This window comes from Diceros bicornis, unplaced genomic scaffold (assembly GCF_020826845.1).
Source record: "Diceros bicornis minor isolate mBicDic1 unplaced genomic scaffold, mDicBic1.mat.cur scaffold_100_ctg1, whole genome shotgun sequence".
NCBI classification, from domain to species: Eukaryota; Metazoa; Chordata; class Mammalia; order Perissodactyla; family Rhinocerotidae; genus Diceros; species Diceros bicornis.
The window spans coordinates 730,523-785,951 of record NW_026690940.1 but is presented as its reverse complement, the minus strand read 5'-3'; the positions used below and the strand labels follow the sequence as shown (position 1 = coordinate 785,951).

General features: G+C 37.3%; 1 protein-coding gene across 1 annotated transcript; it reads left to right on the top strand.

The window, feature by feature from the left end:
- The first annotated feature begins 13,124 nt into the window (after positions 1 to 13,124).
- LOC131402403 (5'-3' exoribonuclease 2-like) lies at positions 13,125 to 36,037 on the top strand. The gene is given in 18 exon segments (XM_058537180.1): positions 13,125 to 13,147; positions 13,852 to 13,963; positions 15,917 to 16,028; positions 17,766 to 17,824; positions 17,901 to 17,990; positions 18,767 to 18,837; positions 18,947 to 18,999; positions 19,478 to 19,635; positions 20,866 to 20,940; positions 21,027 to 21,160; positions 21,258 to 21,315; positions 21,399 to 21,506; positions 25,608 to 25,652; positions 27,098 to 27,229; positions 31,776 to 31,894; positions 34,184 to 34,319; positions 35,834 to 35,930; positions 36,033 to 36,037. Coding segments are annotated over 18 exon segments (1,587 nt in total).
- The last annotated feature ends 19,392 nt before the right edge of the window (positions 36,038 to 55,429 follow it).

Below are 55,429 nucleotides of genomic sequence, written 5' to 3'. Positions count from 1 at the left end.
ATCCTTTTACTATTGATAGAAAATGTGGTGATGTCACCTCTCTTATTTCTGATACTAATTTTGTCTTTTCTCTTTTGTTCCATTAATAGTCTGGTTAGACTCATCTCAGAGAACTAGCTTTTGGTTTCATTGATTTTTCTCTGTTGTTTCTCTGTTTTCTTTTTCATCAACTTCTGCTCTTATTTGTTTCTTATGCTCACTTTGTGTTTAGCTTGCGTTTCTTGTCCTTATTTCTTAAGGTGGGAACTTAGGTCATTGCTTTGGTACATTGCATTTTCTCTAATAAAGGTGTTGAGTGCCATAAACAGCCTTCTAGATACTGTTTCAACTCTATGCCACAAATAATGACATGTTGTGTTTTCATTTTCATTCAGTAACAAATATTTCCTGATATCCTCTTTGACTTCTTCTTTGGCCCATTGCTTATTTAGAAGAGTATTATTTAATTTTCAAATATTTGGGGGATTTTCCAGACTTTTTTTCTGTTATTGATTTCTAATTTAGTTCCCCTGTCAGAGAACATGCTTTGCATAATTTGAATCTTTTAAAAGCTTATCTGATTTGTTGTATGTCCCAGGATATGGTCTTGGTAAATGTTTCATTTTGACTTTAAAAAGATATATGTGCTGCTGTTATTGGGTGGAGTGTTCTATAAATGTTATCACGTTTGTTGATAGGATATGAAAGACTTGAACAACATTTACTGATTTTCTGTCTCCTTGTTCTGTCAATTATTGGTAGGGGTGTGCAAATCTCCTATTATAATTTTTTGGATTTGTTTGTTTCTTCTTTTAGTTCCATTGTTTTTTGCTCCTTGCATTTTGAAGCTCTTTTATTAGGTACATAAATGCTTAGGATTGTTATGTCTTCTTGATGAATGTACTCCTTTATCGTTATAAAGTGGCCCTCTTTATCCCTGGTAATATTCTTTGCTCTGAAGTCTACTTTGTTCAATATTAATGTAGCCAGATCTTTTGACTAGTGCTAGCATGGTCTATTTCCATCCTTTTACTTTTAGCCTGTTTGTGTCTTTATATTTAAAGTGTTTGTTTTTGTAGGCAACATACACTTGGGTCTTGCTTTTTTATAGTTTGATGATCTCTGCCCTTTTTTTTTTTATTGTGGCAAAATATATGTAACATAAAAATTGCCATTTTAACCATTATAAGGTTTAGAATTCAGTGACATTAAGTACATTTACAATATTGTGAAACCATTGTGACTCTTCATTTCTGTAACTTTTTCATCATCCTAAACAGAAACTCTATACCCATTACACAATAATTCCCCGTTCTCCCTTCTCCCCTACCTTCTGTCTTATGAATTTGCCTATTCTAGGTACCTAAGATGAGTGGAGTCATATAGTATTTGGCATTTTGTGTCTGGCTTATTTCACTTAGCATGTTTTCTAGTTTCATCCATGTTTAGCATATATCAGAGTTTCATTCCTCTTTAAGGTTGAATAATATCCCATTGTATGTGTTTATCACATTTTGTTTGGACACTTGGGTTATTTTTACCTTTTGACTGTTGTGAATAATGCTGCTATGATCATTGGTGGACAAGTATCTGTATGCCACATCAGTGCTTTGGGTGTATACCTGTGAGTGATTCCTGCTTTCATTTCTTTGGGTATATACCTATGAGTGGAATTGCAACATCATATGGTAATTCCGTGTTTATCTTTTTGAGGAACTGCCACACTGTTTTCACAATCTCTGCCTTGTAATTGGGGCATTTAGAACATTTACGTTGAATGTGATTATTGATATGGTTAGATTTAAATCTATCATCTTACTGTTTGTTTTCTGTCTCATCTGTTTTTTGTTTCCCTTCTCCATTTTTTCTTCTTTTGGTGTAAGTATTTTTTATGATCTCGTTTTATCTCTTTTTTAGCCTTTTAACTATTAATTCATTCAACCATCAATTTCTTCACTTTGTGTCCTTGGCTCATACAGTCCTCCATTCGTTAGCTTTCTGATCTTGGGAAAATGACTTAAACTCTCCTAAACTCGAAAGAACTGGAGCTTCTTGCATTACACCACACTGCTCCCTACCATCTCTATCCTCTGGTCATTTCTGTATGAGAGCTGAAGTAAGGCAGAGTGTCACCTTGTTTGACCTCAACTGGAACGTGTGTGTTGATAGACTGAAATTTTTCACTGCTCTGCTCATGTTTGCGAATGACCATGAGAATGCTGCAAATACTGATTTGGGATTCCAAAAAACTTTTAGTGAGTAGGTGAATTCACAAATATGGAACTTGTAAATAATGAAGATCAGCTATATATGTACCACATAGGGTGGTTGTGTGGATTAAATCAATTAATACAAGTTAAGTTCTTCAAACAAAGCCTTACACAGACTCATTTGATGTTTCAGAAATTTATTTGGTAAGTTAGTTTTTAGTAGTTTGTATGTCCAGGTATAAGTGAGGATATTTTTATGTCTAATTTTTGGTGACATTGCATAGTGTAGAATTGTGCTCTTTTCATGTGGTGAAATCCAGGTTTCCTACCCTGCTTTTTTCCTGTCACTCGTCTACTTCATTTAGTCCTTTTTTTTTTTTTTTTTTTTTTTTTTGCAAACATGCAGGCATGGCTTTAAGGGCAGGAAGGATTAATGATGAACAAAAGCGATGTTGCTCTCTGACCCTACATTCTGCTTTCTTCACTATGATGTTTTTTTTTGGAGCTGGCTACTACATTTTTTAGGCAGCTTTATTGAGATATGATTCACATACCATACAATTCACCCATTTAAAGTTTATAATTCAGTGGTTTTTTAAAATATATTCACAGATGTGTGTAACCATCACCACAGTAAATTTTAGAATATTTTCATCACCTCAAAAAGAAGCCTGAACCCTTCAGCTACCATCCCTTTATCCCCTGACCCTGTTTACCCCATCCCTAAGCAACCACTAAGCTACTTTTTTGTCTCTATAGATTTCCCTATTCTGACTTTCCTAGGAATAGAATCATATAGTATATGGGTTTTTTTTTGGCTGGCTTCTTTCACTTAGCATTATATTTTCAAGGTACATTTATGTTGTAGCATATGTCAGTATCTCATTCTTTTTTATGACCAAATAATGTTTCATTGTGTGGATATACCACATTTTGTTTATCTGTTTGTGTGTCTTTGGACATTTGGGTTGTTTCCACCTTTTGACTATTATGAGTGATGCTGTTACATTCATGTACAAGTTTCTGTGTGGACATGTTTCCATTTGTTGGATATATACCTAGGAGTAGAATTGCTGGGTTACATGGTAGCTCTATGTTTAATTATTTGAGAAACTGCCAGACTATTTTCCAAAGTGGCTGCAACATTTTACATTCCTGTGGCAGTGTTTGAGGGTTCCAGTTTCTCCACATTCTCACTAACACTTGTTATCTAACTTTTTTAATTTTAGCCATTCCAGTGGGTATGAAGTGGTATCTTATTGTGGTTTTGATTTGCGTTTCCCTTATGACTAATGATACTGAGCATCTTTTCATGTGCTTATTGGCCATTTGTATATCTTCTTTGGAGAAATATCTGTTCAGATTCTTTGCCTATTTTATATTGGGTTGTCTTTTTATTACTGAATTGTAAGAAGTTTTTTGGGGGGAGGAGGTGGGGAAGATCAGCCCTGAGCTAACTTCTGTTGCCAATCCTTCTCTTCTTGCTGAGGAAGATTGGACCTGGGCTCACATCCGTGCCCGTCTTCCTCTACTTTATATGGACGCAGCCACAGCATGACTTGATAGGCAGTACGTTGGTCTGTGCCTGGGATCAGAACCCATGAACCCTGGGCCGCCAAAGTGGAGCGCGCGAACTTAACTGCTACACCACCGGGCTGGCCCCAAGAGCTTTTTAATATATGTTCCGAATACAAGTTCCTCATTACATATATGATTTGCAGATATTTTTTCCCATTCTAGATTGTCTTTCCACTTTCTTGATAGTGTCTTTTGAAGCATAAAAGTTCTTAATTTTGATGATGACGTTTAACTTATTTATTCATTTATTTAGTTGTTTCTGCTTTTGGTGTCAGATCTAAGAGTCCATTGCCAAATACAAGGTCATGAAGATTTATGCCTGTGTGTTCTTCTAAGTGTTTTATAGTTTTAGCTCTTCATTTGAAGTGTATGATCCATTTTGAGTAAACTTTTGCTTATGGGATAAGGTTAGGGTCTAACTTCATTCTTTTGCATATAGCTATTCAATTGTCACAGCACCATTGGCACCCTTGTGAAAAATCAGTTGACCACAGGTGTATAGGTTTATTTCTGGTCTTTCAGTTCTGTTCCATTGATCTGTATGTTTGTCCTTGTACCAGTACCACACTGTCTTGACAACTGTTGCTTTGTAGTAACTTTTGCAATTGGGAAGTATGAGTCTTACACTATTTATTCTTCTTTTTCAGAATTGTTTTGTTAGTTGTAGCTTGTTGCCTTAGAATTCCGTATGAATTTAGAATCAACTTCAGAGTATGAGTTTTGCATTTCTTTGGTTAATTTATTCCTGGTTTTGGATACTATTGTGAATGGAATTGTTTTCTTAATTTTACTTTTGGGCTTTTCAATGCAAATGTATAGAAATTCAATTGGGTTTTGTATATTGATCTTGTATCCTGCAACCTTGCTGAACTCATTTATTACTTCTAATAGTTTTTTGGTAGACTCCTTAGGGTTTTCTATATACAGGATCACTTCATGCGAATAGAGATAGTTTTACCTCCTCCTTTCCGATATAGATGCCTTTTATTTCTTTTTCTTGCCTAATTGCCCTGGTTAGAACCTCCACTACAATTTAGAATAGAAATGGCAAGAGTGGAAATCATTGTCTTGTTCCTAATCTTAAAGGGAAACCATCCAGTATGTCACCATTAAGTATGATGTTAACTGGAGATTTTTTGTAGATGCCCTTTATATTGAGGAACTTCCCTTCTGTTCCTAGTTTGAGTTTTTTTTTAAATCGTGAAAGCGTGTTGAATTTTGTCAAATGCTTTTTCCTACATCTGCTGAGATGGTCTTGTGATTTTTTGTTTTTCATTCTATTTGTATGATGTATTACATTAATTATTTTTGGATGTTAAACCAACTTTGCATCCCTAGGATAAATCCCACTTGGTCATGGTGTATAATTCTTTTTATATATTGCTAGATTCAGTTTGCTAGTATTTTGTTGAGGACTTTTACATCCATGTTCGTAAGAGATATTAGTCTGTAGTTTTGTTTTCTTTTTTTTTTTTTTGGTGAGGAAGATTAGCCCTGAGCTAACATCCGTTGCCAGTCTTCCTCTTCTTGCGGAGGAAGATTGGCCCTGGGGTAACATCCGTGCCCATCTTCCTCTATTTATTTTTTTTATATGGGACACCGCCATAGCATGGCTTGACAAGCGGTCCATCAGTCCATACCCGGGATCCAAACCTGTGAACCCTGGGCCGCCACAGTGGAGCGTGCAAACTTAATCTCTACGCCACCAGGCTGGCCCCTGTAGTTTTGCTTTCTTGTGACATCTTTGTCTGATTTTGGTATAGGGGTAATATTACCCCCATAAAATGTGGTGGAAAGTGTTTCTTCCTCTTCTTTTTTTTTTTTTTTTTTTTTGTAAGAATTGCTGTTAATTCTTCCTTGAGTGTTTGGTAGATTTCAGCGGTGAAACCATTTAGGCCTGGGCTTTTCTTTGTGCATAGTTTGTGGATTACTGATTCAATCTCTTCACTTATTATAGGTTTATTCAGATTATCTTGAGTCATTTTTGTAGTTTGTGTTTTTCTAGTAAATTGTGTATTTCCTCTAAGTTATCTAATTTGTGTACTATTATTCATAGTATTTGTTTATAATCCTTTTTGATTCTGTAAGGTTGGTAATCTTGTCCTGTCTTTTTTTTTTTTCCCTTCAGTTTTGTCTTTTTTTTTTATTGATGTTTTAATAGTTTTTAACATTGTGAAATTTTGGGTTGTACATGTTTGTTTGTCCATCACCATATATATGTCTCCCTTCACCCCTTGTGCCCACCCCCCACCCCCCACCCCCATTGCCCCTGGTAACCACATACAGTTTTCTCTGTCCATGTGTTGGTTTATATTCCACATATGAGTGAGATCATACAGTGTTTGTCTTTCTCTTTCTGGCTTCCTTCATTTAACATAATACCCTCCAGGCCCATCCATGTTGTTGCAAATGGGACGATTTTGTCTTTTTTTATGGCTGAGTAGTATTCCATTGTATATATATACCACATTTTCTTGATCCAGTCATCAGTCGAGGGACACTTAGGTTGCTTCCACTTCTTGGCTATGGTGAATAATGCTGCAATGAACATAGGGGTGCATAAGGCCCTTGGGATTGTTGAGTTCAGGTTCGTTGGATAGATTCCCAGTAGTGGGATAGCTGGATCATAGGGCATCTCTATTTTTAATTCTTTGAGGAATCTCCATACCGTTTTCCATAGAGGCTGCACCAGTTTGCATTCCCACCAGCTGTGTATGAGGGTATTGAAGTCTCCAACTATTGTTGAATTGTCTGTTTTCATTTCTGTTAAAAGTTTCATGTATTTCAATGCTCCATTAATAGATGCATGTATGTTTTTAATTGTTGTCTTGAAATGTTGACTATTTCATCATTATAAAATGTCACTGTCTCTAGTATTCTTGTTTTAAAGTCTGTGTGGTCTGATGTTAGTGCAGCCACTCCAGATTTCTTGTGGTTGCTGTTTGCATGATATTCTTCCCCATCCATTTACTTTCAGTGTTTTTGTCTCTGTGACTCTCGTGTGTCTCCTGTAGACAACATATAGTTGGATCGTGTTTTTTTAAATCCCATCTAACAATCTTTCCCTTTTGATTGTTCAATCTATTCACGTTTAATGTTACTGATAGAGTTGGATTTACATCTGCCATTTTAGTTTTTGTTTTCTATATGTATTTTCTAATGTAGCATTTTAATTTCATTAGTGATCTTTTTTTTAGTTTTTTTTTTTGAATTTTTTTAAGTCATTGCTCTGGGGTTTACTATACACGTCTCATCAGCTTTAGATTTGTACTAGCTGAATTTGGGTAATATGCAGAACCTTTACTGCTATGCAGCTTGATTCCCATTTCCCCTTTTTTTTTGGTATTGTTGTTATATGTATTATATCTGTTAATGTTACAAACTCAACATTGCATTGTTATAATTATCATTTTACCATCTGCAGTCATTTCCTTAGCTCATTGCAACTTTGCTTCCATCCACCTCCTTTTGGGCTGTTATAGGAAATACATTACACTTACATTAAATTGTGCGTTTTAAGCCATGATACATTGTGTGATATTATTTTATACAATTGGTTTTTAAATCAGTTAAGAATAGAAAGGATAAACAATATGTATAATTACCTTTCCTGGGGTCACTTGTTTTCAGCCTGAAGAACTTTCTTTAGTATTTCTTGTAAATCAGGTCTACTAGCAATGAATTCTCTCAATTTTTATCTAGCAAAGGCTTTATTTTTTCTTCATTTTTGAACAGTACCTTTCCTGAATATAGAATTCTTAGTTAACGTTTTTTCCTTCAGCACTTTCTATGTGCTATCCCACTGCCTTCTGGCCTCCCCTGTTTCTGCTGGAAGCCAGCTGTCAGTCTTATTGGGTTTCCTTGTAAGTGACTCATCATTTTTCCTCTTGATTCTTTTAAACATTTTTCTCCTTGTCTTTTACCTCCAGCATTTTTTACTCTGATGTGTCTGTTTGTGGGTCTCTTTGTGTTTATCTTACTTGGAGTTCTTAGAGCTTCCTGCATGTATAAGTTATTGTTTTTTAATAAATTTGGGAAGTTTGGGGTTATTATTTCCTTGAATATTTTTTCTGCTCCTTTCTCTCCTCTCTTTTCAGTACTCCAGTTCTGTGTATGTTCGTGCATTTAATTGGTCCCGTATTTCTATCAGGCTCTGTTTATTTTTCTTCATTCTTATTTCTCTCTGCTCTTCAGCTTGCATAAATTCTATTAATGTATCTAAGTTTGCTAATTCTTTCGCCAATTCAAATGTACTGTCAAGCCCCTGTAGTTGAATTTTTGATTTCAGTTACTGTAGTTTTCAACTCCAGAATTTCCACTTGTTTCTTTTTTGTAATTTTTATCTTTGTTGATATTCTCTATTTGATATAAATTGTCATCATAACTTCTTTTATGTACATCTCTTTAGTTCTATGAACATACTTATAATAGCTACTTTAAACTCTGTTCTGTTAAATCTAACATCTGGATGCTCTCACAGGCAGTTTCTGTTGCCTGCCTTTTACCCAGTGTGTAGGTCATACTTTTCTGTTTTTCTACATGCCTGGTAGTTTTTTGCTATAAATAGGACGTTTTAGATAACATATTGTAGCAACTCTGGGTATTGGCCCCCCACCCCCAGACTCTTTCAGGGCTTGGTACTGTTATTTGTTTATATACCAGCTGGATTATTTTAGTGAGATGTATTTCTTCCTCACTGTGTTAGACCTCTGATATTGCTCTCTGGGTGGTGCAGTTTGGGGCATGCCCAGAGCCACCCTAGGATGACAGGTACAGGTAGGACTCTCTCCCACTCTTGCCCTCATTACACCCAGCAGTTAACCTCCACAATTGTGGCCCATTGCTGTGTTGTTTTCAGCAGTGCCCTGGGGCATAAATTCCTCTACAGACTAATCCAGTCAAATTGTGGCTCCTGCCGGGGATTAGTTTCTGAGGTTAATGTTTGGTACTTGTACGAACCCCAAGAGGGCTCTTCCCAGCTGTCTCATTCCCTGGTTCTCTCCTACAAACTAGCTGGCCTATAGTCTGGGCTGTATCTTCATTAGATCCAGGATTCTCTTCCCACTTGCTTTTCACCACAACTTGCACTGTTCTTGAGAGTGTCTTTAGGTTGAAACTTTTCCATGCTCTGTTGTATTGTCAATGCTGAATTTTCTTAGGTTTTTGTGACTAGATTGCTGTCTTGCCCTAGGACCGTTTCCAAGGGCTGTAAATGGTGTTATTTTAAAAAAAAATTCACTAGTTTCCCCGAGAAGCAGGTGAGCAGAGCTACTCACGCTGTCATGCTGGAAGTCGATCTCTCCAGTGTTATCTTGTGTCTTAGAGAGCGAGGATCAATTTCACACGTTTTACATGTTTTGTGTCCTCTGTAGCACTGGCTGTAGTCTTTGATGCACATTATAAATGTTCAATAAATTCATGTTGAATCTAGTGAAATTATAATCAGTCAGTCTAACATACTGGTTAAGATCCCAGCTCTGATTCAAACTGCTGGGTCTCTTGGCAGTAGTGTGACTTTGGAGAAGCCACTTAATCCCTCTCAGCATTTGTGTTCTCATTTATAAGTGGGCTACTCTGTACCTCACAGGGTTCTTGTGAGGCGAGAGGGGAATAATCCATGAGTAGAATCCCTTAGAACAGTGCCTATCACATTTTAAGTGCTTTGTAAATGTTAGTGATAATTAATAGTCCTTGTTGACTAACACGGTATAAAAATGAGGACCTAAGATACATACTACTTGAAAAAATACTAATCACTAAAGATGTTAAAATTTTCTATTTGGCAACTGTATCGGTATTTATGGCCTGAATTTTTAACCAAAATGCTGCAATTTGACATTTTCCTTAGCCTTTTGACCATTTCTCCCCAAAATATCACCCATGTTTTGCAGTTCTTGAGTTCCAAGCTGCTTTAAGGGAAATCTAAAACCAAATGCTGTAGTTTGGCATCTGACTTCCAGTAGTGAGAACTCAGTGTTACAGTGGAACCTCAGGCGTGATTCATGGTTTTCTAATGCTGCTGTTAAATACTGTGCAGGCTCACACAAAAATGCATACGCTTCGCTGTCACTGACAGGAGTGGCTTCAGCTTTACGTTTGAGGAGCCGGAAGCCTTATTATAAGATTGGAAGAGGAAGGTGGTGGAAACTCATTTTGGGGGTTTATTTCAAAACCTGTGGAGTGTGTTTTTATACAGACTCACTATTTGCATGTTTGTACCATCTTTAATTCTTTAAATATCTTCTTTTTTTTTTTAAACAGTTTTATTTATTTTTTTTTTTGTGAGGAAGACCGGCTCTGAGCTAACATCTATTGTCAATCCTCCTTTTTTTTTTTTCTCCCCCAAAGCCCCAGTAGATGGTTGTATGTCATAGTTGTACATCCTTCTAGTTGCTGTATGTGGGACGCGGCCTCAGCATGGCCGGAGAAGCGGTGCGTCGGTGCTCGCCCGGGATCCGAACCCCGGCCGCCGGTAGTGGAGCGCGCGCACTTAACCGCTGAGCCATGGGGCCAGCCCTTAAATATCTTCTTTATCTTGATTCCTTGGCATCTTTGTGTACAAATAGGATAATTTCCCAACTGCCTATTAGGGATAAATAGATCCCTTTCTTTTTCGTGAAGTGGAGGAGAAGTGGGATTGCTGCTTGGCGGAACTGCTGGACGGCCAGCCCTCTGGGTAGATGTGCACCCTGTTGCTCTGGGGAACTGCTAGAGAGCCAGCGTACTGCGCTGCTTTTCCTACTCAAGCGCCCGTGTTTTCTGGGAATCCTGTCTCCAGTTGCCTGCTGCACGTGGGACCTGAGGGGGTGAGAGGAGAGTGCAGGGGTTGACCCACCTGGCTCTTCCTGCTGCTGGTGGTGATGGATCATCCAGAGACTATCCCTTGAGCCCCCTCTCTGGGCCTGGAGCCTTCTTGTGTTCTCCCACTTCTCGGCTGCCGAACTCCTCTCTGCCTGTTTTAGGCTGTGTGCTCCATCTTGTCAGATCTAGTTTTCCACATTTCAGGCATCCCTCATGGTTTCTCAGCCGCAGAGGGTTCTTCTGGTATTCCAGTACAGTTATGCAGTTGTGATTATTTGTTTGTTTTTAGTCTTTCATGTGGTCTTGGAGTAAAAAGGGAAGGCTGCAGTGTGTGCTCAGTTTATCATCTGGTAAATCCAAGAGATAGTGAAAAGTTCTTTGAAATGAATTGTTTTTAGGGTTCAGAGTGGCTCTCCTTTTAGCTGCCCTTTGATTGAGGATCTCTTTAATGCAGCAGGAGACACGTTGGCTTGTGTTTGGCAAGGCTCTTGAGGAGTGAGTTCCTTTGGTGAGCATCAAAATCTTCTCTTGAAGAAAGAAACTCTAAGTTTACGTAATTAATGTGTTGACTATATCTACAGTAACTCCTGAGAGGAAAGTATGTTCAGTTTTCTTATTGGGAATGCCTGGAGCTCTTTTCTCAAAGTTAGGACCTCCCCATGCACCCTTCCCCGTGCTATACTTTCTAGGTAGTGGAAGTAGAAATTCTCATGTAGCTATACGCAACATCCGTGAAGAGCTACAATGTGCCTAGTGGTGTGCTAGGCGCTAGGGCCGAGGTTAGCAAGCCAGTGTACAGTTTTTGTAAATAAAGTTTTACTGAAACACAGCCATACCCATTCATGTCTGTATTCTTTATGGTTGCTTTCACTCTACAAAGGCAGATATGAGTTGTTGCAACTAAGGTCATATGGCCAACAAGTCTAAAATACTAACTATCTGGCTTCCTGGGGAGCATAAATAAAGTGGGTGTGGATTCTCCTGAGTCTGGTGTCTATTTGGTGCAGGAGAGAGGAAAATGTGGACTTTGGAGTGTAGAGGTTAGTTGGATAGGCAGAGAGCCTCCTGCCTTCATAGAATTTGTTTTGTTATGTTTGGGGGTCATCAGGTTATCTTTTTCAATAGACCCCCCAAAAATTGACTTCCTGCTTTCCTTACCAGTTATCCCATTCACTGCTTCTGATTGAACCCCTCTTTCCTGATTCATAGCACGGAGGTATGGAACACTGTCTGATAGCTTCTTCCCTATTCTTCCCTTAAATCTCTTTGATATCCTTTTCTCCCAATTATAAATCCAAACTGAAGCTCAATCTCATTCCTTTCCCTCTCTCTCAAAGATAACCACTGTCCTGAAATTGGTGTTTATCATTCCTTTGCTTTTCTAATTTTGCTTTCATTGCGTATGTATTCATCCCTGAACAATACCTAATATTGTTTTGTCTGTGTGATGACTTTGGATAAGTGGTGTCCTGTATGTGTTCTTCTGCAGCTTGCTTTTTTGTCTTAGCAATATATTTGTGACCATCCAGCTCTATTTTTTGAATCTCACTTCTATTTGATATTCTACTATATGGACATATCACAGTTTATTAATCCATTCTTTGGGCTCTTTTTTTTCCCTAATTAAGTTGACCGTTTATTTATCTATTTTTAATAGCTTTATTGAGATATAATTTATATACCGTAAAGTTCACCCATTTAAAGTGAACAATTCAGTGGTTTTTAGTATATATACAGAGTTGTACAACAATCACTATTATCTAATTTTAGGACATTTACATCACTCCCAAGAGAAATGTTGTACCCACTTGTGGTTACTTCCTATCTCCCTTCCCTTTCCTCTACCCTCAGATTAAAGCTAATCTATTTCTGTCTCTATAGGTTTGTCTATTCTGGATCATATAAATGGAATCTTTTGTGGTCTTTCATGACTGGCTTTCACTTAGAATGTTTTTGAGGTTCATCCATGATATAGCATGTACATAGTGGGCTTTTAAATTGTTCACAGTTTTTTGCTGTTACAAATGATGCTTTGCATGTGTTGGGGAACTATTATTTTTTAAGTGACTTTTACTATTAGTAACAGTAAAAGCCTATCTCATATTCTTATTATCTGCTGAAGCTCTGGGAGAAAAAGACAAAGGTAATGTTTATCACAAAAGTATAATTGAGTGCCTCCAGAAGTGAGTAAGGCACAGTCCTTACCTCTTGAAGAATGCACAGTGTAGCTGGGTTAGAATGACAAATTAATTATAAAACCATGGAAGTGCTACAAGTGAATAAGCAAAATTCTGTGGAAATGCAGAAGGAAGAGCAGTTCATTTCTTAGGAGATGTGTACAAAGCGTTATAAAATGAACGACATTTGATCTGAGTCTGACCCTGGAAAATTACTGAGATTTCAGGAAGTGGGTGTTGAGAGAGAGGAAGCAGTGTGCAAAGACATTGAGAGATGAGAGCGTTTTCCAGGAACTTAGACGAGATGGGCTGGACCTGAACAATATCGTGGTGGGACAGGAGACTAGGGTGGGTCCAGGCTCATTGGTTTACACCCGCTATGGGAATCACTGGGAGAATCAGGCAAGATTAAGATGCAGCCACATTTGTATTTTAGAAAAAAAAACTCTGGCAGCATAGAGGGCAGGCTGGAGACAGGAGAGTCTAGAGGCGGGCAGTCCATACGAAGACTGTTCCAGTCTTGTAGGTGAGAGATGATGCCCTGATGCTGTTAGCGTTTTTCATGTTAAATTGACAGGACTTATTGGAATGGGTGGTAAGGGAAAAGAATTCTAAGGTGACTCCCCTGGTCTCTCGCTTGGACAACTGAATGATTTGGAAATTTGATAACTATCCCCCACATAGAGAAGATTAACTTGTGTTGGAAGCTGTCTCCTTTCTACAAATGAAATATCTACTTCAGTTTGCTTTAAGGAATAAGATAACTTATAATTTAAAGATTGCTTAAAGTGTTTTATTTCCAATTCAGAAATGAAACACAGGTATTTACTGAGCCTAGGTTATATCAATTTCAGACTTGAACAATCAAACTACTATTAATTATCATTTCCTCATAGCCAAAATAATGCAATGGTGTAAAGATTCCTGTTGATGCCAGTAAACCTAATCCAAATGACGTGGAGTTTGGTAATCTGTATTTGGATATGAATGGAATCATCCATCCCTGTACTCATCCTGAAGACAAGTACGTAACCTGTTTTTGTGACTGACATCACCAGTTACAGAGGAGTACTATATTATATTACATTCTTTGCTTATCATTATAGACCGGCACCAAAAAACGAAGATGAAATGATGGTTGCAATTTTTGAATACATTGACAGACTTTTCAATATAGTAAGACCAAGATGACTTCTCTACATGGCAATAGATGGAGTGGTAAGTGCTAAAATAATTAACTTAGAGTCTTCCGTTTTTGTTTTTGCTGTGTTCCCAGTGTCTAGAATGAAAGTCAGCTAAATAAAGAAAAATATTGAGTGTGGTAAATTTGAGAAAGCAAACCTCATCCTTCAGTCATGCATTCAAACACTTTTTATGCCTGTTTTGTACCAAGTACTGTGAAATGCTGGGGATGTTGGTGACTGCCCTTGCTTTTGAAGGGCTTACCAGTAAAGGGACAGAGACTTAGATAAATGAGTGAAGTTAGTTATTTATGGGCTTTATAGGCACTAGATAACACATGCAGCATGTTGAGGGAAGAAGGTATCAGTGCTACTAAGAGAGTTGGAAGATAGAGAGGAGGTGACTTTTGTCCCATTTCTTGAAGGATAAAGAATAATTGGAGATTGGTGGGCAGTGGAAGGGGATGGATGGGACAGATATGGGGAGGGAGGACCTTATGGACTTCTCAAATGTGGCAGGTAAACACACTCTCCATGCCTATGATCACACTAACATATTTGGGCAACTGTAGGAGTTTTAGATTGGAAAGGAAAGTAGAGTGATGACTTGAAGAAGGCCTTACCTGCCACACTCAGGAGTTTGGATTTTATCCTATAGGCTGTGATTAGTCATCACAGGACCTTAAGAGGGGAATAACTTACTGACCTATGATAATAATATCAAGTAGTTTAGGTTATAATTGGTTAGCAAACTATATACCAGGGTTCAAGGAAAATTAAGGTAAATAATAAGCCTAAATTTATTTATCCATATGCAAATAGATTCTCTTTATGTTTTAGATTTAGCAATTGTAGTAGCTAATGGAATGATTTTGAAAATCCAGAAAACTTTGGGTCCAAGAAGATTAACTTTTCTGTGAGGTTCTCTTTACTCAAAGAAAAATCTTAGCTACCTGATAACTTGTTAAGTTGTAGTTAAAGTGGAGTAAAGAATAAAGGGAACAGGAATATGTCTTATTTGGAGCATATTCCAATTCACATTAGCTAAGTTTCTTGAAGAAAATTTTTAACTTTACTGCAGTATGCCCTTACTGCTAGATCAAGTATAAAATATGTACATATTTGTGTGCGTTGTGTACGTGCTCATGTCTGTAACATGTTTTTTTCTTAAAATATAAATGTAGATCATAGAACTTGGTGCTTGAAAGAATTAGATTAGGTGGTCTCATTTTACAGAAAAGGGAACTGTTTAAAAGAGAATATAAAAGAACTTATTTTTTGTAGACAGGATACTTTAGAGTCCCTTCCAACCCCAAAACTCAGTTCAGTAACTTCAGAACCTTACAGTCCAGTTCACTTCATTTAGGTTTATCCAGTGATTTAAATTTCACTTGGTTAGAATGATTTAAAAGTACTTTTGGTAAAAACCTTGTTCCCTGTCTCCTGCTGTGCTTGTAGAGACAGAGTGGTGATTATGAAGCTTATTGTGGGAAGTACAAAATGGAAGTGCCTTGGGGTCCTACAGATCAAGTAGTTTTCTTTTGCTTTTATAGGGCATTGTGGATCTCATTTGGAGACCGTCCTTCCTCTTAGGCAAGGACAGAAGGAAGCTCTTCCTGATTCTGGTTCTGTAGTCATTGTCTGCTGGCTGAGTCTTTGAGTCAAGTGAGCTTTCTTCTTGGGTGCTTTGAAGCACCATAACCCAGTGGAATTGGCATTAGGTCATGGGGCCTGCACTGTTAAGTGCTGTGGCTTCATAGGATGTTTGTCCATTTGATATGTCACTCACTGAGCTCAGCTTTTAGGTTCTTGGTCCAAATTTAAGTCCTCAGGATCTCCTGTCTGTCGTGAAAGGATTATTAGACATATTACTTACCTTTTCCATTTTAGTGTACTAGTTTTATAAAAACAACTGATTCAAAATAATGTGCAGATTTAGTTGCAAATATTTTGAATAATATTATGTGAATGTGAAATACATGTTTTTCAGGAACCACGTGCTAAAATGAACCAGCAGCGTTCGAGGAGGTTCAGAGCATCAAAGGAAGGAATGGAAGCAGCAGTAGAGAAGCAGCGAGTCAGGGAAGAAATACTGGCAAAAGGTAAAGAAAATGAGTCTTGAAGGTGGACTTTTTATAAGATGTATGCAGAAGGGGGAGGGGCGGCAACTTTTTCTTTCAAATAGATAAGGTTTTAATTTACTTAGAATCCCAGAATATGCAAGGAAAATTTATGTTCACTGTTGAGGAAAAGTTGTTAATGGAATTCTTCACTATTTGTTTCCAAACTCTGTAGTAAAAGAGAAACTTGGGAATACAAGGAGGGAATTCTGGTAGGGAGAGCAGATTGTCAGTCCCTCTCAGGACAAGTGCAGCTCTTCTGCTAACTTTTCTATATCTGTAAAACAAATATTTTAAGTGCTTCTTACTTCTTTTTTTCTAATGGGGGCTATTAGAAAGCTAGCATTCTGTAAACATTTTCCTCAAATCAGTCTTGGTAGCGTGCCTATTGCTTCCTCTTAGAACTCAGAGGTCTACATGAGGAGGCCTGGGATGATGTGATCCATATTCCAGGCTTTCACCAAGTCACACACACTGTCAGTCTAGATTGATGTAGCAGGAACCGAGGCAGTGAGGTACCCAGGGTTCTCTCAATTTTGAGGAGGGGAGGGGTGGGATGTGGCCATTTTTGCAATTCTTCAAAGCCTTGAAATTCCTGATGGGTACATAGGTAGGAGTTGGCTAAAGCTCAGAGAGGAGAAAGGTCAAGAGGTCTTCATGCCCACTCTGACTGGTTCTTTCCCAAGACACCTGTGTGTGAGATGGGGTGTGGTTGTAGCAGAGTGGTTTGTTTGGTGTTTTGTTACATAGGGCAATATGATAGACCAGGAAAGCCACAGTTTATTGGCTCAGGATATTACACTTGGAAGTTGAAAAAGGATACCATAGTGTAGTCAGGTCAAGCCTGCAATTATGATACATTCTATGTTATTTTAATTTGCTAGAAGTATGCGAGTATATAGTTACTTTTAGCTGTAGCTTATACTAATACTCTAAAACCTGTTTGTATCTATAACAGATTGTCTTTGATTTTAAAGATGTCTTCTTTCTTGAACATGTTATGAAATATGTTTGTGTCTTGAGAAAAAGCTAATCAGTGATACAGAGGGAAAAATAGGATTTTTGTATCCCTCTAGCTGATATTTTTATTTCTTATCATTTATTTCTTATCATAAGCTGTGATAAATTCAGCATTTTAATTTGTTTTTCTTTTTTTTTTTATAATTTTTATTTATTTATTTTTCCCCCCAAAGCCCCAGTGTATAGTTGTACGTCATAGATGCACATCCTTCTAGTTGCTGTACATGGGACGCAGCCTCAGCATGGCCGGAGAAGCGGTGCCTCGGTGCGCGCCCGGGATCCGAACCCAGGCCGCCAGTAGCGGAGCGCGCGCACGTAACGGCTAAGCCACGAGGCTGGCCCTAATTTTGTTTTTCTAAGGCACCTTTATTTTAAGAACTGGTATCAAATTAGAACCCCTAACCCGTGTGTGTATTCTGCTGCAGAGGGCCTTAGGAAGAACATCATAATTTTTATATTTTTATATAACAATATAGTATCTTTTGTGTACTATATATTGTTTGACACTTCTGTTAAAGCTTTATTTAAATTTGAGGAGAGGAATCTTATTTTCTTCCCAGAAAGGGGAACATTGTTCCTCAAGTGACAATACTTCTCATTTTTTTGTATTTGAACTTACTGTTTTTGTTGTTTGGGCTTAATATTGTGTAGTTTACCTCACTTTTTATGGCGATAACAAAACATTGCCTTTTTCTCTAGGTGGCTTTCTTCCTCCAGAAGAAATAAAAGAAAGATTTGACAGCAACTGTATTACACCAGTAAGTAGTCTCAGACTTTGCTGGCTATTGCGAACTCTTAAATGATAGCTTAATTTATTTCCTTCTATCATTTTAGGGAACCGAGTTCATGGACCATCTTGCTAAATGCCTTCGCTATTACATAGCTGATCGTTTAAATAATGATCCTGGGTGGAAAATTTTGACAGTAAGTTTCACATTTTGGTACTTCAAAAAGATGAAGGTGATATTTGAGTCTATACTTTGATATGACTGATAGTATTTTTTTCTTTTTTCCCCCCTGTGAAATCCTAGTTGACTGTCAGAGGAAAGGAGAGGCTGCCAGGGTTATTAGAAATGGGATGTCTTGCATGATCCAGTTTTAGACAGTCGAATTTTCTCTCAATGCCAATTTTTTGTCCTCGTACCGTCACTATGAAGCCATAAAATGGTACTCATGGTTTAAAAAATATCTATTTATGTATGAAAGTAATTTTTAAATGAAAATTTCTATTTGAAATCAAAATATAGCAAAATTAAAGTCGTGGGTCTGCCTTTAAAGAATCACTGTGTTCTCCTAAGTATTTACGTAAAATTTAAACAAACTGTTGTGTGATTTTAGGGCATAAGCCTATTTCCCTGTTATTAGGTGTGGGAAATTGTGTTTACTGGGTGTCTTTTATTGATTGCTCCCAGGGTTTGTGTGCTTCAGTGCTGTGTCCTTAGGTGGCAGTGAGAATGGTGGAGACTTGTGACTGGTCGGTTTTGCTAATGGCTAAGTTTAACCCAGACATTTGATTTTCTATTCCATGTGGTAAGTAAATAGTTTTGGTGTTTAATACACACACACCTTATTAAGAAAAATTTCCAATTAATAACATCTTAATAGAATTATCCCAGTTTATTTTAAGATACTCAGTTCTGTTGATTTTTGTCCTAGAAAATTGGAGATGAGCTGAAAGTGTTAAAAACTGTCTTTTATAGGTTATTTTATCTGATGCTAGTGCTCCTGGTGAAGGAGAACATAAAATTATAGATTACATTAGAAGACAAAGAGGAAAAAATCACTTATGAATATCTGATTGACAAGCCATTATATAGAAAATGGTAAAATGTGATATTCCTCTGGTATAAATATAATAAATATATGTTTTCTCCTCCTTTAGCTCAGCCTAACCATGACCCAAACACTCATCATTGCTTATGTGGAGCAGATGGTAAGTTTCTTCTTTGGAATTTGAGTCTCTTGGATTAAACCGTAGCAAGTTGATGAGTTGGTGTATAGTAATGAATTATTCATGATTGCCTGGAAATTCTAAAGTGCCTTGCTGATTTTATGTTTGAGAGGAAATTAGTACTGAGTTATTTAATCTGTGATTAATGTTTACCTATCTTTAATTTTTTTCTTACATTTTTCTACCTTTTAATATGGCTGCACATACCTTTAAAATGGACGAGTGTTGACTCCTGAGTGGTAGTCTACACTCTAGGCCCATGTATCTGGGGGACATCTTGTTGACTGAGAACTACTAGGAAGTTTTAGGCATTTTGACTTTGCTGCCTCTGTTTGTGTGCTCCTTTGGGCTTTTCTTTGTGTTGGTGTCTTGTGTTATGGTAATGTCTTATGTCTTTGGTTATGGTAAGGATCTTCTGAAAGTGCTCACTGTTCAGTGTTTTGTCATTGTTGATTGATAGCTGATCTCATTATGCTCGGCCTTGCTACATATGAACCCAACTTTACCATTATTAGAGAAGAATTCAAACCAAACAAACCCAAGCCATGTGCTCTTTGTAATCAGTTTGGACATGAAGTTAAGGACTGTGAAGGTTTGCCAAGAGAAAAGAAGGGAAAGGTAAGAAATTTGAGATGGTAGTTGCCTCATTTTTAAAAATTTTATTTTATTTTTTTTGTGATAAAATATATATAATACAAAATATACCATTTTAACTATTTTTAAGTGTATAATTGAACAGCATTAAATATATTCAGGTTGCTTCATTTTTAAAATAAAGAGAAGACTATTTTTGATTAGATTTTTTACCTACTTAACTCTGTTCCCTCTCATAGAAATGTGTCTTTGAAAACTCTTTAAAGACACATTCAAAAGCATGCGTGTACTCATTCTTTCTACTCTCCACTTTTTCTAACATAGCTTGTAAGTATACGAGGCTTAAGTCTCATAGGTAATAATGTCCATGGCACATGATTTGTTTGTACAAGTAATGTTTCAAATGGTTATTCTTAAAAGGAACTACAAATCAAATATATTAAACTTGTTGATACTTTAAACTTGTTGATACTTTTAAGTTACTCCTAGTTTCTGCATATTTTGGGTTCACTTGATTATATCCAGTCTCTAAAGAGGTTTCTATCTGTTTTAAGAATATAGTACCTCTTTAAAAGACATAGTGAGTGAAAAAAGCAGGTAAGAAATATACTGTACGCTCACAGAGAAGGGTCTAGAGGCATACACATCAAAATACTGGTTGGCTATCCATCAGAGATTGGCAAACTCCAGCCCTCTAGATTTGGCCTATGAGCTAAGAATGGTTTTTACTTTATTTTTTATTTTTTATTTTTAAAGGAAGCTTAGCCGTGAGCTAACATCTGTGCCAGTCTTCCTCTATGTTATATGTGGGTTGCCGCCACAGCACGGCTGACTAGTGGTGTAGGTCTACGCCTAGGATCCGAACCTGCGAACCCTGGCCGCTAAAGCAGAGCATGCCAAACTTAAGCACTATGCAGGGGGCCGGCCCTGGTTTTTATATTTTTAAAAGGTTGTAAAAACAAAATAAAACATGAAAGAATATGCAACTGAGACCCTGTGTGTCCCGCACAGGCTAAAATATCTATATTTACTATCTGGCCCTTTGCAAAAAACATTTGCCGATCCCTGGTCTAGGTATGATTGGGATTATGGGTAATTTTTATTTTTAAAATGGTTTGGTGTGTTCTTTTTTTATTTAGTACTTGTAATATTAAAATGGATCTTGCTTTAAAAAAAGCTATAATGTTCGTTTGGCTGGAAAAAAATTACAGGGTTTAGAGTAGACTTGTTTAATCTTTACTCCTTTTGTTGCAGCACGATGAACTTGCAGATAGTCTTCCTTGTGCAGAAGGAGAGTTTATCTTCCTTCGTCTTAATGTTCTTCGTGAGGTATGTGGCAATAATCACTTGAATCAGCCCTCTAAAGCAGAGTGCCATTTCATAGCTTTAATGGCAGCATTCCTTTTTGGTTGTAGTATTTGGAAAGAGAGCTCACCATGGCCAGCCTACCGTTCACATTTGATGTCGAGAGGAGCACTGATGACTGGGTCTTCATGTGCTTCTTTGTGGGAAATGACTTCCTTCCTCACCTGCCGTCGTTAGAGATTCGGTATGTGTGTTTGTGTGGGTTTTTAAACTACTGTTGTAGCCTTCTTGCTTACAGTGCGTACTGGTCCTAATACATAATGTTTGTTTCCTGGTGGCAGGGAAGGTGCAATTGACCGTTTGGTTAACATATACAAAAATGTGGTTCACAAAACTGGGGTGAGTTCATTCTTGAATAATTTCAAAACAGAAGTATTTGCTTTTATAAGAAGATCATTTTACATGTATTTCATCACTTACAGGGTTACCTTACAGAAAGTGGTTATGTCAGTCTGCAAAGAGTACAGATGATCATGTTAGCAGTTGGTGAAGTTGAGGATAGCATTTTTAAAAAGAGAAAGGATGATGAGGTAAAATGTTTCTATTGCAGTAGCTAAATTGCTCCTGTCTCTAATATGCTGTGATGATCCTGTGATTGTACTTTTAACCTCTTTGAGTGCGTTGTTATAGTGTATCAAACGCCAATGTAATCATGAGTGGCCAGTGCTTTGATTATTTTATAAAGGCTGTGATGCTTGCTGTGTGGAACTGTGTATTGCACACTGTGTGAATTGCACTGTAATTTTTTTCTCTCTTCATAATCCTGATTAAGATAAAAATCCAAACACGTGTCTGATCAACGGGATGTGAAATGAGGGTTCCAAGACTGGAAGGATGCTTGGAATGAGCTAGTGGATGCCATGTTTTAGAGGAAATGTTGATGCTGTGGAAGTCAGGTGAAGACCTAGGAACTCTGTACTCTGGTAGTGGAGTGTAGGGGCCTCTGGGTTAGATAGCATCAGTCTAGGCAGAGGGTTGCAGCTCTGAATAAGCAATTAAACATAAAAGAAAGAAATAAAATAATAAAGCACTTGGAAATTGATGACATATGATGGAGTGAGTGCTTAGGTGAGAAGTCCAGTCTGGCTTAGGCAGTTGGGAGTGTGGTTGGGCCGTTCATGAGACAGCAAGCAGTGGGGGTAGAGAAGGTTGGGGTGAGGACAAGGTAGAAATTGAGGTTCATTTTGGAGATACTGAGTTGGAGGGGTCACAGGACACCTGAGAGGAGGAAAGTCCGTGAAGCAGTTAGATGGATATGTGTAAAGCTCAGGGCAGAAGTCTTTTGGAAGGAGATTTCAGAACATTAGCAGAATACTTCACGTCATGAGTGTGAAGTTGAAATCCCTGGAGCTTTTTATGGAGTTCAAGTGCCTCCAACAGAAACCTTAAGAAGCATGGATGTTAAGGAGAAAGGGGAGTCAGTTCTAGAGAGGTGGGAGGAAATCCCTGAAGAGATGAGAAGCCACTGGTGCTGCCGGAGGCGTCAGAGTGAGATAGGCCCCTAGTCCATGGCCAGGGGTTCAGAGGTCCTGAAGAGTTAGTGGGGTGGAGGGGCAGTAGCCTGGAGGCAGAGTAGGTTGCAAGGTGATTGTGAAAGAGTGGCAAGGGAGGCAAGCAGTGGGTAAAATGAGCAGATAGTAGCTTTTTAGAAAGAGAGTGAAGGAAATCCTTTTAGAAACTGATTTTATAAAAAGTCATATGGCTATTTTGAGCAAATAGCAACATAATAATATTGCTACATTGCTTCATTATCTCCTAACAGATTAAAACATGTCATTGCATCTGACAAGATTTTATATTTTCTTCAGCTTTGTATGCTATAGCTAGTGATCTCTTTTTTAGAACCTTGGGTACCATTTTATATACCAGTGTGAGTAGACTGTAAGTGTTCTTTTTAAAGCCTTTGGTACTTGGTAATGTTCTGAGATGGCAAGAATTTTTCACATGTAAAATTTAAATAGCATAACTGACTTTGTCTAGGATATCAAATGTCTATCAGGACAGCCATTTTTAACTAAGCCTTCAACAATTATGGTGGCTCCACCTGACCTGCTGCCATTTATGCTTCAGAAAAAGCTACACAGACGGTGTAGTACTTGGTGTAAAAGCCTCACGTTAGAACAGTCCTTTTATGTGGTTTTAGGTTACTCTGTACTATTAAGTATTGGTGATATTTGCCATTAGACTGGGATGTATGGGATTTGATAGATACCAGAGTGCTTCAGATTTGAGTAATAAAGTTTCCAGCTGGCCTGGCAGAGAGGGCATTAAAGCTTTGGATCGTTTTTGGTATCCCTGACATCATATGATGTTTGTCAGCATAGTTGGACGTCGGGGAAATTTATGAACCCTCAGAAATTCAATATAATAGTATCTAGGTGTGTGTATTTTCCCAGGAAGTGTGTCTCCGGCTTTTGACAGACTTCCAAAGAAGTTCATAGCACACAAAAATTAAAGATCAGTAAAGTCCAACCAGGTGTGCCTATTTTGCTTATGTGTAACTACCACCCTTAGAAATAGGTATTTAACTGACCAGCAGAATACATGATAAAAGAAGAATACATCAATATTTATTATTAAAGTTGAGCAGTTAGGTCAGAAATATGATGCTTTTTATGTTATGAGCTTTGATGTTTGCCTTTTGTCTTGCAAATCTTCTTCATTTATTCAGCATATATTTATTAAGTGTTTCCCGTGTGCCAAATAGTATTCTGAGTGTTACTGATACAACAAAAAACAAAAGAAAAAAGCAGACAAAAATTCCTGACCTCATAGAGCTGATATTCTTCCGCGGGAGATGGACAGTAAACACAAAAACTAAGTAAAGTGTGTAATGTGTTAGAGAGTGATAAGTGCTGTGAAGAAAAAAGCAGATGAGGAAATATCTGGGAAGGTGGACATGAGGACATTGCAGTTCTAGAAAAGATGACTAGAGAAGGCCTCACTGACAGATGACTTTGACGGATATGAGGGAGTAATCATGCAGGTGTTTGCAGGAAGAGCATTTCAGACAGAAGGAATAGCCAGTGCAAAGGCTCTAGGGCAGGAGCTTACCCAGGATGTTCAGGGAACAGCAAGGAGCCAGTGTGGCAGGCACAGAGGAAGCAGAGGGAAAGTAGTAGGGGTAGGAGAGGAGGTCAGAAAGATGGTGGAGGGCCAGATCTGGTAGGACCCTATAGGTCATTATAAGAACTTTAGCTTTCACTCTGCATCAGTGGAGGGCTTTGAGTATAAAAGTGACAAGATCTGACACATATTATAAAAGGATCACTCTAGCTGCCCTGTTGAGACTAACTGTATGGAGGCAAAGATAGAAACAGTGAGCCCAATTAGACTCTTTTGCCATAATCCAAGGGAGCCAACATGGTGGCAGTGGAGATTGATAAGAGGTAATTGGATTCTGAACATGTTTTGAAGGTAAAACTAGTGGATTTGGCTGGTGAATTAAATGCTAGGGGTGAGAGAAGGAAAGCTATTAAGAATGACTCCAAAGCATTTTGTCTGAGCAATTGAAAAATGGTCTGAGCTACTGTGATAAAGAAGACTGGGAGGTACAAAGCTAGGGGTGGGGATGCCATTTGGGGCATGTGAAGTTTGTACACCCAAGTGGAGATGTTGAGTGGGGAGAGGTCCTGACTGGGGAGTCATCAGCACGTAGATGGTGTTTAAAGCCGTGAGACTGGATGATCACTCCCATGAGAGTGAGAGTCCAAGTACTGGGTGAAGAGGAACGCCAATATTAAGGTGTTGGGGAAGTTGAGGAGTGAAGGCATTCAGCAAGAGTGAAAGAGGAGAACCAGGTGAGTGTAGTGTCCTGGAAGCCAAGTGAAGAGCACGGATCAAGAAGGAAGAGTCACGGTCAGATACGGACTGAAAACTGAGTAATGGATTTCACAGTCTGTGGGTCATTGGTGACCTAGATAAGTTTAAAGATGGGGCAAAAGCTTGATTAAAGAAATTGGTGGTTTTGCTGTCTTAGGAGGTTTTAAGGTCGTCAGTCACCATGTGTCCAGCATTCAGCCCCTCTCCTGGCAGAAAGCACAAAGTTCAGATCTCAATAGGGTGTTATATTGCAGGTGGCAGTACTGACTTGGAAGTGATGGAAGTGCAGCTGCTGGTAGAATGACAGTCAGTACAGGACCTGCTGGCCCCTGTTTCAGTCCACAGCAGCAGCCCTGGCCACCGTAGCTGTCGTCTCAGTGCCTTGATGCTCACAGAAACTTGGGCGTGGGAGGAATGCTTTCTGGGGTAAAGGAGGCCTTTGAGTGGCCCAAAGTAAGTGGGGAGTTACTTATTTGTATCTTCTCTGTATTGGTGGGCTACTTGCTTCAGGGTAAAACAGAGGGTCTTTGTTATGACTCTTGCATTCTTTCCTGAAATGATATCAAAAAATATCTGAAAAAAATTAAGAGGCATAATTAAATTGTATCTAAACTCAATTTAGAATGCTCTCTGTCTATCAAAAGTTCTGATAAGCAACACTTTGAACATATAGTCCATTGCCTAGTTTAATTAGTTACGTTTCTGGGGTCTTCCTTTAAAACTTTGTCTCCCAAATCATTCCTGGTAATGTTTAACTCTTACATTTTTGTGTAATTATTTGACAGAATATGTGGATTTTATACTTTTAGGACAGTTTTAGAAGACGACAGAAAGAAAAGAGAAAGAGAATGAAGGTGAGTTTTAATTAATTTCATCAGATTGGCAATAACATACATTTACAATTTGGGAGGAAGATAGCTTTTTATTCCTTATCCAGTAGTTTGTTAGGGACATAATGTCTACCCAGCTGCCTCTTACCTGGAGAAAGAATGCTGGTGTCAGTTTTAAAGAAGTCCTTTCTAAGCTCTAGAGTCTGAGGGGATACACTTGATGGGCCAGAGGGGCCGGGTAGCACTTAGCTATTTGAATTTTTTCCGGTAATTGGGTATTGTTTTTGTAATAAAAATAGTTAGGTCTTTGTATCTTCTTGAAAGTTACTACACTCTGTGTATATCCTTGTCAGGTTACTCTTCCTAGAACACAACACTCGAAACTTTGTTGCTTCTCTGCTCAGAAATTACCAGTGACTCCTTAGTTCCCGCAGAATCCAGTTCTATCTTAGTCTGGCGTGCAGAGCATACTATGATCTGGTCAAGTTCTCACCCTGCTTTCCCCAGTTGTCTTCTAAATATCCCAAGTCCCTCCTGACTCAGAGCATTGCCTTTGTTTGGTCCCTCTCAATGGGTTTCTGACTTCACGGCTCCCTCCCATCTTACATTTTCCACGAGGCCTCCCTATTGCTTCCGCTTGTAATCCAGGTTGAGCAGTCCTTCCTTTTAACTCGAGTGCTTCTCGCTTGTGATATTTGTTTGCTTAGTTAATTGCATAACACTTTATAGTCACTTAACTTCTTAAGTTTTTGTTTTTCTTGTCTTCCTTACTGGATTTTAAACAAATGGAGTTTGGGGACTACCTTTTATTATTATATTTCATTAGAATCGAGCAATTTCAGGAACCTGTAAGGGAGAAAAGTAGAGTTATTGATTGTTGCAGGTAGGTTCAGAACCACTCAGATAGGGAAGGGCGTGTTTGATGTCTACCTCATATATTATTATTTTCTTTCAGTCAGTGTCTGTTTAAAAAATATCTTTTATCAGTCAGCCATGACTGTCACCTACTGTAGCTATAATCATAGCTCTAACTAATTGAAAACAAAGAGTTAAATTCCATCAAGGTGAAGGATAAATAGAAGTTGTATTTCCTAAGTATAAATCAAACTCTTGGCTTATTTTTTTACCTTAATAGTTATCTTTATTTGCCTAAATTGTGTCTTGAATGCATTTTGAAATTGTAAGTGAACATAAGGGAATAACCTAATGAGATTTGAATAGCTTCTATGTATCAGAAAAGTGTATTATATGTACGTTTATAGCAGAATTATTAAATATTACAGACTGTTGTTTACAGGGTAAGTTACCATCAAATCAAACTGTAGACAACCCTGTAATGTTAACGGAAATCCATTTCGTCTTTAAAGAGCTTACAGCAGGGACTCTTTTCCATTGCCTTCATTTCTTCCTGTCATCTAACTGTGTTGTGATTTAATTTTAATTTCTACATTCATTTCCATTTATGTTAGAGAGATCAACCAGCTTTCACTGCTGGTGGAATATTAACCCCTCATGCCTTGGGTTCAAGAAATTCACCAGGTTCTCAAGTAGCCAGTAATCCGAGACAAGCAGCCTATGAAATGAGGATGCAGAATAATTCTGTAAGTAACTTATTTTTATGTAGCATTGAAGAGTGGTGACTTTCAGATGTCTCTTACAGTTGTGTGTGAATTTTATCACTTAGCCTGGAGTTGTTTTGTTTTATAGTTTTTCTCAATTTCTTTTGCCTTGAGATATCTTTAACTCTGTTAAATCCTTATTAATATGAAAATATCTAAATGATGTGAAAGAAAAGAACGTACATGTAAATGTGGATAGCTAAGTGGCTGCAGTGTTTCTCTAATGCAGTCGGGCCACAGTGCTTCCTGCTTCCCCAAAGGTACTGGGTGGTGATGGTGCCAGAAGCATGACAGGACATCCAAATGTCTCATAGCTAGAGCAAGAGAAGAGGGTGGTTTTGCTGCCGTATTTCCCCTTTCCTCCCAGGGGTCAGTTATGGGCATTTTGCAGGATAGTATTCCTCAGTTTGTCAAATACAGGTACTCCTCACTGCCTAAACTCTCACTCTCCAACTCAGACGTGGAATATATCTGAATACATATTTTAAGGTAGCTCTCATTATCCACATTTTTTTTAGAGCTCTTTTTTTGTTGCTGGGAAAGATTTGCCCTGAGCTAACATCTGTTGCCAGTCTTCCTCTTTTTTTCCCCCTCCTCAAAGCCCTAGTACCTAGTTGTATATTCTTGTTATAAGTCCTTCTAGTTCTATGTGAGCCGCCACCTCAGCATGGCTACTGTCAGACAAGTGGTGTGGTTCTGCGTCCGGGAACCGAACCTGGGCTGCCAAAGCAGAGCGCGCCAAACTTTTTTGTGAGGGAGATCAGCCCTGAGCTAACATCCGTGCTAATCCTCCTCTTTTTGCTGAGGAAGACCGGCTCTGAGCTAACGTCTATTGCCAATCCTCCTCCTTTTTTTTTTTCCCCCAAAGCCCTAGTAGATAGTTGTATGTCATAGTTGCACATCCTTCTAGTGGCTTTATGTGGGACGCGGTCTCAGCACGGCCGGACAAGCAGTGCGTCAGTGCGCGCCTGGGATCCGAACCCGGGCCGCTAGTAGCGGAGCGCACGCACTTAACCGCTAAGCCATGGGGCCAGCCCTGAGCGCGCCGACCTTTAACCACTAGGCCATCAGGGCTGGCTCGGTTGCTCCCTATTTATAAACTCAGGAACTGAATGGATTTGCCTCATGGTATTCCTCCTTATTTGAACGTTGTAATCCAGACTGCAGAAGCAAATCGTCTCAGCCAGCAAGGCTATGCTCTGTTCAGTAGCTTCCTGTAATGGCAGCAGACCATGAGCTCAGAGCACCCGGCAGGGCAGCAGCAGGGGTAAGGGAACAGACCGTGAACTAATGTACACAGACAAAAGGTAATCAAAGCTGTTGCTTGTTTCAGGCTAGTAGGCACGAGAGAAAGAGAGAGTGTTGTAGAGGGAGGAAAGATATTATATAAGGTACAGTATCCTATGTAAACTTTTGCTATGATATATCCAAGGAAATTACATAAGTTGGGATATTTAAATTTCATTATTCTAATGGTTATCCTATTGATGCTCAAATCCTTTATCACAAGGCAACCCTATATGTGAAATTTTTGCCATATCATGAGACTGGTTGAATTTATATTCCCATAAATTCACACTTAGAAGTTTTAGGACCTTAGATTTGGAATTTGGAAACAGATTTGCATCTTCTGAGAGAAGCGGCTGGGGTTTCTGTTGTGTTTTGGTTCTGTTTTTCCTTTCTTGTCTTATTCCTCACACCATTAACAGAGTGGGATATGGAGAGTCAGTGAAAGGTTTTGCAATGAGATGCTTGTGTAGAATGGAAAAAGCTGACGTCCATCATTTAAGATTATAGTGACTACCGTCCTCACAGAATGAACTGAGAGTGACTAGTATTGCTAACACCACGTTGATGATAAAATGCTTTTTTCTTAATCTCAGGGAGGCAGGTAGGTTTAAACTTTGCCAGCTATGATTGCTTTGAGAAAGATTCCAATATTCAGGCTCCACAGGATTAGACTATATTGATTAATAATGTCTGCCATGGGAATAGGAATGGGGAGATTGGTGATTAGGTTGCTTATTTGATCCTGTCTTAATTCTCCTTGACACAGTTATTTCTACTGGAATCTTTGCATAGAGGAGTTTTCATCTAGAATGTGTTGAATTTAAGGAAATCATGAAGCCAAATGACCAGTTTATTTAAAGGAAGCCTTTACAGTTATGGATTTTTGCTGTGTTATTTTTTCTGAGCTGTTTGGGTGTGCTGGGCTCCAGTGCTTGACTGGTATCTACTGATGGTCAACATGGTTAATGTTTTATTAGATAGCTTCTGTTTCCTCATAAATATGTTTTTAAATTTTGCATTCTGAAGTGTAGTTTCATTGTATTTGCGACCATTCTCAGTTTAATAAACTTTGATTGCAAAAACAGCTTTTTAAAAAGAAATTTGAATGAATGGGTATGACTCTGGTATGTTTAGGAAAGAATATTTCTGAATACTTTTGTTAGTAGAGATAGAGCAGAAAAGAGCAGCAGATATTTAGCATTAAAGAGCAAACAACTTCTTTTCTTCTTTTTTTCCCTTGAAGGTATATTATTTTTGTTGTCTAAAGATAATTTATATCTTGTTTGTGAATTTGGGAAAGATTGCTTTGTTTACACCTTCTCTGTACTTAGATGATTGACAGGAATATCACTCTCCTAATTTAATCCAAATGGATTAGTGTTGTTTAAAAACTAATAGGGATGACTTCCTGAATGGTTAACCACCATGCACCAGGCAGGCAGCTTTGATGGTTTACAGATATTGTTTCATTTACTCCTTGCTATAACCTGTAAAGAGATAGAACAGTATCATCCCTGCTTGAAGTTGAGGCTGACAGAGGTTAAATAAATTGCCCAAGGCCATACAGCTGTTAAAGGTTGGACTTTGTATTTCAGACTCAGATGTGTCTGACTGAAAATACCCATCTCATCTTACAAGTACAACAGTGCCTTCCTGGATTTATTTTTATTCTTTGTGCGTTTTTTTTTTTTTTTTTGGTTTTTTTTGGTGAGGAAGATTGGCCCTAAGCTATCATCTGTTGCCAATCTTCCTCTTTTTGCTTGAGGAAGATTTGCCCTAAGCTAACATCTGTGCCCATCTTCGTCTATTTTGTATATAGATGGCTGCCAACGAGTGTTTTAGGTCTGTGCCCGGGAACTGAACCCGGGCCGCTGAAGCAGAGGGCCCCAAACTTAACCACTAGGCCACAGGGCTGGCCCCTGTTTTCTTTTTTCTTTTCTTTTTTTTTTTTTTGATAGTATTAGCCATACAGTATCATGAATAAAATTGATATTATACATTTATTAAAGGAAAGTGTTGTGAGCTCTATGTGAAATATAGTTTTGCTTTGTTGTAACTTTTCTTGGCCTTTGTTGTGAACTACCTTCATGCTGAGGTTTTAGTTACAGTATCATTAAAATAGGCTCCTGAGTTCTTGATTTAAAAATAATTTACTTGAAATATCTAATATACTGTGAGTAACAGAAGAAAAACTTTACCATGAGAACATTTTCTGCCACTTCGGTTTTTGGTCATTTAACATTAAAGTTGCAGAACATTTTAGTTTTTGTGTGTGTGTGTGTGTGAGAAAGATTGGCTCTGAGCTAACGTCTGTTGTCAATCTTTCTCTTTTTGCTGAGAAAGTTTGGCCCTAAGCTAACATCTATGCCCATCCTCCTCTATTTTGTATGTAGGATGCCGCCACAGCATGACTTGCTGAGTGATGTGTAGGTGTGCGCCCGGGATCTGAACCTGTGAACCCCGGGCCGCTGAAGCGGAGTGTGTGAACTTAACCACTATGCCACCAAGCTGCCCCTAATTTTTTAGTTAAATATTAAAATACTTTAGGGTGCTACTATGTTCGTTGAGTTAGGTACAAAGGGAAGATAATGGTAAATTTAAAGTGGTATCCAAGTCTTTGAAATAATAAAAGCTGCATTTTTCTAAGATGACTAATAGATTTTATTTGTACAATGAATTTTAAAACAACAGGTATAAAATAGTTTAACAGATATCTGGCGGAGTCTCATTAAACTGTTGCTTTCTAGAATGGTTGTACTAGGTTGAACCACTTACATCTAACTTTATTCTCACCAGCATTGAGTATTTTATGTATTAATTTATATACATATATATATATTTTTCCCCTTACAGCTTTGTTAGTTAATTGGTGGAAAGTGATCACAAATTCATAACACGAGGGAACCACCAAAGGAAGAAAATGTTCAAGTCCTATAATTAAAAAAAAAAAATCTATGAAATTAAGTTTTTCTTATTTCTTCTGAAGCAGTTTTTACCTTAATGTTCAAATTCTTTTGAGTTTAAGCGTAGGAGGCTTGGTACTATATTATTCTTTTTTGGAGAGGTAGAGTATGCCAAGATCAGTCTTTATACTTTCTAAATATATTTACCATATCTATGTAATAGCTTAAAAAAAAATGTATTACTGTGGAGCATGGTGGTAACAGTAATTGGATGTAACTTCTTATGTGAAATGAATAATTAAATCCTTCCTCTGTAATGTCATAATTGTCTACAGAGTCCTTCAGTATCTCCTAATACGAGTTTCACTTCTGATGGCTCCCCGTCTCCGATAGGAGGAATTAAGCGAAAAGCAGAAGACAGTGACAGTGAACCTGAACCAGAGGATAACGTCAGGTGAAGCCATATTTTGGTAGCACTTTGTTAGCAAATTGCTGAAATAGATGCCGTCTAATTAATGCTATTTAGCTTAGAGCAGCAGTGCCTTCAGATGCTTGCCTGTGATCTTTTTATCCACCAGTAATTAATGTGGAGGGTTAGGATAGTCAGTAAATTCCAGTGAGATGTGTAAGCTATAGCTGTTAAACCTAAGTATCTAGATTAGTATGCATGCTGGTTTTTGTCCTCCGAGCCACTTTTCCCTCTGAGACCAGGCACTAGATCGGCTAGACATGAGGTGTTTAGCTCTGTGTGATCTGAATGTTACTGTTATGAGATTAAATTTTCAAGCTGCTTAACCCAGAAAGTTCAGTTACATTTGGTTACTTGATATAGTTTGTTTTAATCATCTCAATTGAAAAGTTTCTTCTTTAAAATGAAATATGCAAAAGGCTTTCGGTTAAGAGATAAATATATTTTTAAAAACCACGAACTTGCATATGCACAACTATAGTTCATGACAGAGAAGATTCCCATTAGCTATATACTTAAAATTTATAATAGGAAAATTGGATTCTTTAATTTATACAGAAGTTTGAGATCATTATATAATAAGATTAACAGCTTCTTGTGTGATTAAATCTGGATTTGAACCCTGGGCTCAAGTGCAAAGGGCCAACAACCTCAATAATTGTAACTCATTTAGAATTTTGCAAAATGATTTATTTCAAAGTTAAACATTAGTGGTTCACAGCTCATGCTTCTTTTATAGGACGTGGATGATGTGTTTGTATTTATGATTAGAAACTTCAGAAGTGTGATGTCTGGTTCTGTATTTTCCCAACATCTTTTGATGTCAGATTCAGAGATCTGTGGTGACTTGTGATTGAGCATCTACCTGATCTGAGTTTTTATCCTCTGCTTCTGCAACTCTTGGAGTATATTTTTTGTTTTACCATGTAGCCATCATGATCAATATCAGCTTAATAGTTAACTTGATTTTTTTAGTACTTTATTGTTTAATTTTGGTGCTGAAGATAATCAAAGTAGAATTGCTTCTATCAAGAAATGCTTGGAGTTCTTAGCATTTATTTCATTAGTAGTTTCTGTAAAATAGTGATATTCAACATTATGGATAGAAGATATTTCTCCTAATTGATGTTCTGTAAATCTTTTGCGTGGGGGCAAAGTTAAAATTGGTATGGTGTAGGGGCCGGCACGGTGGCACAGCAGTTAAGTGTGCGCACTCCGCTTCGGCGGCCTGGGGTTCGCAGGTTCAACCTCTTGTCAACCCATGCTGTGGCGGCATCCCCTGTAAAGTAAAGGAAGATGGGCATGGATGTTAGCCTAGGGCCAATCTTCCACAGCAAAAAGGGGGAGGATTGGCATTGGATGTTATCTCAGGGCTGATCGTCCTCAAAAAAAAAGTAAATAAAAAAAATTGATATGGTGTATTCTGAAACATGACTGCAATTAATTAGTAAGATCTGGCACATGGTAGAAAAGAGCCCTTAATGGAGAATCATCCTGACGTTCTTGATCGTTCTTGATTTTTTTTTAGTATTCTTTGGCATCTTTAAATCTTTCAGAGATTGAGAAATGAGTACTTAAAAAAATAAAAAAATATACTTTGAGTGAAAATGTGGTTTTTCACATTGTATTTTCAGTGATTAATGAAAATTTAGTGAATTGATGACCTCCTTCTAAGTTTTACCAGAACGTGTGTGTGTGTGTCCGTGTCCTTCACTTATGCCAACAACGCTTTGCTGAATGAGGGAGAAGGCCCAAGGATAGGGAGAGTAGGTATATACTTAATTTCTGCCTGGCTTCTAGATTATTCTTTTTTAAAAAAGTAATTTAGTTGACTTTCTTTGTGTAATTTAGATATACTTTAACAAACTGAGGAACTTGAACTATATAAAATATCTTCAGTATTTGCATCTTAAAATGTAGTTTTAGAATTGTTCTACAATCAAAAAAACATGTAAAACAGTATGAAAATCTGAGCAAACAAGTGTTGTGTATCTACTTTAATAAATGGTTATTCTCTTTTTTTTTTACTGTAGTTTTGTAATGATCTTTCTAGAATCAGTGTTTGAGTTTTTAACGTTTAACTATCTTTAAGTTGATAATAAATCCTGTGAGTGGACTTTTTAGAAATAATTAAATGAAGCTATGTTAATATTACTGTTTAACTCATTTACATTTTACCTGGATATTAAGTATAAATTGATTTGGATGATAAATTGGTAGCTAGTTACTGAAAGTGTATGAATTCAACATGAACTGGCTTTGCCTGATTTTTAGGCTTTGGGAAGCTGGTTGGAAGCAGCGGTACTACAAGAACAAATTTGACGTTGATGCAGCTGATGACAAATTCCGTCGTAAAGTTGTACAGTCGTACGTTGAAGGGCTCTGCTGGGTTCTTCGATATTATTACCAGGTACAAAATGAATATTTTCCTCTAAATCTCTAGTTAATCATTTTAAGAAAATAGTTATTTCTATAATAGTGTGTGTTGTTGAGCTATATTCTGAAATTGAACCCAGACTCATATTTTCAAGCTTCCTATAAAGAAATTCATTACTTTAAATAAGATTTGTTTGTAAAGCCTTTGAAGCTCCTTAGGTGTTAATATATAAACGAAGCTAATTTTTGTTATGCTAAAGAATTTCAGCATTAAATACTGTGGTTGAGAGTACTTGGTCTTTAAAATTATTAAAGTTTATTGTTTTGTTTAGTTGGAATAAAAAATAACAGAGTAACTAATACACAGTCGCTAAATGACTGAACAAAGGACAAAAGCCTGGAAAATAACTGGTAAGAATTTGAAAGGAATTTGAATGATCCCATTTCCTCCATATAGTGTAGTGATGTTACATGAAGTGCATTCTCATTGGAGTAATCTGTATCTGACTTAAAGCTTTTGATAAATGAGATGTCAGATTGGTGAGCGATTAGGCGGACATATAGGGGATTGTAGCACTGATAATACCTGGTTTCGTGCTTGGGGAGTGAAGCAGATTTGATGTGACTTGGGAATAGGTGAAGTTTGTTGGAAAGTAGAAAGTAATTTAATACACTAAGTATCAATTGTAAAATATTCTCATTTCGTGTTTTACTCTGACCCTCAACATTTTTCTCCCCAAAGCTCCCAGTACCTAGTTGTATATCCTAGTTGTAAATCCTTCTGGTTCTTGTATGTGGGACACCGCCTCAGCATGGCTTGATGAGCGATGAGTAGGTCCGAGCCCAGGATTCAAACCGGCGAACCCTGGGCCGCTGAAGTGGAACGTGTGAACTTGACTGCTGTGCCACTGGGTCGGCTCTGACCCTCAGGATTTTAATTCACTAGGCGCAGAGTCAAAACTCATTTCAGGAAGGCTTCTCTTTTCTTTGAGTATAACTTACTGTTTTTTCTTTTTGATTGGTTTACTTAAATATTTTTAAAGTAAAGAGAAAGTTGTCACATGAAAATATAATAGGGAATTGTAAAATGAAACTTTTGGCTCTGTTACTCTCAGTCACTCTTCTAGTGATGTCCCTTACCCACCTGTACACTCAGTGAGTGTCAGCTGCAGTTGTTCTTCATTTTATGTGATGATAGCAGCTCTCGAGTTGGAAAGAAATGTCACCAAACACATTTTAAGGATAAAAATCTTCACCAAATTGTGTTTGTTAGTATAAAGTTTGGTATTAAGTACTGATTATTAAAGATGCTTTGCAGTATTTTTTAAATCAAGGAGCCGTTGATACGCAGTAAAAGTTTAGATTTAATCCAAACATCTTTGAGGACTCATGGAAAAAAATTAATACATGGAATATGTACCAGAAGTCATATGTTTTATCAGTAGAATATTATAGGTTGATAGTTTAATTTTTTTTGGCTTTACCGTGTCCATCATTAACATAGATTTGTTTTTGTTGTTGTTTTCTGTTTGTTTTTACTGATTTTAGGGCTGTGCTTCCTGGAAGTGGTATTATCCATTTCATTATGCACCATTTGCTTCAGACTTTGAAGGTGTTGCAGACATGCCTTCTGATTTTGAGAAGGGTACTAAACTGGTAAGCTTGAGTATTTAGAGCCATAACATTTGTAGAATTTTGGCTTAGATAAAAATTGTGTCTTATCTTAAACTTTTTTTCTTTCTTGCAGTTTAAACGACTGGAACAACTTATGGGAGTTTTTCCAGCTGCAAGTGGTAACTTCCTACCTCCATCGTGGCGGAAGCTCACGCGTGATCCTGTGAGTGTCTTAGTTTTTGAGTGTGTTGATAACTGGATTTTTGTCGTACATTTTGCTAGCACTAGTCACAATTGCTTTTGCATCTTATAGTTACAATAGTGAAGTCCAGAAACAAAGTAAAAGTATTTGGATTCTTCTGTATATTTTTTGCTACTTTTTTTTCCCTGCTTTCCTTGGCCATCAGTACCCTACCCAGTAAATAAAATTGATGTGTGTTTGGGAGAAATTCTTATAACAGTCATTTTGTTCTCAGCATACCTGTAAGTCCTTATTTTTATTGGTTCCAGCCATGTGTGGTGGGTACCAGAGCATGAAGGCTGGTTTACCTGCAGTCACCGCTGCGTGTGTTTTGTGTCCTAGCTAGAAAGAGTGACACCCAGCTGAGAAGTAGGAATTATTAGAGTTAATAAACTCTTCACTGTCTTGGGCCCACAGTCGTCAGTTCTAAAATTCTTTTATAATAAGGCCTTTTTATTTTCATCTTTTAAAATAAAATTGTGAATTTTGTTTTTACTAGGCCCGGGATTAGTGACCTGATATCTTAATAACATTTTTTAAAAGGAATGAAACTTCATTTTCTTATCAGGCCTGATAACTTGAATGAAAGTTGTATCAAATTCTTTATAACAGAAATATGTGACTTTTGTTTTGAATCTTTGCTTTTCTCCCTGATACAGGATTCTAGTATAATTGACTTCTACCCTGAAGATTTTGCTATTGATTTAAATGGGAAGAAATATGCCCGGCAAGGTAAAATTTAGACATTATTCCTTTTTGTTAAAATAATTTTCTTCTTTTGGTAAACTGTAAGCAGACATGATTTATGGGATGAAAGAATTTCTGTAAAAGATAAGTATTTTAAAGATTATATGTGAAATTTTGATATTTGTTCATCTAACCTGGGAGTAGCAATGATTAACAGTAATTTTAATAGTAGCATTTTGATAAACAGTAAATTGAGTTGAAATAGATTAATGATTATATCTTTTGTCTCCTTTGTGATTAATTAATGGGATGTGGGACATGCTCCTTCCATCAGTAGCTCATTGACACCTTGTGAGGTTGCTGAGAGTTGTAGAAACATGAAGTGTCCATGTGGAGATTCACTTATACTCCGTGGAAACTTTTGAAACAAGTATTAGAAATTTAGTTTAAATACTTGGCATTAATCATTACTTAAAGTTTATTTATTATTTACATATCTATTTTCTCATTCCTTCTGTTCACAGTTTTTGTAAGAATGACAATATAAAATTAGTACTAAATTTAAGGTACTGTTGATCACTCACCAAATGTGTGATGATGACTGAATGTAAAACACAGTGGAGAAGTCTCTCACACAGTGAGCCAACGATTATTTCACACCTAAGCCCCTTTCAGCAAATTATTTTAACCTTTTCTTCCACCATATATTTTTCTAGGATAATAAGCAGTTTGGTAAAATCATGTTTGCACTCTTTTTCTTTTATTATTCCCTGTGATGCAGATGACCAGTAAAATGACTCAAAGAGAATTGTGGCGCAAAGGGGGGTAAATAATAATTTATAAATTGAAAATCATTATTTTTTGAGATTTTAGGGTTGACTTTTGGTTATGTAGTAACAGAAATTTCATATTACTTTAATGGAATGATAATGAGAATTGCAGCCTATTGATCGGGGTTGTGTAAGTGTTGTGGTTTGTGGTCATATTTTGTTATATATCAGTGGATTGGGGCCTTAGGTTGTTTTTGAACGTGTTTTGTGGAGGATGTTTTGATTAAACTGGAAGGAGAAGAGACATAGGAGAATGGGAGGCAGTAAAGTAATAGTATAAATACATAAATAAGTAAATATATTTATGTAAGTGTTTGTTAAATAAATCCTCGCCTAGATTTTTTAAATAAATGAGTAAATGTATAAGCGTGCAGCTGACTTGCTGAGTGTGTCAGTGTGGTGTGAATCATCCAGAGGAAAAGGAAGGCGTGCACAACAGTTACAGTGTCTCCACGTCCTTGCCGAGATTTGTTATTTTCTGATTTTTGATAGTAGCCATCCTAATGGGTGTGCAGTGGTGATCACTGTGTTTTTGCTTTCCATTTTCCTAATGATTAGTGATGTTGAACCTTTTTTTCATGTGCTTATTGGCTATTTCTGTCTCTCCTTTATTATGTTGAGGTACTTTCCTTCTATACCCATTTTATTCAGAGTTTTTATCGTAAATGGATGCTGTATCTTGTTAAATGCTTTCTCTGCATCTATTGAGATGATCATGTGATTTTTATTCTTCATTTTATAAATGTGTATTATGTTGATTGATTTGCGAATGTTGAACCATCCCTGCATACCTGGAATCAATCCCACTTGATCACGGTGTATAATCTTTTTAACGTATTGTATGAGATTTGCTAGTATTTTGTTGAGGATTTTTGCATCGATGTTCATCAGTGATATTGGCCTGTAATTTTCTTTTTTTGTGTTGTCCTTGTCTGGTTTTGGTATTAGGGTAATGTCGGCTTTGTAGAATGAGTTAGGGAGCTCCCCCCCCCCTCCATTTTTTGGAACAGTTTGAGAAGGATAGGTATTAAGTCTTCTTTGAATGTTTGGTAGAATTCACCAGGGAAGCCGTCTGGTCCTGGACTTTTATTTTGGGGGAGGTTTTTAATTACTGTTTCCATCTCCTTACTGGTGATTGGTCTGTTCAAATTCTCTATTTCTTCTTGATCCAGTTTTGGAAGGTTGTATGATTCTAAGAATTTATCCATTTCTTCCAGATTGTTGAATTGGTTGGCATATAGCTTTTCATAGTATTCTCTTATAATCTTTTGTATTTCTGAGGTGTCTGTTGTAATTTCTCCTCTTTCATTTCTGATTTTACTTATTTGTGCCTTCTCTCTTTTTTTCTTGGTGAGTCTAGCTAAAGGTTTGTCAATTTTGTTTATCTTTTTAAAGAACGAGCTCTTGGTTTTATTAATTTTTTATATATTTTTTTTAGTCTCTATTTCATTTATTTCTGCTCTGATTTTTATTATTTCCCTTCTTCCACTGATTTTGGACTTTGTTCTTCTTTTTCCAGTTTCTTTAGGTGCATTGTTAGATTGTTTATTTGAGATTTTTCTTGTTTGCTGAGATTAGCCTGTTTTGCTATAAACTTCCCTCTTAGAACTGCTTTTGCTGTATCCCATAAGTTCTGGCATGTCGTATTTTCATTTTCATTTCTCTCCAGGTATTTTTTGATTTCTTCTTTGATTTCGTCATTGACTCAATTGTTGTTCAGTAGCATTTTGTTTAATCTCCACGTATGTGTGGCTTTTCTGATTTTCTTCCTATAGTTGATTTCTAGTTTCATCCTGTTGTGGTCAGAAAAGATACTTGGTATTATTTCAATCTTCTTAAATTATGGAGACTTGTTTTGTGGCCTAATATGTGATCAGTCCTGGAGAATGTTCCATGTGCATTTGAAAAGAACGTGTATTCTTCGGTTTTTGGATGGAATGCTCTGTATATATCTACTAGGTCCCTCTGTTCTAGTGTGTCATTTAAGGCCAATGTTTCCCTATTGATCTTCTGTTTGGATGATCTATCCATTGGTGTAAGTGGACTGTTAAAGTCCCCTACTATTATTGTGTTACTGTCTATTTCTCTTTTTATGTCTGTTAATAATTGCTTTATATATTTAGGTGGGTGCATAGATATTTAGAAGTGTTACATCCTCTTGTTGGATTGCTCCCTTGATCATTATGTAATGCCCTTCTTTGTCTCTTTTACAGTTTTTGTTTTAAAGTCTATTTTGTCTGATATGAGTATTGCTACCCCAACTTTCTTTTCATTGCCATTTGCGTGGAGTATCTTTTACCATCCCTTCACTTTCAGTTTGTGAGTGTCTTTAGGTCTGAAGTGTGTCTCTTGTATGCAGCATGTATATGGGTCTTGTTGTTTTATCCAATCAGCCACCCTATGCCTTTTAATTGGAGCATTTAGTCCATTGATGTTTAAAGCCTTACTATAAATTCTTTAAGGACATTGTATGATTAGTTAATCCTGTATATTTTCTACAAGACACTAACTTCATACTGGGAAAATTAAGGAATCAATTTCAGGAAAGTCGAATTTTGGTCTACATAAATTAGCTTTCATGACAATACTGAAAGTGATTTCTCTGTGTAGTGCAAGTGTGATTGAAAAAATGACAATTGCATCCTAGCTGTGTACGACATAGAATTCTTGTAAAGTTGTTCTTTGGTTTGTAATTGTAGTGTTGTTTCTCTGTCTTTTTGATTCACTGTCAATATCATTACTCAAAATAACAGCAATGAAACCAACCACATTCCCATTGGGCATAATTAAGTCTGCCATTGTAGTTTATGAACATGTTACAACAATGCCGTATCTTTTACTGTTGTGATTCATCAAGTACCTGTTTATAGCTCTGTCATTTCTTTCATTATATGTTAGCTTTTGAGTAAATTTCTGTCATTTATTCTACAGCCAAGACTAACCCAGTGAGGTAGTTTGGAAGCAACCATTCTTTCAGAACTGATAGCTTGGCTTTGTTCTAAGACATTAGTTGGTGACATTTTTGCAATAAATGTTTTATTACTCTTGAGTGATGTTGTTGAAGTTTGATTAAAAGTCAAGGACCCTGTCAAATAAAGAAGGCTTTCTGTGGGGCTGAAAATAGAGTGTGTTACCCAGGAAGCTTAAGATAAAGCATAAACTCTTTCGGAACAGATTAGAATCACGTTGTGTGAGTTAAAATCATGTGTTATATGAAAGTTACAAGAAGATAAGTGTGTCTGTTTGAATGAAATGTTTGAGGACAATCAGTCTAGTGTGTGTATATTCCACAAACTCATGTTTGTGTGAAATATAAGGTTTTAGAAACTTTGTAACAATTCTCCACAGTATACATGTCAGCAACACTACTGCCTATGGATAGAAGAGAGAATGAATTCAATAGCTTTGCCTCAGGTCAGCCACCTAACACAGAAGTTGGTGATTAAGAAAACATTTTTAACATCTTACCTTTAGGAAGGATCTGTGCTAATTTCCTCATTTTTCATATCATCTTTAGATGCTGCCCAAGATGATTAATTCAGGGCTGGAAATTTAACTATGTAATTTAAAGCCATAGAGGCAACCACTGGGCTAACTCAAATAAGTAGTATAAGGTGAAGGGGAGACAGATAGATGAAGTAAGGTAGGTGCCCTCTCCTCATCTCTCATGGTGAGGAAACGAGGGGAACTTTCAGGCCTTTATAAGTAAAGAGAGACAAATAAACATATTATGAAGAAGGTAACCAGTAAAATAACTGAAAATAAAAACTGTTGAAATACCTGTTTTTGGGAGTATGGGGCTAGAAGGTCAGATTTGAGAAAAAAGACCTTACTTTTTCACTCTTAACTTTCGTATTGTTTGAATTTATTTTTTCATGTGTATCTTGTATCTTTAGAAAACAAACTCTCCTTTGTGTTTCCATTCCCCATTCTCATGGTCTATACGTTTTATATTCACATGAAGCTTTACCCAAATCTCAAATCGCTTAAATCCTTCCATCTTTTGATAAGAATGAGCCATCTTGTATGACCTTCAGAGCATTTTCACTGGGTTTTGTGCCCATGCCAGTCGTCTGGGTGGGACCGTCTACACTGTGCCTACACTGGCAGTTTGAGGGCTTATTGGAATAAAATAGCTGTTATAGAATGTGATTCCAAAGGTTAGAACAAAGATCTTCATGCAAATGTAAGAAGAAGAGAACAATCAGAGTTGTTCAAAGATGGGATAAATTACTTCGAGAGGGGCTGAAGACCTGTCACTGGAAGGTTCGGCTTAGGGTCAGTGGCATTACCATCATTCATACAGTGGAAAGTGAGATAAAATTGTGGCTGAATTTCTGCCTTATCCAGGTACAAGGCACATGCAGGGAATCTTCTCTTTTTTTCTTTCAATATGTAGAAGAGGATGTAGTGAAGAGCCTCTAGGGTAGTGTTTCTCCATATATCATCCATAGACCCCCTAAATGAGAATCAATGTGGAATGTTTGGAAGTTTCTGGGCCCCCAAATGTACATGTGCATTCCTCAGAGCCTTTTGAGTCCTGGGAATCTTAACTTTTTTTTTTTTTTTAATGTTTTAATGGTTTCTAACATTGTGAAATTTGGGGTTGTACATTTTTGTTTGTCCATCACTATATATATGACTCCCTTCACCCCTTGTGCCCACCCCCCACCCCCCACCCCCACCCCCACCGCCCCTGGTAACCACGGTCCAATTTTCTCTGTCCATGTGTTGGTTTATATTCCACATATGAGTGAGATCATACAGTGTTTGTCTTTCTCTTTCTGGCTTATTTCGCTTAACATAATACGCTCCAGGCCCATCCATGTTGTTGCAAATGGGACGATTTTGTCTTTTTTTATGGCCGAGTAGTATTCCATTGTATATATATACCACATTTTCTTAATCCAATCGTCAGTCGAGGGACACTTAGGTTGCTTCCACTTCTTGGCTATGGTGAATAATGCTGCAATGCACATAGGGGTGCATAAGCCTCTTTGGATTGTTGATTTCAGGTGCGTTGGATAGATTCCCAGTAGTGGGATGGCTGGATCATAGGGCATCTCTATTTTTAATTCTTTGAGGAATCTGCATACCGTTTTCCATAGAGGCTGCACCAATTTGCATTCCCACCAGCTGTGTACGAGGGTTCCTGTTTCTCCACATCCTCTCCAACATTTGTTGTTTTTTTGTCTTGGTGATTATGGCCATTCTAACGGGCGTGAGGTGGTATCTTAGTGTTGTTTTGATTTGCATTTCCCTGATGATTAGTGATGTTGAGCATCTTTTCATGTGCCTGTTGGCCATCTGTATATCTTCCTTGGAGAAGTGTCTGTTCATTTCCTCTGCCCATTTTTTGATCGGGTTGTTTTTTTGTTGTTCAATTGTGTGAGTTCTTTATATATTATGGAGATCAACCCCTTGTCTGATGTATGTTTTGCAAATATTCTCTCCCAGCTGGTTGGTTGTCTGTTCATCTTGATTCTGGTTTCATTTGTCTGTTCATCTTGATTCTGGTTTCATTTGTCTTATAAAAGCTCTTTAATCTGATAAAGTCCCACTTGTTTATTTTTTCTTTAGTTTCCCTAGTCTGGGTAGGCATGTCATCCGAAAAGATCTGGGAATCTTAACTTTTAATAAGCTCCCCCAGGTGGTTCTGGTGCCCGCTAAGGTGTGAGAGTCTGTGCGTGAAAAGCAGAAACACATACAAAATTTGTGCCAGATAAATATGCTTCAAGAATGTGGCTCTTACGTGACCATCACAATGTGTGCAATGAAATAGCGTCTGGGGAGGAGAAGGTCAATGCCAAGATTTAAAAAAAAATTGTGTCCATTGTGTTTTTATAGTTTTATCTCCTCTCTTCATTTGACGTTATTTTCCTTTCACTTCATGCTATAGCGGTAGTGATGAATGCTGATGACGCAATAGTTAATCTAACCCCAGGCATTCATTTTCAGGTAATTATTTGAAACCAGAACAGCACTTAACAGCACCGACTTACCTGTTTGGGAGATTAACTAATTAAAAGCTCAAGCAAGACAGGTTTTTTTTCCCTAAACTGGTTAAGAGGAAGGAAATTAAAAAAAAGAATATTTACCTTCTGGTACTTTTCTGCCACGATTTTATAGTCTTAAAATACGGAGGGTGTTTTTGATTTCTCTGTTTTGAAAAATAGGATGGCAGATTCATATGAAATGGTGGGGGAGGCACAATTGCAAAATGAGTCATATGTATTTAGCCATATTTATTTAGAAAGATGCGGTAGATGGGGGCAATGTTTTAGACAAATTATCCAGATGATTAAGGGAAAACAAAGAAAAATTGTAAGTTTCATTAGCTAGGTATATTTTTTATACTGTCTCAAACCAATATACTTTGTGGACTGTAAATTTTAGTCCAAATTATCATTGGTCTAATAAGAGAGATTAATGAGCTGTATGCTATAGGACGAGTAATCACTCTATTGATGATTCAAAAAGAAATGCCACCATCTTGTTGTTGATACAGTGAGAGAAGATTTATTTTATTTCTTTTTTCTTTTTTTTTTAGCTTGAGACAACCATCAAATCAAACCTCAGTATATTTTCCACAGTCTCACCCTTGGCCAGGTCAGTATTGAAAATGTGTCTTCCTGAGAGCCCTTGTTGCACTTGGGTGCCCGTTTACTTTTGACGCTGTGTAGAGATACATCAAAACCATCTTTTTTAAAGCAAAATCCATTTCAAACGAGTCTCCTATCTTTAAAAGTTTCCAGCCATCTTAACTGTCTAAGAAAAACTGAAATACCTGCTATGGACGGCAAGATTTTGGCTAAATTTCACAGATTATTAATCTTATGATGTTCACTCATATACTCCAGGTAGTTTGGTTGCACTTTCCCTTTTCAAATGCGCTTTTAAACTGTGTAATGTCGCTCCGCTGTCTCCGCAGAGCTGGCTGTGATATCGTTGTGTGTGAAATGATCCTGTTTATAGTTGGATGTCATCTTGTTAAATCTGGGACGTGATTAGGGGTTTTTCTGGTTTGAGAAACGTTACGATATTGTGACTATTGCCATTCATTATGTAGGTTATATCCCTTTTTTCTTTTCCTTTGAAATGAAAAGATGAGGGCTTTTAAAGTTATTCTTTAAGATGTTATGTGCTCTTTAGTAGAATCTGAAATGTAACTGTAATAAATATTCATCTGATCTACAGGACTTGCACACGGAGCTTATCACCATTTCAATTTCAAGCTTTCATTATATGCCGTTAGCACTGTCACATTGGACTGGCTCATTTTTCGCCCTTTGATAGTGACAACAAAAGATCTAGACCCGTTTTATATTTTGTAGTTATGTTCAGGCTTAGTAAAAAATCTTATAATATTCATTAATTCACGCATGCTTGTCTCATGGGGTAAGGTAACCGTATCATTTGCTTCAGTTCTCTTCCTTTTCTTGTTCAAATTCTGAAGCTCTTCTATTTCTAAATTCATTTTCTTTGGTACATCCAATTCTCTCCAGTACTCCCAGGAACAGCTGTGGGTGGTGATGGGCGATGTGTGGAGATAGTAATTCCACGCTCTGCACATCCCCCCGAGCAGCCTTATAAAACACGGGAAAGTACAGGAGAACTCTGTGGCAGATGGACTTTCAAATAGTATTCACCAAAATCTTTCCCTCTCATATCAAGAAACTTGAGCTATATACCCTACTTAGTATGCTGACATTTCACGGTTGACATCCTCATATATTTTCCCTTTCACTTGATGGGCAGGGATGGGAATAGGGGTGCCCTTTTCAAACAAAACAAGCTTTCGTTTTTAGCATCTGTGAGTGTTGACTACAACAAATCTATTTGGCTGAATTCTACTTGTTTTCTAAATTCCTATGCTGTACACCTAATGAAGTGACTGCCAAGTGTTGGAAAAATGCTAGATAGTTCTCTAAGTGTTCCTTACCAGCTTGGCTCAACAATTGCAATATTCAAATATATATTTAGTTTAGAAATTGTTAAGAAAGGAATTTTATGCCATCTTTCCTTTCTTTTTCTCTCCAATAGTTGAGTATTTGTTTTATTGATTTAAAAACGTCACAGAAATTGGTGCTAAAAGAACTGTCGAACAGTCTGATGATATCAGATACCATGTTTAAAACATCTTGACCTTGGAAAGCATTATCTAGTTTAATTTAGGTCCTGTGCTTTGAACTTATTTTTACTTTGTACTCAGGAATAATTAGATGACCAAGCAGTTTTCCCAAATAGAAAAAATGTTTTGCCAAAGAGATAGGGAATTGCACCTACATTTTCATCTTCTTTACACAAGGCAGTTTCAAATATCAAAAACTTTCAGCAGAAATATCACATCCTTGTTCTCAGTCCTGCAGTAAATTTGGTTACGGAAAATTTAATACAGTCTGTGTGGAGAGTCTGGAGATAAGTAAGTGTGTTGTTTCCTCTTGGGTAACTCTAAATTGTTTTCTTTAAACTTGTGATTTAGCAGGTAATCCTCTAGGTGAACCTTGGCAATCTGGTTACACGGTGACGCCAGGCCCTCTGAAAACAGCAGGTGATTGGCTAGCTGCCTCACCATGTCCAGCTCTGGGCCTGGGGGAAAGAGACATGTGAACGTTTATGATGAATTTTAGTGTGAGGTTTATTTAGATCGGAAAGTAACCATGAATGGTCATAAGAGAAGTTTGGGGTTTAGGACCCATTAGTGAGTGGCAGTTTCGAAAATTTCACTTGTACAGGTAACCCCTGGTACCACCTCTCCTGCTTATTTGAAGGGGAGACAAATGCTTATGAAAGATTTAAGATTAACCTGTAGAAACAGAAAAATCTGTCCTCTGAGAAATAGAAAAGAATCTGTGATAGGCAAGGGTTCAAAACCAATGACCCTAACCATTTTGTGGCAGTAGAAAGTGGGCTTTGTTAGAAGTGATTGGGCACAGCAGGGGCAGGTTGTTATTTGTAAGAGTAGCTAACAGTTTTAGGTTCACAATTATATGCCAGACGCTGGCTCAGATGCTTCGTGTGTATAATCACATTTTATCCTTTTAACTACGTAAGGTAGAAGCTATTATTTCTTTTGTTACACTAGTGAGAGAATTGAGACTCAGAAAGATAATTGTAGAAGACAGAGTGATGGTTCCCCCAAATATGTGGTTTCCCCACATCCTAATCCCTGGAACTCATGAATATGTTGTTTTCCCAGGAAAATGAGGCTTTTCAGATGTGATTAAGGTTGAGGGCCTTGGGATCATCCTGGCTTATCTGGATGGGTCCATCCTCATCACATGAATCCTTAAAAGGGGGAGCACTTTTCCTGGCTGTGGTCAAAGATGCAGATGTGATGATAGAAGAGGGGTCAGAGAGATGAGAAATTATGGCTTTGAAGATGGAAGAAGGAGGCCATAAGCCAAGGAATTCAGGCACCCTATAGAAATTGGAGAATGCAAGGAAACACATTCTCCCCTAGAGACTTCAGACAGTGTCTTAGTTCATTTAGGCTGCTATAACAAAATACCACAGGCTGGGTGGCTTATAAATGACAGAAATGTATTTCTTATTCTTCTGAAGGCTGGAAGTCCAAGATCAGGGTGCCAGCATGGTCAAGTGAGGGGCCTGTTCCAGGTTCCAGACTTCTTGTTGTATCCTCATATGGCAGAAGAGTCTAGAGAGCTCTGTGGGGTTTCTTTTATAACAGCACTAGTCCTATTTATAAGGGCTTCACTCACATGATCTAAGCACCTCCCAAAAGCTCTGCCTCATTGATTGCATCACATTGGGCATTAGAATTTCCATATATGAATTTTGGGAGGACACAAACGTTCAGACCTTAGCAGAAAGGAACAGAGCATTGCAAATATCTTGATTTTAGTACAATGAGACCCATGTCAGACTTATAACCCCAAGAACTGTAAGATAATAAATTAGTGTTGTTTTAAGCCACTATATTTATAGTAATTTGTTATAACAACAGTAGAAAATTAAGACAGTAAGGTTATTTGTATTTATAGAAGGCCTGAGAAAGCCTCAGAATCCTTAGCAGGGCTGACAGAATGCATTTCTCTTCTGAAGCCAGTCAGTAAAGACTAGAGGAGGTGACTGCTACTACAAATGTGAAGAGAGCAACTCAATACTTGAAGAAACAATGAAAAATCAAGGAAACATGACACCACAAAAGGATCCCAATAATTTTCCAGTAACCAATCCCAAAGACATGAGTATCTGCAATTTATCTGACAAAAAAATAAAAATAGCTGGATTAAGAAAGCTCCGTGAACCCCAAAAAAACCCAGAAACACAAAACACAGAAAGACAATTTGACAAAATTAGGAAAACAATAGGGGAACAAAATGAGAAGTTTAACAAAGATAAAAAGAATAAAGAAGAACCAAACAGAAATTCTGGAGCTGAAGAATATAATGAATGAAATGAAAAATACATTACGAAACATTAATAACAGAATGGATCAAGCATAAGAAAGAGTCTGCAAAATAAAAGACAGAAGCTTTGAAATTATCCAGTCACAGGAGAACAAAGAAAAAGGATGAAAAAGAGTGCAGAAGGCCTGTGGAAACATTGGGTACCATCAAGACAAGCAATCTGCAAATTATGGGACTCTTAGAAGGAGAGGAGAGGGAGCAGGGCATGGAAAGCTTATTTAAAGAAATAATGGCTGAGAACATCCTAAATTTGGGGATAGATTTGGATATCCAAGTTCATGAAGCTTATTGGTCCTCAAAAAAACTAAACGTTAAGAGATCTTCTCCAAGATACATTATAATAAAACTGTCAAAAATAAAAGACAGAGAAAATCTTAGAGGCAACAGGAGAAAAGAAGCTTGTCACTTACATGAGAATCCCCATAAGACTATCAGTAGATTTCTCAGCAGAAACCTTATAGGCCAGGAGAGAGTAGGATGATATATTGAAAGTACTGAAAGAAAAAAACTGCCAACAAAGAATACTTTATCTCACAAAGTGGTCCTATGAACCTAATGAATACTTAATATAAGAGGAAAATTGTGACTTCAAAAACATAAAAAGAGGGAAGAGTAACAGAGTAGAGTTTTTGTATGTGATCAAAGTTAAATTGTTATCAGCATAAAATAGACTTTTAGGTCTATAAGGTATTTTATGTAAGCCTCATGGTAACCACAAAGCAAAACCTACAATGGATTCACAAAAGGTGAAGAGAATCAATGTATACCACTATGGAAAATCATCAATTCACAAAGGAATACAGCAAGAGAGAAAGAAAGGAACAAGGGAAATACAAAACAGCCAAAAAACAATTAATAAGATGACATTAGTATGTCCTTATCTATCAGTAATTATTCTAAATGTAAGGGATTAAATTATCCAATCAAAAGGCATAGAGTTGGGGCCGGTTCCGTGGCTTAGCGGTTAAGTGCACGCGCTCTGCTAGTGGTGGCCCAGGTTCGGATCCCGGGCGGGCACCCACGCACCGCTTCTCCGGCCATACTGAGGCAGCGGCGTCCCACATACAGCAACTAGAAGGATGTGCAACTATGACATACAACTATCTACTGGGGCTTTGGGGAAAAAAAGGAGGAGGACTGGCAATAGATGTTAGCTCAGAGCCAGTCTTCCTCGGCAAAAAAGAGGAGGACTGGCATGAATGTTAGCTCAGGGCTGATCTTCCTTGGGAAAAAAAAAAAAAGGCATAGAATTGCTGAATGGGTAAAAAAACAAGATCCTACTATATGCTGCCTACAAGAGACTAACTTCAGAATTAAGGACACACATAGGCTCAAAGTGAAGAGATGGAAAGATATTCCATGCAAGTGGAAACCAAAAGGGAGCAGAGGTAACTATATTTATATCCAACAAAATAGACTTTAAGACAAAGATTGTAATAAGAGACAAAGAAGGTCATTATATAATGACAAATGGGTCAGATTATCAACAGGATATAACAATTATGAATATGTATATATACATCCACCATTGGAGCACCTAAACATATTAAGCAAATACTAACAGATCTGAAGGGAGAAATGGACAACAAGACGGTAATACTAAGGGATTTCAATACCCTGCTTTCAACAATGGGTAGATTATCCAGAGAGAAAATTGACAACGAAATGTTGGACTTGAACTATCTTTTAGATCAAATGGACTTAACAGACATATACAGGACATTCCTTCCCACAGCAGCAGAATACACATTCTTCTAAAGCACACATGGAACATCTCCAGGGTAGGTCACATGTTAGATCACAAAACAAGTCTTATCATTTAAAAAGATCAAAATCATACCAAGTATTTTTCCTGACCACAAAGGTTTGAAACTAGAAATCAATACCAGTAGGAAAACTGTAAAATTCACAAATATGTGGAGGTTAAACAATACACTCCTGAACAACCAATGGGTCAAAGATGAAATAAAAAAATATATTGAAACAAACAAAAATGGAATAACAATATATCAAAATTTATTCCCATAAATTTTGCAGCAAAAATTTAAAAAAAAAATTGCAGCAAAAGCAATTCTAAGATGGAAATTCATAGTGATGAATGACTATGTTAAGAAAAAATAAATATCTCAAATAAACAACCTAACATCACACCTCAAGGAACTAGAAAAACAACAACAAACTAAGCCAACAGTTAGCAGAAGGAAGGAAATAACAAAGATTAGGGCAGTAATAAATGAAATAGAGAGCAGAAAAACAATAGAAAAGATCAACAAAACTAAGAACTAGTTTTTTAAAAAGATGAACAAAATTGATAAACCTGTAGCTAGACTCATCAAAAAAAGAGAAGACTCACTAAATAAAACTAGAAACAAACAAGGAGATATAAAATATGATACCACAGAAATACAAAGGATCATAAGAGACTACTTGGAACAATTATATGCTAAGAAATTGGATAATGTAGGAGAAATGGACAAATTCCCCAAACATGCAACCTACCTGGACTGAATCATAAAGAAATAGAAAATCTGAACAGACCAGTAATAAGTAAAGAGATTGAATCAGTAACCAAAAATCCTCCCAACAAAGAAAATTCTTGAGCCAGATGGTTTCACTGGTGAGTTCTACTAAACATTTACAGAAGAATTAATGCAATCCTTCTCAAACTCTTCCCAAAAATCGAAGAGGAGGGAACCCTCTCAAACTCATTTTACGAGGCTACCATTACCCTGATACCAAAGCCAGATGAGGACACTTCAAAAAAAGAAAACTATATTCCTGATGAATATAAATGCAAAATTTTTTATCAAAATACTAGCAAACTGAATTCAACAGCATATTAAAAGGATCATACACAATGATCAAGTAGGCTTTATCCCTAAGATACAAGGATGGTTCGACATATGCAAATTAATAAATTTGATACACCACATTAATAGAATGAAAGCCAAAAATCATATGATCATCTCAATAGATGCAGAAAAAGCATTTGAAAGAATTCAACATCTTTCATGATAAAAACTATCAACAAATTGGGAATAGAAGGAACATACCTCAACATAATAAAGGCCATATATGACAAACCCATAACTAACATCATACTCGACAGTGAAAGGCCAAAAGCTTTTCCTCTAAGGTCAGAAACAAGACGAGTGCCCCCTCTCACCATTGCTATTCAACTAGTACTGGAAGTCCTAGCCAGAGCAATCAGCAGATAAAGAAATAAAAGGCATCCAAGTCAGAAAAGAAGAAGTAAAATTGTTTCTGCTGGCAGATGACATGATCTGATATATAGAAAACTCTAAAGACTCCACCAAATAGCTGTTAGAACTAATAAATAAATTCAGTAAGGTTGCAGGATAGAAAATCAACACACAAAAAATGCATTTCTATACACTAACAATGAACTATCTGAAAAATAAATTTTAAAAAATCCGATTTACAGTTGCATCATAAACAATAAAACACTTAGCAATAAATTTAACCAAGGAAGTGAAAGATCTGCCCACTGAAAACTGTAAGACTTTGATGAAAGAAATTTCAAAAGACACAAATAAATGTGAATTTACCCCATGTTCATGGATCGGTAGAATTAATATGTTAAAATGTCCATACTACTCAAAGCAATATACAGATTCAATGCAATCCCTATCAAAATTCTAATAGCAGTTTTCACAGAAATAGAACAAACAATTCTAAAATTCATATGGAATCACAAAAGACCCTGAATAGCCAAAGCAATCCTAAGAAGAACAAAGCTGGAGGCATCCCATTTCCTAATTTCAAACTGTATTCCAAAACTATGGTAATCAAAACAGTATGAAACAGGGGCTGGCCCCATGGCTAGTGGTTAAGTTCAGCGTGCTCTGCTTTGGTGGCCCGGATTCGGTTCCCAGGTGCAGACCTGCACAGCTCATTGGTGGCCATGATGTGGAGGCATCCCCCATGCAAAATAGAGGAAGATTGGTACAGATGTTAGCTCAGGGTGAATCTTTCTCAAGCAAAAAGGGGAAGATTGGCAACAGATGTTAGCTCAGGGCGAGTCTTCCTCTGCAAAACAAAAACAAAACAGTATGAAACTGGTATAAAAATAGACACATAGACCAACGGAACAGAACAGAGAGCCCAGAAACAAACTATCTCATATGTGATCAACCATATTTGACAAGGGAGCCAAGAATACTCGATAGGGAAAGAATAGTCTCTTCATTAATCAGTGTTGTGAAAACTGGATAATCACATGCAGAAGACTGATACTGGACCCCTATCTTACATCACTCAAAAAAAATTAACTCAAAAGAAAGACTTAAACATGAGACCTGAAACCTAAATCTCCTAGAATAAAACAGGGAAAAAGTTCCTTTATGTTGGTCTTGGCAAAAATTTTTGGTTATGACAACAAAAGCACAAACAACAAAAGCAGAAATTAGTAAGTGGGACTACCTTAAACTAAAAAGCTTCTGCACAGCAAATGAAATAATTAACAAAATGAAAATACAACCTATTGATTGGGAGAAAATATTTACAAACCCTCTATGTAATATGGGGTTAATATCCAAAATATGTAAGAAACTCCTAAACTCAATAGCAAAAAAACAACAATCTGATTAAAAAGTAAGCAGGGGACTTGAATAGACATTTTTCCAAAGAAGACATACAAATAGCTAACAGGGACACAAAAAGATGCTCAACATCACTAATCATCAGAGAAATGCATGTCAAACCACAGTGAGATATCACCTCACATCTGTTAGAATGACTATAATGAAAAAGATAAGAGATAAGTGTTAGTGAGGATGTGGAGAAAAGGGAACCCTCTGGCACTCTTGGTGGGGATGTCAGCTGGCACAGCCACTGTGGAAAACAGTATGTAGGTTCCTCAAAAAATCCTAAATAGAAGTACTATATGTTCCAACAATCCCGCTTCTCTTGATTTATGGCCAAAGCTAATGAAATCAGGATCTTGAAGAGATATCTGTATTCTTATGTTCCTTGCAGTATTATTCCCAATAGCCAAGACATGATACCAACCTAAGTGTCCATCTACCAATGAATGGGTAAAGAAGATGTGGCATATATATATATATGTAATGAGATATTTTATATATAATATATAAATAATATATAATATAATATATATAAATATAGATATATTTATATGTAATGGGATATTATTCAGCCATGAGAAAGAAAGATTTCTGCCATTTGTGAAAACATGGATGGAACTTGAGGGCTTTATGGTAAGTGAAATATCAGACGAAGGAAGACAAATTCTGCATGATCTCACCTGTATGTGAAATATAAAAAAAACAAACTCAGAGCAGAGAGTAGAATGGTGGCTGCCAGGGGCTGGGGGATGGGGAAAATGGGGAGATGTTGGTCCAAGTGTACAAACTTCCAGTTATAAGATGAATGGTTCTGGGGATATGATGTACATCATAGTGACTATAATTAACAATTTTATATTATATACTTGAAAGTTTCTGTGAGAGTAGATCTTAAATGTTCTTACCTCTAAAATAAAAGGATAATTACGTGAGGTCATAGAGACGTTAACTAACCCTATTGTGGTAATCATTTTGCAAATTATACGTGTATCAAATCATCACATGGAACACCTTAAATGAATACAATGTTATATGTCAATTATATTTCAATAAAGCTGGAAAAAAGATTTGTTGAATAAACAATCAAATAAATAAATAAATAAAAGACATTGTTACAAGGGGGATAAAAACGTTTAATGAGTGCCTGCTGTATGCCAGGCATGGGGCTTGGTGCTGGGTAGGTGGTATGATACATTGACATACAAAACAGTCATGGTTCTTGCCTTTTTGAAATATTCTTTTGTTGAAGACATTAAAAAAATATGAAAACAAGGAAGTGGACCACTAAATATCATCATTACAATTGTGATAAGTTATGGGGCATATAAATGTATGAATTATGAAAGAATAAGATAGTAACTGTGATGAACTTCCTTTAAATGGTTCGGGAAGTCTTCTCTGAAGACGTAATGTTTATATGGAGACTGTGTTTAAACTGAGAAGCACAGAAAAAGCCAGCCCTTAGGAAACTGGAAAGAGTGTTAGGCATAGAGTGGGGCCTGTGCTAATATCCCAAGGAAGGAGACAGCTGGTTAGTGTGCTCATAGAACTGGGAAAAGGCCCTAGTAACTGGAGGAGAGTGAGCTGGAAAGAAGACGCAAGATGAGGTTGAAGTCATGAGCCAGATCAGGCGGAGCTTTGCAGGCCACGCATAGGAGTGTGGATTTTATTGTAGCCACGTAGCCACTAGAAGAAGCCATAAAAGAGTTTGTAAAGCAAGGAATGATTTGAATTGACTTATGCCTTACGAAAATTTGATATGCAGAGAATGGATTGGAGAGGACATGAGTTGAAGCCGGGAGATGAAGACGACTGTAATCCATGACACAACAGATACCCACTCCTCCTTCCTGGTCTGCTCAAGTTTAGTGAATGTCTCCTCCTGAAAGAGATTATGCACGATCATTTTCTCTAGAAAAATGCAGAGGGGCTGCATTACACCTGCATTATATTTTTTTTTTTTTTTTTTGTGAGGAAGATCAGCCCTGAGCTAACATCCATGCCAATCCTCCTCTATTTGCTAAGGAAGACCGGCCCTGAGCTAACATGTATTGCCGATCCTCCTTTTTTTTTTTTCTTTCCCTTTTTCTCCCCAAAGCCCCAGTAGATAGTTGTATGTTATAGTTGCACATCCTGCTAGTTGCCGTATGTGGGATGCTGCCTCAGCATGGCTGGACAAGCGGTGGGTCGGTGCGCGCCCGGGATCCGAACCCGGGCCGTCAGTAGCAGAGCGTGGGACTTAACCGCTAAGCCACGGGGTGGCCCCCACCTGCATTATCTTTTAGTCAAGATTCCAACTGCCAAAATATGAACTCCTTAAATGACTGGACATAAACAACAAAGATTTCTGTCAGCCTTGATATCATACTAAAATTTACCTTCTCTGCATAGACATTTGCATATTTTTTCCCAAAATTTGGTTGTGTGATTTGGGGGCAAGTATTAATCTAATCTGTGAGTTGGAAAGCTACCATATGGAGAAATAACTTCTTCAGTATCACAGCTTATATGAGAGCTGTTTTAAATATCTTCTTCTGACTCTTATTATAAAATTCGGGATAAATAGCCAAGTTTATTAGGTATGAAATTGTGTCTGCTACAGATCTAATGTTTCTACATATTCCTGTTACCTCAGATGATGAACTCACCTCTATATAAGAAGCTCTATTTTGCTCTGAAGATATTACATGAAATTCAAAAGATGCCAAAAATATAAGCGAATGCAAGTTCTA